At 35.3% G+C, this 72089-nt stretch overlaps 2 protein-coding genes across 4 annotated transcripts; one reads left to right on the top strand and one right to left on the bottom strand.

The window, feature by feature from the left end:
- Positions 1-42794: 42794 nt before the first annotated feature.
- On the top strand, positions 42795-46689 carry ITPK4 (inositol 1,3,4-trisphosphate 5/6-kinase 4). Its single transcript, XM_079045828.1, has 12 exons — positions 42795-43094; positions 43608-43643; positions 43734-43932; positions 44070-44164; positions 44353-44418; positions 44608-44801; positions 44931-45084; positions 45171-45284; positions 45460-45522; positions 45827-45972; positions 46046-46190; positions 46381-46689. The coding sequence occupies exons 1-12, from the start codon at positions 42942-42944 to the stop codon at positions 46534-46536; spliced, it is 1521 nt and encodes a 506-aa protein (XP_078901954.1). The 5' UTR covers positions 42795-42941; the 3' UTR covers positions 46537-46689.
- Positions 46690-46801: 112 nt separating this feature from the next.
- LOC145108750 (uncharacterized) lies at positions 46802-58962 on the bottom strand. 3 transcript variants are annotated; one of them, XM_079045825.1, is made up of 12 exons: positions 58734-58962; positions 57977-58576; positions 57366-57542; positions 56961-57070; positions 56816-56871; positions 56520-56580; positions 56205-56328; positions 55978-56067; positions 49622-50407; positions 49185-49250; positions 47681-48454; positions 46802-47095 (listed from the first exon to the last, which is right to left on the bottom strand). In XM_079045825.1, exons 1-12 carry the CDS (start codon positions 58788-58790, stop codon positions 46976-46978), a joined length of 3021 nt encoding a protein of 1006 aa, XP_078901951.1. In that variant the 5' UTR covers positions 58791-58962; the 3' UTR covers positions 46802-46975. The 3 variants fall into 3 exon arrangements, with proteins under 3 accessions (XP_078901951.1, XP_078901952.1, XP_078901953.1); XM_079045826.1 differs by having other exon boundaries at positions 56961-57031; positions 58734-58961; XM_079045827.1 differs by lacking the exon at positions 49622-50407 and having other exon boundaries at positions 58734-58959.
- Positions 58963-72089: the final 13127 nt, after the last annotated feature.

Here is a 72089-nt window from a genome sequence, read left to right as displayed (position 1 = left end):
AGAGAGCAGATCATTCGGGATTTTGGCTTATTTTGGATTGGAATAATTACCAAAAACATTTTTGATCAATAAAATCCGATTTTTATTAAATTGATATGATTATCCTTATCCAAATAGAAGATAATTGTCAATTAATTAGATAATTATTGTCTTATATGATAACTTTGATTATTTGAATTATTTGATTGTATTATCTTGCCATGAAATTGAATTAGGTCAAATTTAGATAATCACTAATTAATTGTTTATTTAAATTATTTGTAATTTGATCTAGAAAGTTTTGAAAAGTTTCAAGACTTGCCCTCAAGTTTTAGAAATTAAATATTTTGATTAAAAGTTTAATTTGGAAACATTTAAATTCTAAACCCTAGAGTTTTACAAGTTTAAAATTCAACCCTTATATTATTATAAGAATAATGATTATATATGTATAAGATAAATCTAGTCTTACCGTTAGTAGGCCTCATTCACGAAGCCGATCTATAAGGGGGGTATAAGGTTGTTGCTTATAAAATGACAGTTTAATGGGTGTCAACTCTCACCCACCGCTTCCTCGATTGGTGGAGGGTCGTTAGCCAAACGGGTAGGATAGGACACTTAATGCCTCATTAAAAGTAGAATGATTAATAAAGTAACTAAATGTTTTTTATAAAATTCTCAATCTTAGTTACTTTAGGAAAAATGTGAAATCATGCTATTCCATGAAATTACACTTTGCACCCTGACAAGTCGTTAGTAGAGCGTGTGTGGATAACCGGCACACTAATATGGACTAGCAATGGTGGCAAAGGGTGGCTCGATGTTTATCATAGATCAATGGAGTGTGTGTGGTTAACCGGCACATTGATTAGGTGGTAAATGACATCGAGAGTACCAAGTACATTTGCATGGTTATTCACACCTTGTTTGTGATCCTCGGTATCCCAGTCACAAACTTGAAGGGCATATCGAGATTTAAACATGCCATTGAAAAGTTCAATGAATCTCAATAGATCTAGGAGTTTCAATACATTTAAAACTTAATGCTTTCATGGTGGAAATTAGTGAATCGTCATTTACTTACCTTCAAATTATTTGCGATTTGGATTACGACATCCCTCTTCTAAATTGTGAATAATTGTGTTGGGTCCAAGCCCTAATTTCTCAATTGGGTGTTTAATTGGGGATTCTTATCTAATCTAAACTTCGTCTCTTTTCTATTTCAGATGTCTACTTCAAACAACAACAACGCTTCTGGCTCAACCCCTTCCGGCTCATTCTCACTCATGAACTTGTGTGGGAGGGTGATATTCGATGGGTCCAACTTCAATGATTCGATCTGTAACATTCGAATGGTCACCCGTTACGAGGACAAGGAGTATGTTCTCGACACGGAGCTGAAAGAATTCAATGTCAACATTGCTACTCCCGAAGAGATCGTTGCCTACGAGGCTCACGAGCGAGATGCTACGAAAGTTCATTGCATCATGCTCGCAACAATGACCGCTGAACTCCAAAAGTCCGACGAGGACTTCTACCCCTACGATATGCATCAAGATTTGATGGATAGGTACCATCAAAGCGCGAGGCAGGAAAGGTACGAGATCATTGCTGCGATGATCACTACCAAGTTGAAGGATGTAAAGTCAATCACAGCCCACCTGCAGAAAATACAGAGATATGTGGACCGCTTGTTGAAGTTAAATATTAACTTCGATGAGGAGCTGGCCATAGATATCATTCTACACTCCTTACCTCCTTGTTACAACCAGTTTCGTATGGCCTACCACATGAACAATGAGGAGGTCACTCTAATCAAGCTTCAAGTCCTGCTAAGGACTGCTGAGAGTAGTCTGAAAGACAAATCCATAGCATCAACTCCTACCACCGCCCCCGTCTTGGTTATTGGGCAAGGGAAGGGTAAGAAGAGGAAGGCTCCTTCTAAGAGCCACAAGGGAAAGTCCCACGATGGTACCTCTTCAAGTGGAACCAAAGCAGGTCCTGCTGCTCCTTCTTCAAACCCAAAAGAAGCAGAGTTCTACTACTGCCACGAGAAAGGGAATTGGAAACGAAGATGGCCGAAGTACTTGCAAGATATCAAGGATGGGAAGATAAAGCCATCCTTCGTAGGTATTTATACTATTCATTCTAAAAACTCATCACATGTTATGTCTTGGGTCCTCTGTACAGGATGTGGTTTTCACATTTGTTCTGATTAGCAGGGTCTAAGAAGAAGTAGGGATGTGGAGCATGGGAAGATAAACTTGATCATGGGGAATAGGAAAGCGTCGCCTGTCACCAAGATTGGAGTTTACTCTTTAGTGCTTAGTAGTGGGTTAGGTTTATATTTGAACAATTGTTGTTACTCGTCAGAAATGACACGAAACATTATTTCTTTTCATGGTTTGTATAAACAAGGTTTTAGATGCTCGTTTGATAATGAAAAAGGTTCTATTAATTCTTTCTTTAATGGTTCTTTCTATTTTGAAGCATTGCCTTGTAATGGTATATATGAAACTGTGATGGTTGTAGACAACTTAGGAAATGATGTGTTACATATCAATTCTTCCAATAGTTTGGACAAAGCATGCTTGTGGCATTGTCGTCTTGGACATGTCAACAAGAAGAGCATAGCCCAAATCCAAAAGGATGGAGTGTTGGAGTCATTCGACCTTAGGGACGATGACATGTGTGAGTCTTGTTTGCTTGGAAAGATGACCAAGTCACCATTCACTGGTACTTGTGAAAGGGGTGAGGGTTTATTGGATCTCATACACATTGATGTGTGTGGGCCCTTTTGATCCACCACAAGGAATGCGAGCCGCTTCTATGTGACTTTCACCGATGATTATAGCAGATATGGGTATATCTACTTAATCAAACACCAGTCAGAAATCTTTGAAAATTTCAAAGAGTTTAAGCAAGAAGCGGAGAATCAGTTGGGCAGGAAAATTAAGATGCTCCGATCCGATCTAGGTGGTGAGTACCTTAGTCTTGAATTCCATGACTACCTCAAGGAATGCGGAATTATTTCGCAATTGACGCCACTTAGGACACCACAGTTGAATGGTGTGGCTGAGAGCCGCAATCGAACCTTGTTAGACATGGTTCGTTCCATGATGAGTCGTGCTTCGTTACCTATCTCCTTTTGGTGGTATGCCTTAGAAACTGCCGCCCATATCCTTAATCTAGTCCCTATGGTTGCCAAAACACCTCACAATATGTGGATAGGGAAAGCTCCCTCATTGACACATATCAAGGTTTGGGGTTGTGAGGCTTTCGTATGATGAGAGACTCACGACAAGCTCGAACCTCGTAGTGAGCGATGTATTTTCATTGGCTATCCGCATAAATCCTTTGGATATCTCTTCTATAGACCGAGTGACAATGTTGCCTTCGTTGCGAGGAGAGGGGATTTCCGAGAGCGAGAACTCATAAGCCAAGACGACAGTGGGAGGCAAATTGACCTTTAAGAGCTTCAAGAGTCAAGCGATGAAGGAACCTCTAGCACTGGCGCTCAACCTGAGGAGGAAACTCCTGTTGAACCAATTGACGAGTCCCTACCTCTTAGATGTTCCAGTAGAGTTAGTGTTCCACCTGAGTTCTATGGTTTCGATATTACTACTGAAGGTGATACGTTTATCAGTGATAGCACACTGATAAATTTGGGTGAACCTAACAACTACAAGGAATCCATGCCAGGCCCGAAGTCTACGAAATTGAAAGACGCTATGGACAGCGAGATTCAGTCCATGTATGACAATCAAGTTTGGAACTTGGTTGACAATGTACCAGGTCTTAAGACGGTCGGGTGCAAATGGATCTTCAAGAAGAAGACCGACATGGATGGGAAAGTGCACATGTATAAGTCGCGATTGGTTGCGAAGGGCTTTACTCAAACTCCTGGAGTTTACTATGATGAGACCTTCTCACCAGTAGCGAAGATAAAGTCTATAAGGATTATGCTAGCCATAGCTGCGTTTCATGATTATGAAATATGGCAGATGGATGTCAAAACCGCTTTCCTAAATGGGAAGTTGGCTGAAGATGTTTACATGAATCATCCAGAGGGTTTTGTCGATGCAAAACATCCTAATAGAGTGTGTAAGCTTGAGAAATCCATCTATGGATTGAAACAAGCGTCTCGTAGATGGAATCTTTGTTTCGATGAGAAAGTCAAAGAGTTTGGTTTCTCACGAAGCGAGGATGTGTCCTGTGTATATGTCAAAGCCAGTGGGAGTATAATTAGCTTTCTCGTTTTGTATGTCGAAGACATATTGCTCATAGGAAACGACATCCCAACCCTGCAGGAGGTTAAGTCCTGGCTTGGGAAGTGCTTCGCTATGAAGGACCTCGGAGAAGCGGCTTATATTCTTGGGATAAGGATAGTGAGAAACAGGAGTAAAAGACTAATAGGACTTAGTCAAAGTACTTACTTGGATAAAGTACTAAATCGTCTTAGTATGGAAAATTCCAAGAAGGGGAGTTACCAATCCAAAGCAATACCAAGTTGAGTAAGACTTAAATCCCGAGTACCGAAGCTGAGATAGCAGAGATGAGTCGAGTACCTTACACTTCCGCAGTTGCTCGATCATCTATGCTATGACTTGTACTCGCCCTGATGTGGCCTTCGCTTTGAGCATGGTCAGCAGATATCAAGGGAACCCTGGTAGAGCACATTGGACCGCAATCAAGAATATTCTTAAGTACCTTCAGAGGACTAAGGAATGGTTTCTTATCCATGGTGGGAGTGATGACTTAAGGGTGAGAGGGTATAGTGACGCCAGTTTTCAGACCGACCGAGACAACTTCCGCTCTCATTCGGGATGGGTCTTTACCCTTAATGGAGGAGCAGTGACTTGGAAAAGTTCCAAGTAGGAGACCATAGCTGATTAAACGTGCGAATCAGAGAACATAGCAGCGAGCGAAGCGTCAAAGGAGGCAATATGGTTGAAGAACTTCATCGGAGACCTTGGAGTTGTGCCAGCCATAAAGGAGCCTATGGAGATTTTCTGTGATAACGAAGGTGCGGTTGCCTTAACCAAGGAACCGAGGATCATGGCAGATCCAGACATATCAACATGAAATATCATTTCATTAGACATCGGGTAGAAGAGGGACTCCTCGCGGTAAAGATGGTATCATCAGAGGATAACCCAGCAGATCCCCTTACGAAGGAACTGAGTAGGGTTAAGCACTTGCACCACACTAGGAGCATTAGGCTGAAGGACGATATTAGTTTTAGTGATTAGATAGCTTTTAGAAAATTGTAATAGATAAATTGTAATTAACATTTGATGATTAAATAAAGGTGTTTTATTTATAAATAAAGTTATTGTCTTGTGTTAATTATTTACTATTGTTTCACTTTGCATGTTTTGACTTCCTAAATAATAAGATTATTTAAACTATCCACAGTCGTTCATACTTTGGATGTAGGTATGAAATAAGACTGTCATGAATTGGCTTGTAGATTGTCTAAGTGTTTAGACATAGCAAAGGTTTGTTGCAACGTTCATGAGTGCTATTAAAATTAGATTTGAGTATTGGATTAAACCTTCGCTCACTTGAATCACTTCATGAAATTAATCACGAGTGATTGTGAGACGATAATAACATATAGTCTTTAAACCTAGATATATGGTTTATTGTTTGCAAGTTGGTTGTGCATTGATAATGCGTAAACGCATCAGTAACTTGATGTTATAAAACACATTGTTGTGTATGATTTGATGACTAAATAGTAAATGCATATATGTCGAACTTTATCTGTTCCTTTTATCCTACAAGGTTAAAAGCGATATCTTGGTCCCCTCGATGATTTGGTTTGACTTATGTGTCGGGCCCGGTCAGAACTGAATTGATGTGTTCAATTAAGTTCTATGTCAGACGAATCAGAGATTGAGAAACAAACTGCTAGACAATAAGTATGAATATGTTCCATGTGATTGTCCACACGATATCTTGAGAACGGAGGATTATACGATCCCTTATCTAAAGGACGTGTCAGAGTTCGATAACAGCTTTTGAGAGCTATGATTGCTAATCGGATTTTGAAGTGGTACTAGCATCTATAGTTATTAGACTTATCCAAGTGGGAGATTGTTGGATTAGGTGTCTAAGCCCATAACTATATTTGGTATGTACTTGACCCGGTTGTAGCATGGTCCTTTTGGGTTGCCTTCACTGGAGCAACTTGACTGGATGATTAATGGAGAAATAGGTTATTATGGTTTATTAATATATTATATGAATAATATATTAAAAGAGAAACCATATTGATTAATTAATATTGGTCAATAATTAATTAAGAATTAATTTTGTGGTCAAAAGATATTAGTTGAACTTAGGGGACTGGAATTGCAATTATAAGATAATTGGATTTTGGGTTGTAGATCCTTTAGGAAGGGGTGGACGAAATCAAAGGGGAAGCCTACATTGTTTTCGTCCAAGGCCTTGTTTCTGAAAGGTTCCTATGGACTGCTTAAGGCCTAAGCAATCCAATTAGGGTTTTGACTAAAACCTTAGCAGGTCACCTATATAAAGGACCTTAGGCTTTGCATTTTCGGCTACCAGAAGAACCCTAAAGATCTAAAAGCCGATTTTGAGCCTCCTTCCCCTCTCTCCAAGATCATCCAACTTGCCTTGGTGTGTGTGATCGATTAGAGGTATTACACTTGTGATACTAAAACTCTCAAAGGTTGAAGATTCTTGCTACAATTGAAAGGTAATTTCCTAACCTTAGTTTAGTTATGATTTTCGATTTTGTATGCTAGAATTAGGGTTTACAAGCTTTGGATGATTTGCATGTACAATTAGAGAAACCTAGATCCAAATCTTTAGGGTTTGCATGTACACCATTGGATTGATGTAATGCTCAAAACCCATCACTTATAACTCCAAAATCAACTTAAAAATCGATGCTTTATGTACATATATGTCCAATACAAGTATAGATCTCATTTTGGGTAAAAACAATGCAGAAAATACCACTAAGTTCTCATGCAAAGGTTTATAACTCAACCATTTACTAGATCTGAACTATATAACCCTCAATGAATCCTTAGAACCCATAAATTTGCCAACTTTATGGTTTCTTTTCATTCAAGCTTGCTTAATCATGGGGAAATGGGATAAAACCTATATCTAGCAATATAAAATGATAAAGGTTGAAGCTTTGGCACTTACAAGGGTCCAAAACAAGCACAATATGATGGTGTCGAAGTTCCTTTGCTGGATGCTCAACTAAAACACCTTTTTCTTCTCTTCAAACTACCAAAAACACCAAAGTGAGCTCTAAAAATGGAGTAGAGGAATTAGTGTTTCTTTTTCTCTGGTTTAGAGGGGATGGGGGCTGAGGGTGAAGGAAACCCTAGTCCCTTACTTCCTATAAATAGATCCAAGACCCGAAATTAGGGTTTTGATTAAATCAGGTCACACGTCGTGACACCTCATTGAATGCAACCCACATCCTACGACCATATCACGACGTGAGGATGCCACCTTCAAGTCGTGACCAGTCCCAAATCCAGTAATAGCTTGATTTTCATACCTCCAAGATCCGGATGTTAAACCTCATGATACTAGGTATCCAATGCTTGATTTGGAGTTAGGGGCAGTGGTATTTGCCCTCAAGATTTGGCGGCATTATCTCTATGGGGTCTGATGTTGTTGGGCTCTGTATACTACAACATCATATGGTGTACATACAACCCTAAATGCCTTGGATCTATGTTTTCTCTAACTATACATGTAATGGTGTTTCCAAAGCATTAAGCCTATAACTAGCATGCAATTGACATAAACAATATGAAATACTAGTTAGGATGACATACCTTATATGGAGCTTGAAACCTTGTTGTATTTGGCCTTAAGAGCTTAGCACCAAAAGTATGAATGCCTCAAATGGCTCACAACTCACCTAGGACAAAGGTGGCTCTTGAGAGAGAATCTCCATGCACCAAAACACCTCATGAACTCCAAGAATATGTGTGTAGGCGTTTTTTTAGCTAACGAGTACATATTTATATGTTGGATTCCAAGGGTTATGGGTATAACCCAAATCCATACCCATGGGTATTATGATCCATGGTTCATGTGGGCCAAGTCTTTATGTGTCCATACATAAACTTGGTCCAACATGGATCATAAGCCCAACACATATAAATATAACTAATTATCATAATTATTCCCCATAGATTTAATTATTCTCTTTTGATCACTAAATTAATTATTGATCAATACTAATTAAAACATATGATTTCATATTAATATATTAGAACTTATAATATATTAATAAATCATATATAACCTTCTCTCAAGAGTCCATCCTAACAAATTGTCCTGGTGTTATGCAACCCAAAGGGACCATGCTACTCTCGGGTCGAGTACATACCAATAATAGTTATGGGCTTAGACACCTAATCCAACAGTCTCCCACTTGGATAAGTCTAAAACTATTATTGCAAAAATGACTCCAAAATCCCGACTAGCAATCGTAGCTCTTAAAAGCCGCTGTCGAACTCTGATTTAGTCAATGACGTGTCCATTAGATAAGGGATCATATATTCCTCCATTCTAGATATCATATAGACTGAGACATGGATTATACTCATTCTCTATGTCCATCTGTTGTTTCCTGATTTCTAATTTATGACGACCAACTAATTGAACAAATCAAATCAGTCTAGGCCCGGCCGAGCACTTAGGGTGGTCATCACTAAATCATCGAGGGGCCCACAAATATCGCTTTTATCCACATGGGGTAAAAGGAACGGATTAACTTCGACCCAAATGCTCGCTTGTACTCACTCATCAAATTACACACAACGATATGTTTTATAACATCCAAGTTACTGGTGCGTTTACATATGTCAATTTGCAACCGACTCGCAACTACAACTCACACGTCTCCGTTTGAAGAATATAAGATATTATCGTTTCATGATCACTCGTGGTAAAATCCATGAAGTGATTCAAATGAGCGTGGGTTTAATCCAATACTCGAATCTTATTCCAGGAGCACTCATGAATACTGCAGCTATGTCTAAAACATCTAGACATACTACAGACCCATTCATGACAGTCTTGCCTCAATACCTACTTCCAAAGTATGATCGACTGTGGACGGTTTGAATAACCTGGTTATTTGGGAAGTCAAAACATGCAAACTGAAACACAAGAATACTACTAATCTTATATGGCCCTAAAACTTTGAGTCATATTGATTACTCATTATTCATTGTATAATATTTCAAATAATCAACTTAATACTTGAACTAAAACAATAGTTGTCCCATGCTACAAGCATGCACACTATGTTTACCTATGGTCCTTTCTTTGTGGAATATATCAATTGAAAACATTTCAATGATGCTCATTTCACAATTCCAAATCCTTATGACAAATGTAAAAATACAAGATTCTTTGCCAATCGGTTAGATTCTAAACTTATATGCAATGATCCTCTTGTAATGAGTATGCACAAAACGTCACAAAGACTTGGCTACAGACATTACAAAGTATTCAATGGAGAGAAATTCCATGGAAACGAAGTCTCACATTCAAAGTACATTCCTTTGAACATCCTTCTTGCATTAAGTTTTCTAATCTTATACAGATTTAAAGAATAACTTCCACTTATGGAAACATTTCCATATTCCCATTTTGACTATCACGTCTGAACAAGAGTTGCCTCTTTTCAGAATATGTCAATATGGTCCTTCCAAAATTAACATTATACTTCCAACTGTCCCTGAGCAACTAATCTTTGGTAAACCTTAGATTGTTCTCGACAATTGCTTAATCATTTTAGTCATATCCATGAGTAACCAATCTTTGGTAAGCCTCAGATTGTCCTCGATAATTGCTTAATCATTTTAGTCATATACAGTTCTGGTCCTTTTTCGCTCTTAATGCCCTAGGCATTTGGAAAATTCAGAACACATAGAAATATTATAGCATATGCAATCGATCCTATACCCGAAGCATATGGGATACGATTCATAATGTCTCACATAAATACATGATCCTAGACCAGTCTTTTGCTATAATTTTTTTCTGTTAGCCATGTTCTCAAAATTTGGACTATGAAGAGGGATGTCGTAATCATAATTGAATATTGAGAACGTAATTAATATTTCCATATATAGAATTTCCTTATGTTGAACCATTCCAACATAACATTCATATATATACTCGACTAAATTTGATTAAAATATCAATTTAAGCTTTTAGAATTGGAATGAAGCATAATTTCCTCTCCCTTAATTATAGCAAAACAACTTTTCAAACCCTGCAACTTTGCAAATTGAAAATTTTGTTTTCTATAATTAACATTGCTCACTTGCAACACTTAACATAATAATCATGCTCCCACTAACATGATAATTATCTTCTTATCATCATAACACTTATGCTCCCACTAGCTTTGACATGTATCCAGAGATAAGTTGGACTTCTAGAAATCAATACTTTATTGACTTTCATTACCAAAGTTCAGGTTTCTAATACGAGATGCTTTGATAAGACTTTATCTAAGCTTCCCAAAATCATACACCTTTCCTTAGATAGCTCACATGTGTGTCTAAACAATTTTAGAACTATGAAAAGGGATGTCGTAATCATAGTCTCAAATGTTTAGACCTTTGCCATTGCTCACAATTCGAATTATGAAAAGGGATGTCGTAATCATAATTGAATTTGAGAATGCAAATATCACAATTTCTATCTCCTTAAAATCTTCTTAGTGAAAGCATTTCCTCACCATCATTTTCATGAATCGAAGAGAAACCTTATGACACTTAGATTTTATAGTGTATGTGTTCCTATCCATGTGAATTTGTCAAAAACATAACCACAAGAGGAGGTTAGTGACAAATCCAAACTCATATGGACTGAACTTATTCCATCTTAACTTCTTGCCACCTGGCAGCACAAGGGCCTACCATTGCTTCCAAGTAGTTATGCAAACAACTGAAAACTCATAGAACTCACATGCATAGTCAACTTTAACTGGAATGGGCACAGAAACAAGAATATGTCAACACGATAGGCTATAAACCTCAAGTCGTGTGCTAGTGATAAAAAATACCCTTGATTAGTTCTTGAAACTTTTCAAGATCTTTAAGACTCCCACTCACCTCTTGACATATAATATTATCTTGTCAATAACCATTCCTTGACAAAGCAAATATTCAAGAGTTAGTGCGGATTCTTATCAAGACAAACACTTCACACAATTGGCCTTAGTTGGTCTTTGTTTTATCCAAACATCACAACTCCCCAATTTCAAATGTACAAGAGTAGAAAACATTTTACTCTACATTTAATAAGTGTTTTAAACCTTCTTAACATTATCTCACTCAAGGCTCGATCTTGGAGTGTTACTCTAAGACTCAATTTTGGAACGAAGTATGATTCATCTTTTGATTTAACCATTTCAACAATTCACGATTCCTCTTATTAGTCAACGAATTGCACTAAGATGTTCTTATAGGATCAATTGTGATATGGTTTTTCATAATCATTAAGATGATCATAAAACATGATACTAAAGTACTCTCCCATCTTTTCAGATTGGAGAAACTTTTATCTTTCTGCCTAATTTGATTCTTCTCATTCGTCCTGCCATACATTGAAACTTTTCCAATGTTTTAGAATTATACTTAAACTTGTAAGTACAACCATATTTACTAAACTTTAGCAAATCATGACGAACAGCCTTATCATTCTTTGTGGTGGACCTGATCAGCGCACAACCAAGTGTACCCGATCTCCTAGTCCTTCACTTGACTCACATATACATGTGAACAAGGAATTAGTCTTAATTTCCCAAAGATGAAAATTCTCATTCATCACTCTATACAAGTTGCATGATTCCAAATTTCTATCCAACTGAAACTTGGGTGATGAGAATTTTTCCTTATTTGGTAAATTATGACACTACCACAAACGAAATAATCAAATCCATTTTCCAATATTGCTATCAATGGAATCATATAAACAACAATTTTCACAAATCCCATTGTAAGGATACTTAAAATAAATAAAATCAAAAATTTTCCTTTTATTTTAAAATTGCGGAAAAACTTATCCTTACAATGCAAATACATATGAAAACTATGTTGTTATCTATTCCTAGGAAATCTATCATAACTCTTAAGCAGCAGCTCAAAATTCTGATCTTCGAATCATGCGATCGAAATCCATCTTCGCGATCAGATTCAGCATACTCTTCTTCTAAGCTTCCTCTCCTTTTTTCGATTCTACAAAACATCAAAATGCGACCTAGTCACATCATGTAATAAGAATCTCCAAATAGGAACTTAATAGAGTTAGATAGTGGACTTTACCTGAAGCATAGTCAAATTTATTGACTTTTACCATCCTAGTGAACTTTCAGGTAAATAGGGCAGTTTCGCAACCAATTCCCCTTCCTTTTGGCAATAGAAACATATGGTACACGAGACTATCTCAGACTTAGCCTTTCTCTTTACCATTGGGTCAGATGACTTGACCATAGCCGATCCCTTTCCATTGGTAAGAGAAGACTTTTCTGGACTTCCAATGTTTCCATTCTCAATGTGTAACATCCCGTTATTTTCTCTTTGTAAAGTCAACCCTAGTCAACCAAAGTCAAAATTGGGTCAACTAAAGTCTTTTTATTTTTTTTTTTTTGGGTTTTTATTAAGGTTAAAATAATAACCTTTGTTTATTTAAAATCCTTAAAATAATTATGGTTGAATTAGGAAGTGAAATGTTTAAAAATCGAGAAGTCTCGCATGCATTTCCTTCTTTTCCTTCGGACCGTACACCAACCTCGGACCGGGAACACTTCGGCCGTGAACGAGGCCGTGAACGTGCGAGCCGTGAACGTGCGAGCTGTGAACAGGCGAGCCGTGAACTTCGAACCGTGATCAGGCTTCAGTCGTGATCAGACTTCAGGCTGCAAACTCGCAACCGTAAACCCTTCTCGGCCAACCGACTTCGGACCGTATACGAGGTTCACGGCCGTGAACCCCTCGAACCGTGAACCCTCGCATATATAATCATTTCAGCCAATTTTTCTTCACTTTTTACACTATCAAACACATTTCCAAGCCATTTTCTCTCAAGTATCATCAGCCAAGAACACAAAGAACAACCTCTCTCCTCAAGAACATGTTATATTCATCCCTTCCCATCATATTCAAGCAATAATCACTAGTTCTTCACAAGATCTAATAGGTATCATTTCTTGATCTTGTTAACACTTCAAGAACATCTTTCAATCTTCTTATATTAGATTGAAACTCGTTAATTTAATCTATTTTTCACGAAGAACACGCGAAGAACACGAAGAACAAGCACCTAAAAACCTTTGAATCTTCTTAGAAACGTGCTTAGGATCATCAAGTGTTTTTCAATCATTCAAGAACATTGGGTCGTGAACCCTTCAGGCTTGGGCTGTAAACCCTTCAAGCTAGGGCCGTGAACACCCCTCTTTTGGCCATAAACACCTATCAGATTTCATTTTAGCTTCTAACACTGCAATTTGTAAGTTATACTTACAAATTAGTCCAATTTCCAATCATTCCTATTATTATATTAGCTAATTGGATGCATATATGTTATACAAATAACTATATAGGACTTGTTTTGTTGCGGGATTTCACTCGTGGAACTAAACATCCTATACCAAATCATCATTTGAATCACCCTCCAAAAGGTGAGTTCATACCCCCGTATTTTCATAGTTTTTACTGTTTTAAAGGGGGGGGGGGCGAATACAAGTCTAACACAAAGATTTTGTGTTATAAACAAATGGTTTCATATATCTTATCAAAATGGATTTCAGTTATCATCAAATCAAATGTTTTTTTTCAAAGATTGTGTTAAAATGACATCAAGTCTACAAAAGTATTTCAAAATGTTAAACTTCTTTTAAATGGTTTTATAAACTTATATTTTTCCCCAAGAAATCATATATATATATATATATATATATATATATATATATATATATATATATATAAGATTTAAAAGGCTTAGGACTGATAATCCACTTTGGTTCATTTTCCTTGTTTGGATGTGGGATTATAAGTATCGGTTATTTGTCCGAGTGTCATTTAACTTTTATTTATATATAATTTTATATGTATATAAATATAAAAGCTATTTCATTTATTTCAAATACCCTTTGTAACATGTTGAGCAAGGGGTTGTATTCATGAATACTTAGTATCAATTCAGAAAGTACAAATAAATTATAATAGGTATAATTTATGATTCACATAACATTAATTCATGATTAAAGTATACTAAATTACATTGTTTTACAAGAACAAAGGTTTGATTCAAAACTAATCAAGAGTTTACATTTTTCATTTACATGTTAAGAATACTAATTCAAGAACATACTGTTACTCATTTATTTCAGAATGATTGGGTTTTCTTAACTAATATACATGTAACGTCTATATGCTTTTTATGAGTCATTTGATACAGGTTGTTTAATTCATTTAAACAATATAGTTAAAGTCCTGACATTATAACCAGAATCTCCAGTTGGGGATCGAAACAATGTGTGTATGGATCTATATTGGGATTGACAACCCCGCACTCAGACTGCTAGTTACAGTCAGGCATACACGCCTACAAGTGACTGTTGTTATCAACAGCTTTCAACGCCTTCAATGCGTTGGGTCAGGCCATCTAGTCAGTATGGTTATAATAACTCATTAAAAAGATATTTACAATACGTTAGTGTATAACTAATAAAACATAAGTACATTTTCAAAGTACTAGTTTTACAAGATACAATTTACAGTATTACATTTTAGTTTACAATAACAGCTGGTGGAACCAGGCACACTCAAAGTTACAAGCTTTACAAAAGGGAATACAAATACATAACATTGGTTTACAAACAGAACGGTTTTATGTGATTAAAACTACTTTTCATATACAGCAGAAAATATAGGATTTTCTGGAACATTTTACACATTCAAGAAACAGAAAACATTCTTTCAAACATAAACACTTATGCACTCACTCAACTTTATGTTGATACTCTCTTTTCAAATTACTTGTATTCTCAGGGAACCAGTAGACAGGTACTCTCCGAGCTTTTAAGAAGATGGAGCTATTTGAGTCTTATCTTCTTCTTTTGTATAACTATTTGGTTTCAGTGTATAATGATGAAACACATATAAATACTTATACTTTTTAAATACAATGGTTGTTTGTACTCTGATTACTATAATGAATGTGTTGTGATACTACAAATGAAGTCATCCACCCCCGGACGTTTCCACCGTCTGGTTTGGGGGTGTGACAGATTGGTATCAGAGCATTGTTTATAGTGAACTCAGTATATCAATCCATAAAAGATATACAAACTATAAATATATTTGGGGCTAAGAGCTCTGACTACAATTATACTTTTTAAAAATTTAAGTATTTTTACAAGAAGTATACTAACACTCATACATACAAGTACAGTATCACAGTCATAAGAACTTAAAAGTATTTAGATGTTGGACATTACAGTCAAACCTGGGTAGTTATGTAATCATATCTAGGATTAATATAGCCTGATCAACTATATTGATTTGAGATATGACCAACATGTGTTTGGGAGTGATAGTAGTGTTGCGACATGTCTAAAACTTACCAACCATACATATTCAGAAGAACTCTAGAACAGAACATAAAGATTAAAATACTATAGGGGTATTTTAGGCATTATATACTAATAACAAACATGTGGAAATAAAAGAACCATTGAGGGTAGAATTATAAATATTAAGGGTATATTATAGTTATATATAATTAAAGTTATATAGACTTAGAATATGTGATCTAGCTTCATTTCATTTTCCTTGTTTGGTTGTGGATTTATAGCCGGTTCATTTAATCAAAGGTCGATTATACCCAATTGATATATAATTAGTATACACTTTATAGTTATAGTAATACCTAGAACAAGTCATACAGAATACATTACTTGTTAACTGTAAGTCTCTCTCATAGAAACTTGTATCTTTAATCTATCATTACTAACTATATTCTATATCTTCTATCCCTATTCTCGCTTAGATAACAATGGTTGGAGTTCATCTACCTGGAGACCCTTATTTTCCCAATCAAGGGCAAGATTCAGAGCCAGAAGAGAATCATGAAATTCCCTTAGATGATGATTTTGCAGAAAATTTTCCTGAAGACACTGATTCCGAATCAGAAGCTTATAATCCACCACCAGTTGCCCAGAATCCTAATCCACGACAAAATTTCCAAGGCCCGACGCCTTCGTGGGCTGAGAACTTGGGTAGGTGGAGTCGAGAGCAAAGTCAACCCTTACCATACAACGGAGACCGAAGCTTCTACAACATAAGTGAGGGAGGATCTGCAGACAGAATTCTTCCTATTTTGGTTCGCCGAGTGGCTCGAAATGTTGAGCTAGTAGTGACAGCCATTCAGCAAACCATAGAGCTAGATGCTGACACGAATGCCAATACGGATAGTATTCGCAATCTTGAACTTGCTCATAATAGAACAATGAGAAACAATGAAGCCCTGTTGTAAGAGCTAGCTGTAACTCGAGCTGAAGTCATAGAGCTCCGAGCACGCCATACAGTGTATGAAAGACATCTGCTTGATGTGGAGCGTCAACTGGCTGAGTTGAGGGTTCGTCCGAGTGATGCCCGTCGCCAGTAGGAGATACTCTACTTATCCTTTCTTTTGGCTTAAGAAATGGATAATACTCTACTCGTTCTCTGTTTACTCTTTTAGTTATAGTTAAGTCTGCGGATATGTTCTAGTGTTATTTTTCATGTTTTTCAGTACGACCGCGAAAATTTCATTTTCGGTTGGTCAGTATGATGTCGATGTTTTTGCCAGAATTTGGTATATTGTAGACCTGTTTAGGGTCAAGTTTTTTAGACTTTATGTATTTAATATGCCAATATAATCGACATGCATTTTCATACTTCTTGAAAAATAACCACTCAATTTCATACTATCCTATTGTAAGTTGTACTTGTAGTAGACTTCTATTTTCAATTCATTACAAGATTCATGTTGAACTAAATGTTTTAGTTCAGAGATATCAAATTCATCTTCACTCTTGATATCTTATCATCTTTTCATCTTTTAACTTTTATAGTAAAAGATGCCTCCTCGGTGAAATCCAAGACGTAACAATGTCAATGAAGCACCGACACCACCTTCGCTACCACCTCCTTAATTCGATGCTGCTATGTTTCAAGCGGCAGTCATGGCAGCGGTTGCGGCTGCCATGTCTCATATCAACACTCCTGGTGCTAGTTGGTCAGGAGCTGGTGCACATCCTTCTAACCATGGCGAGAGTCATGGGCACTCGCGAGAGTGTACTTATAAAGATTTCTCGAACGCCAAACCCAGGACCTTTAACGGGACTGAAGGAGTTATGGCGTTAAGACAGTGGATTGAGAAGACAGAAGCAATTTTTGAAATCTGCTCCTGTCCGGAGGGTAGCAAGGTTAAGTTCGCTGTTTGTACCTTTTCAGATAGAGCCTTAACATAATGGAATGGCCATGTTAAGTCACTGACTCTGGTAGTGGCTAACTCGATAAGCTGTAAGAACTTAAAAACTATGTTGATGCGGGAATACTGTCCGCGAGGAGAAATTCAGAAACTCGAGCAAGAGCTCTGGGGTCTTACAATGGTTGGTTCTGACATAACAACCTATACCAATAGATTCTGTGACTTAGCAATTCTTTGTCCAGAAATGGTTGCTCTGGAGATCAAAAAGATCGAGAGATATATTTGGGGACTGTCGCCCCAGATTCAATCAAGTGTTTTAGCTTCAAGGCCTGTTACCTTTGACAGTGCCAAAGAGCTGGCACAATCTTGTATTGACCACGGAGCCCGTCAAAACTCAGTGGTTGCTGCACCAGAACAACCGAAGGGAAACAACAACAACAACAACAACAACAACAACAACAACAACAACAACAACAACAACAACAACAACAACAACAACAATAACAACAACAACAACAACAACAACAAGAAAGGTTGGAACAAAAAGAAGGGCAAGTCTTCACAGGAATCCTCAAAGAAGCAACAGCTAGTTGCAGTCAATGTTGCTACTGTACCTGCTGTTGTTCCTGCTAACCCTGCACCAGCTAAGCCTTATGCTGGTAATCTCCCCAAGTGCAACAAGTGCAATTTTCATCATAACGGAAATTGTCTAGAAATTCAGTGTCGTAACTGCAACAGAAAAGGGCATACTGCCCGATTTTGTAGATCACCACCCCAACGATTAACCAAGTACCTACCGTTGGAGTAGGTCAAGCATGCTACCAATGCGGTGATGTGGGGCATTTCAAGAGAGATTGTCCAAAAGCTGGAAATGCCGGTGGAGTTAGCAGAATTTTAGGTTTGGGTCACGAAGAAGCAGTGGCAAACTCTACGGTGGTCACGGGTACGTTTTTTCTCAACAACACTTATGCATGCATTCTATTTCATTGTGGTGCTAAGAAGAGCTTTGTGAGCCATAATTTCAAACATTTGCTAAATCAAAACTCCCAACCACTAAATGAAACTTTCACTGTCGAAATGGCTAACGGGAAATCCGAATCCACCAACGATATATACATGGGATGTACTCTTACCTTGAATAACTTTTCTTTCCCAATAGACCTTATGTCGGTCTCTATCAAAAGTTTTGACGTCATAATAGGTATGGATTGGTTGTGCCCTAATCGTGCTGACATCCTATGCTATGAAAGAGCCATTCGCCTAAATTTGCCAACTAATGAAACTCTTATTATTTACGGCGACAAACCCGGAACAAACCTTTAGATCATTTCTTGCATCAAGGCATAGAAGTACCTTCGCAAAGAGTACTATGCTTTCTTAGCTCATGTGGTAGACAAAAAGGAAGAAGTGAAAGATATCGCGATCATTCCTGAGGTCTGCAACTTTCCCTACATTTTTCCCGATGATCTTGCAGGAGTACCGCCCGAACGACAAGTCGAATTCAGAATCGACTTAATTCCTGGGGCTACCCCTGTAGCCAAATCCCCCTATCGTCTTGCACCTTCTGAAATGCAGGAATTATCCAGCCAGCTTAACGAACTCCTTAACAAAGGCTTCATAAGACCAAGCTTCTCACCCTGGGGAGCACCGGTTTTGTTCGTGAAAAAGAAGGATGGATCATTCCGAATGTGCATAGACTACCGCGAGCTAAATAAACTTACCATCAATAATCGATATCATCTGCCTCGCATTGACGATATGTTCGACCAACTTCAAGGTGCGAACTACTTCTCAAAAATAGACTTAAGACCCGGGTATCATCAGTTACGGATTTTGGAGGATGACATTCCCAAAACCGCGTTCAGAACTCGTTATGGTCATTACGAGTTTGTAGTGATTCCATGCGGATTGACGAATGCACCTGCTGTGTTCATGGACATAATGAACAGATTGTGTCGTCCATTCCTGGACAAATTCGTCACAGTCTTCATTGATGACATCCTTATCTACTCAAGAAGTGAAGAGGAACATGGCCAACATCTTCGTCAAGTATTCCAAACTCTTAGATCAGAGAAACTCTATGCAAAGTTTTCAAAGTGTGAATTTTGGATTAGGAAGGTTGATTTCCTACGTCAAGTGGTCAGTTCAGAAGGAATACACGTCGACCCTTCCAAAATAAAAGCAATTGAAAACTGGTCAGCACCCAAAACACCTACAGAAATCCGTCAACTCTTAGGTCTTGCTGGCTACTATCGCAGATTCATCCAGAATTTCTCTCGAATAGCTAAACCTCTTACCACCCTGACGCAAAAAGGTGTAATTTTTAGCTGGGGAGAAAAGCAAGAAACAACGTTCCAAACGCTGAAGCGAGCTCTGTGTAGTGCACCGATCCTGTCTCTTCCTGAAGGGACAGAAGATTTCGTAGTGTACTGTGATGCTTCTAATCAAGGGCTTGGATGTGTTCTTATGCAAAGAGTAAAGGTTATATCCTATGCCTTAAGATAGCTAAAGACACATGAAGTCAACTATACAACACATGACCTTGAACTAGGAGCAGTGGTATTTGCTCTGAAGATCTGGACACATTACTTATATGGCACGAAATGCACAATATTCACGGACCATAAAAGTATCCAGCATATCTTCGATCAGAAAGAGCTGAACATGAGACAACGACGGTGGGTGGAGCTACTGAACGACTACGATTGTGAGATTTTTTATCACCCTGGTAAAGCTAACGTAGTAGGTGACGCCCTTAGCAGAAAAGAATGCTCGGGACGCCGAGTAAAGTCGTTGACCATGACAATCCATTCACATCTGTCCACACAGATCAGAGAGGCTCAACTCGAGGCCTTAAAACCTGAAAACGTGGCAGGTGAAACCTTGAGAGGAATGGATAAAAACTTCGAAGTCAGGGATGATGGAGTCTATCATTTCATGAACCGGATCTGGACACCAAAGTTCGGTGGTTACAGAGACGTGGTTATGAATGAAGCACACAAAACCCGATACTCCATTCATCCAGGTTCAGACAAGATGTACCTGGACCTCAAGAAACTATACTGGTGGCCTAACATGAAGGCTAAAATTGCTACCTTTGTGGGCAAGTGCCTTACTTGTGCCAAAGTCAAGGTAGGATATCAGAAACCTTCAGGTTTATTGCAACAACCTGAAATCCCTGAATGGAAGTGGGAGCGGATTACAATGGATTTCATAACTAAGTTACCCAAGACATCGGGTGGTTATGATACTATTTGGGTAATCGTCGATAGATTAACCAAATCCGCACACTTCTTACCAATCAAAGAGACCGACAAGATGGAGAAGCTAACAAGAACTTACCTCAAGGAGATCGTTAGACTGCATGGTGTGCCAATATCTATTATTTCAGACCGAGATAGTAGATTCACTTCTCGTTTTTGGCAGACTTTACAAAAATCTCTGGGAACTAGGTTGGACATGAGTACAGCCTACCATCCACAAACTGACGGACAAAGTGAGAGAACGATTCAAACTCTAGAAGATATGTTGCGAGCTTGTGTGATAGACTTTGGAAAGGCATGGGATACTCATTTACCCCTTGTCGAATTCTCTTACAACAATAGTTATCACACTAGCATAAAGGCTGCTCCTTTCGAAGCCCTCTATGGTTGCAACTGCAGATCACCTCTGTGTTGGGCTGAAGTGGGTGACACGCAGCTAGCTAGAAGTCAAGTTCCTGACAGTGCTCTTACTGGTTCGAAAATCATTCGCAAAACCACGGAGAAAATCGTGCAAATCTGGGAGCGACTTAAAGCTTCCAGAGATAGACAGAAAAGCTACGCTGACAAAAGAAGAAAACCTTTGGAATTCCATGTTGATGACCATGTCATGTTGAAGGTCTCACCCTGGAAGGGCATGATACGCTTTGGAAAGCGTGACAAGCTGAATCCAAGGTACATAGGACCATTCGAGATTCTTGCTAGAATCGGTCCAGTAGCTTACAAACTCCGACTACCTCAAGAACTAAGTAACATACATCCTGTTTTCCACGTCTCTAACTTGAAAAAGTGTTTTTCCGATGAGACTCTTGTTATCCCACTCGATGAAATCGAGATAAACGAGAATCTCAACTTCGTGTAAGAACCCATAGAGATTTTAGACAGGGAAGTAAAGAAAACCAAACAAAGCCATATCCCGATAGTGAAGGTTCGCTGTAATGCAAAACGGGGACCTGAATTCACTTGGGAGCGGGAGGATCAAATGCAACAGGAGTATCCACATCTTTTTCCCTAGTCTTTCTGTATCTCTTTAATCCAAATTTCGGGACAAAATTCTCTCTAACGGGGGGGATAATGTAACATCCCGTTATTTTCTCTTTGTAAAGTCAACCCTAGTCAACTAAAGTCTTTTTATTTATTTTTTTGGGTTTTTATTAAGGTTAAAATAATAACCATTGTTTATTTAAAATCCTTAAAATAATTATGGTTGAATTAGGAAGCGAAATGTTTAAAAACCGAGAAGTCTCGCATGCATTTCCTTCTTTTCCTTCGGACCGTACACCAACCTCGGACCGGGAACAGTTCGGCCGTGAACAAGGACGTGAACGTGCGAGCCGTGAACTTCGGATCGTGATCAGGCCTCGTCCGTGATCAGACTTCGGGCCGCAAACTCGCAACCGTAAACCCTTCTCGGCCAACCAACTTCGGACTGTATACGAGGTTCACGGCCGTGAACCCCTCGGACCGTGAACTCTCGCATATATAATCATTTCAGCCGATTTTTCTTCACTTTTTACACTATCAAACACCTTTCCAAGCCATTTTCTCTCAAGTTTCATCAGCCAAGAACACAAAGAACAACCTCTCACCTCAACAACATGTTATATTCATCCCTTCTCATCATATTCAAGCAATAATCACTAGTTCTTCACAAGATCTAATAGGTATCATTTCTTGATCTTGTTAACACTTCAAGAACATCTTTCAATCTTCTTATATTAGATTGAAACTAGTTAATTTAATCTATTTTTCACGAAGAACACGCGAAGAACAAGCACCTAAAACCTTTGAATCCTCTTAGAACGTGCTTAGGATCATCAAGTGTTCTTCAATCATTCAAGAACATTGGGCTGTGAACCCTTCAAGCTTGGGCCGTGAACCCTTCATGCTAGGGCCGTGAACACCCTTCTTTTGGCCGTGAACACCTATCAAATTTCATTTTAGCTTCTAACACTGCAATTTGTAAGTTATACTTACAAATTAGTCCAATTTCCAATCATTCCTATTATTATATTAGCTAATTGGATGCATATATGTTATACAAATAAATATATAGGACTTGTTTTGTTGCGGGATTTCACTCGTGGAACTAAACATCCTATACCAAATAATCATTTCAATCACCCTCCAAAAGGTGAGTTCATACCCCCGTATTTTCATAGTTTTTACTGTTTTAAAGGGAGGGGGAATACAAGTCTAACACAAAGATTTTGTGTTATAAACAAATTGTTTCATATGTCTTATCAAAATGGATTTCAGTTATCATCAAATCAAATGTTTTTTTTCAAAGATTGTGTTAAAATGACATCAAGTCTACAAAAGTATTTCAAAATGTTAAACTTCTTTTAAATGGTTTTATAAACTTATATTTTTCCCCAAGAAATCATATATATATATATATATATATATATATATATATATATATATATATATATATATATATATATATAAAAGATTTAAAAGGCTTAGGACTGATAATCCACTTTGGTTCCTTTTCCTTGTTTGGATGTGGGATTATAAGTATCGGTTATTTGTCCGAGTGTCATTTAACTTTTATTTATATATAACTGTATATGTATATAAATATAAAAGCTATTTCATTTATTTCAAATACCCTTTGTAACATGTTGAGCAAGGAGTTGCATTCATGAATACTCAGTATCAATTCAGAAAGTACAAATAAATTATAATAGGTATAATTTATGATTCACATAACATTAATTCACGATTAAAGTATACTAAATTACATTGTTTTACAAGAACAAAGGTTTGATTCAAAACTAATCAAGAGTTTACATTTTTCATATACATGTTAAGAATACTAATTCAAGAACATATTGTTACTCATTTATTTCAGAATGATTGGGTTTTCTTAACTAATATACATGTAACGTCTATATGCTTTTTATGAGTCATTTGATACATGTTGTTTAATTCATTTAAACAATACAGTTAAAGTCCTGACATTATAACCAGAATCTCCAATCGGGGATCGAAACAATGTGTGTATAGATCTATATTGGGATTGACAACCTCGCACTCAGACTGCTAGTTACAGTCAGGCATACACGCCTACGAGTGACAGTTGTTATCAACGGCTTTCAACGCCTTCAATGCGTTGGGTCAGGCCATCTAGTCAGTATGGTTATAATAACTCATTAAAAAGATATTTACAATACGTTGGTGTATAACTAATAAAACATAAGTACATTTTCAAAGTACTAGTTTTACAAGATACAATTTACAGTATTACATTTTAGTTTACAATAACAGTTGGTGGAACCAGGCACACTCATAGTTACAAGCTTTACAAAAGGGAATACAAATACATAACATTAGTTTACAAACAGATTGGTTTTATGTAATTAAAACTACTTTTCATATACAGCAAAAAATATAGGATTTTCTGGAACATTTTACACATTTAAGAAACAGAAAATATTCTTTCAAACATAAACACTTAAACACTCACTCAACTTTATGTTGATACTCTCTTTTCAAATTACTTGTATTCTCAGGGAACCAATAGACAGGTACTCCCCGAGCTTTTGAGAAGATGAAGCTATTTGAGTCTTATCTTCTTCTTTTGTATAACTATTTGGTTTCAGTATACAATGATGAAACACATGTAAATACTTATACTTTTTAAATACAGTGGTTGGTTGTACTCTGATTACTATAATGCATGTGTTGTGATATTAAAAATGAAGTCATCTACCCCCGGACGTTTCCGCCGTCTGGTTTGGGGGTGTGACACAATGTCCATGAAAGTTTGGGAAGTAGATATTCCAATCATATTTGCTTTACCAGTGCTCCAAATCATTTCTGATTCAGCAGCAACAAGCAAATAGGTAAGATCGATAAAGGTCATGTTGTGGTCTGTCACATAGTAGTCCTTCAAAGAACCCGCTATATGACTTAGGAAGTGACTGAAGAACCCAGTCAACAGCCAACTTCCTTGAGACTTCGACACCCAACTCTCCCAACTTGTCAATATGTGTCTTCATCTCCAAGATCTGAGCACATATACACATTGCTTGCCAATAGGATTTAGTGACCTTGCACTTTTTAAGAACTTGTGGGTTAGGGAGAATAATTGGAGGAGGTGGAGGAAGTGAAGTATGATTTCCAGTCCCATTAATGCACAACAAAGGGATTAATCTTTCACCTTGATCGCCATTTGGGATATCAACTTCATTAGGACATCTTTATCCAAAAAGGATAAGGAAAACCATAGTTGTCATAACTAGACATCTATGAGGGAGAAATTCAAGTTTAGTTTATTTAAGTCCTTAATATAACACCCAATATGAAATATTAAGGCTAGGAACCAACACAATATTTTATAACTTGAAAGAGGGATGTCGTAATCCAAGCTACAAAATATTTGAAGGTAGGTAAATGACGATTTACCAATTTCCACCATGAAAAACGAAAAAGAATTTTAGGTTTTAAGTGGATTGAAAATCCTAGATCCTTTGAGATTCATTGAACTTTTCAATGGCATGTTTAAATCTCGATTGTGCCCTTCAAGTTTGTGACTGGGATGCCGAGGATCACAAACAAGGAGGGAATAACCATGCAAATTAACTTGGTACACTTAATGTTACAACCACCTAATCAATGTGCCGGTTAACCACACACGCTCCATTGATCTATGGTTAACATCAAGCTACCATTTGCCACACATTGTCAGTCCCATATTAGTGTGTCGGTTAACCACACACGCTCCACTAACGACTTGACAAGGTGCAAAGTGCAATTTCATTGGTTAGCACCAAATTCACATTTTCCTAAAGTAACTAAGATTAGGAATTTAATAAAGTTTAGTTAATTTATATTTATCATTATACTTTTAATGAAGGGAGAATTAATGTCTCGTCCTACCCGTTCGGCTAACGACCCTCCACCAGTCAAGGAAGCGGTGGGTGAGAATGGACACCCATTAAACTGTCATTTTATAGGCAGTAACCTTATACCCCCTTATAGACCAGCTTCGTGAATGAGGCCTACTAACGGTAAGACTGGCTTACTCTTATACATATATATAAATATTAAACCTATAATATTATAATAGTATAAGGGTTGAATTTTAAACTTTTAAAATTCTAAGGGTTGGAATTAAAGTATACATGGGGAGGGTAACTTTACAAATTCCAAAACTTGAGGGAAAGTTTTGAACAATTCAAAAACTCTTGGTTTTCATAAATTATGAGTTTAATAAGGTCTTTATGGAAGACTTTTCAAGTTCCATAACTTGAGGACAAATTATGGAAGACATAAAAAACATTTTATGATGGCATTAAAAATAGAGACTCTTCCATTTTCATAACCTGTGAGACATAATGTGCTTTTTAAATGAAAAACTCTTCATTTTCCATAACTTGAGGACAAGTTATGGAGTCATAAAAACCATTAAGACCAATTATTTCAATTAACACAATAATCAAATAATTTTTCTATGAACAAGATTAAACTCATAAGCAAAGATAACTCACATCAACAATTTTCAAGAACTTAGCTAATCATATAAACTAACACAAATCTTGAACATTTGACAATTATTCTTTATTTGGATGAGGACAATCATTACCATAGCATCAAAAGCAAATTTTATGAACAAAAACATTTTATGGTAATGATCCAAATCCAAAACAAGCCAAAAAACTCAAAAATCTGTTGTAAGGGGCTCCAACTCGTCGAGTGCAAGAACAAACTCGGCGAGTTGGATGAATTTGTTCTTGGACTCGTCGAGTCCCCCAGTGGACTAGGCGAGTCCACTGTCCAGAACAGCAGAAAATCGATTTTTTTGCTCTGAAAACCAATAATTACATCAAATATAATAGAAAACAACTCATGGCTCTGATACCACTGTTGGGTTTTGTATACTACAACATCCTATGGTGCACATACAACCATAAATGGCTTGCATCTATGTTTTCTATAATTATACATATAATGGTGTTTCCAAAGCATTAAGCCTATAACTAGCATGCAATTGACATAAACAATATGAAATACTAGTTAGGATGACATACCTTATATGGAGCTTGAAACCTTGTTGTATTTGGCCTTAAGAGCTTAGCACCAAAAGTATGAATGCCTCAAATGGCTCACAACTCACCTAGGACAAAGGTGGCTCTTGAGAGAGAATCTCCATGCACCAAAACACCTCATTAACTCCAAGAATATGTGTGTAGGCATTTTTTTGGATAAGGAGTACATATTTATATGTTGGATTCCAAGGGTTATGGGTATAACCCAAATCCATACCCATGGGTATTATGATCCATGGTTCATGTGGCCCAACTCTTTATGTGTCCATACATAAACTTGGTCCAACATGGATCATAAGCCCAACACATATAAATATAACTAATTATCATAATTAGTCCCCATAGATTTAATTAGTCTCTTTTGATCACTAAATTAATTCTTGATCAATACTAATTAAAACATATGATTTCATATTAATATATTAGAACTTATAATATATTAATAAATCATATATAACCTTCTCTCAAGAGTCCATCCTAACAAATTGTCCTGGTGTTATGCAACCCAAATGGACCATGCTACTCTCGGGTCAAGTACATACCAATAATAGTTATGGGCTTAGACACCTAATCCAACAGATGTACCATCTACACGAATCATAAGAGCTTGAGATATCTTATGGATTAGCCGAATCTTAACATTAGGCAGCATATATGGCTTGACGTAGTCAATGATTACGATTGTGAGATCAACTATCATCCGGGGAAGGCTAATGTGGTCGTCGACGCCTTAAGCCGCAAGGTGGCTAGTACTCCTGCCCGAGAGTACTGTGTAAGGATGACCATCGACTCCCCACTGCTGGATTTGATCAGGGAGACCTAGGATGAGGGATTCTAGAGGGAAAATTGGAAAAAGGATACGATCAAAGGTGAGATTGATAGATTTTCTACAGATAGTCATGGACTCTTGACTCGGTGTGGTCGAATATGGGTGCCATTTTCTGGTGGGGTCTGGCAAATAGTATTGGAGGAGGCTCATAAGCCCATGTTCTTGATTTAACTTGGAGCCATAAAGTTGTATCAGGACTTAAGGCTTAGTTATTGTTGGTCCTGCATGAAGCGGGAGATAACATGGTATGTGGAAAGATGCTTGACCTGTTGGATGGTCAAGGCAGAGCACTAGAGGCCGCATGACAAGCTTCAGCCTTTGGAGGTGCCCATGTGTAAATGGGAGTAGATCACTATGGATTTCATCACCAAGTTGTCGAGGACGGCAAAAGGATTTGATGTGATTTGTGTTGTTGTCGACTGTTTGACCAAGATTGCCCATTTTCTTGCCATTCGGGAGAGCTCTTCGGTCGAGAAATTGGCCGATGTGTATGTGTGCGAGATCTTTGCTCTCCACGGTGTGTTGGTTTCTATTGTCTCTAACCGTAATTTTTGGTTTACTTCTCGGTTTTGGCAAAAGTTTCCTGAGGAGCTGGGCACGAGGTTGCATTTCTGTTGGGTTTTAAGCATTCTAACACTCCTATGGTGTACATGCAACCCTATAAACCTTGGATCTATGTTTTCTCTATTATACATGCAAATATTAACTATTCCAAAGTTTCATCCTAACTAGCATATTATGAAGCACCTATACTACAAAGTTCTAGTTAGATGACATACCTTTTGATGTAGCTTGATGTCTTCAAGCTTTAAGAGCTTAGCCCCAATAGTGTGGAAGCCTCAAATGGAATCACAAATCACCAAAACACCTTGGAAGAACTTGAGAGAATATGTATGCACACTAAAATCGGCCCACTCTTATTTTCACACACTTGTGCTCATTTTGTGAGCCAAGGACCCCTTTATATATTATGGAGGATTAGGGTTACATCCATGTAAACCCTAATACCCATGACCTTTCATTTACATAGGATCCATGGGTTAAAAGCTCCATGGACCATCCATGAAAGCTTAGCCCAACCTAAATGAACTTGGCCCATTCCATATATATAAGAGTCCATATTTAATTAGTTCTTTTTGATCACTTAATTAATTCTAAATTAATTCTTGATCAATACTAATTAAATAATATGATTCCATATTAATATATTAGAACTTATAATATATTAATATAAATCATAAATATACTATTCTCAAAAGACTATCCATATAAATTGTGCCGGTGAAGTGCAACCCAAATGGACCATGTCGGGTCGGGTCAAGTACATACCAAATATAGTTATGGACTTAGACATTAATCCAACAGTCTCCCACTTGGATAAGTCTAAAACTATTATTGAGTATAACTTCAAAACCTAACTGGCAATCGTAGCTCTTAAAGCCGCTGTCGAACTCTGACCTTGTTAATGACCTGTCCATTAGATAAGGGATCATATATTCCTCCATTCTAGATATCATATGGACTGAGACATGGATTATAATCATTCTCTCTGTCCATTTGTTGTTTCCCGATTTTTGATTTATGATGACTGACTGATTGAACAAATCAAATCAGTCCTGGCTTGGCCAAGCACTCACATGTGTCATCGCTAAATCATCGAGGGGCCCATAGATATCGCTTTTATCCTGAAGGTAAAAGGAATGGATAAACTTTGACTCATATGGCTTGTTCTACTACTTGTTGAATCATACACAAAGGCACGTTTTATAACATCGAGTTACCAAATGCGTTTTCGTGCAATCAATGTATAACCAACTAATAGTAACAACTCATATCTCTAGGTTTGAAGAATATAAGATATTATCGTCTCATGATCACTCGTGATAAAATCCATGAAGTGATTCAAATGAGCACGGGTTGAATCCAATACTCAGAACTTATGAGCACTCATGAGTGTTGTAGCACCACTTTGTCCACCAACTTGGACCTCTACAAACCAACCCATGACAGTCTTGATACATATCTACTTCCAACATATGACCGACTGTGGATAGTTTGAATAACTTAGTCATTCAGGAAGAATGACCTAGTTTATTCTGGAAGTCAAAACATGCAAAATGAAACACAAGAATAAATGAATCAAATATGGTATCAAACCCTATGAATATAAATAGACCACTTTTATTTATCACCATACTGATTACTCATTATTTCATTGTTTCGGTTTTATCAACTTTATACCTGAATTAAAAACACTAGTTGTCCCATGCTCCAAGCATGTACACTATGTTTTTCTAAACAATAGCTTTGCCATACACCAAGTATGCACTCTATGTTTGTCTATGATCCTTACTTTGTGAAATAAACCAATTGAACATAATTTCAATGATTCTAATTTCACACTCCCAAATCCTTATCAAAAAATGTGAGAATTTCAAATTCCTATCATTTATTGAAATCTGTTTAGATTTTAAACTTATATGCACTGACCCTCCTGTAATGAATATGTACAAAGTCACAAAGACTTGTCAACAGTCATTATAAGGTATTCCAATGGAGATCAACTCCATGGAAACTAAGTCTCATATTCAAAGTACATTGCTTTGTACATGCTTCTTGCATTAAGTTTTCTAATCTTACACAGATAACTTCCACCTATGGAGACAACTCCATATTCTCATTTTGACTATCACTTCTGAATAAGAGATGCCTCTTTTCAGAATATGTCAATATGGTCCTTCCAAAATTAGCATTATACTTCCAACTGTCCCTGAGCAACCAATCTTTAGTAAACCTCAGATTGTCCTCGACAATTGCTTAATCATTTTAGTCATATCCAATTCTAGACCTTTTCCCTTCTTAATGCCTCTGGGCATTTGGAAAAATTTAGAAATGACAAATATTATAGCACATGCAATCGATCTTGTACCCAAAGCAAATGGTACACGATTCATGATGTCTCACATAAAGACATGATTCTAGACCAGTCTTTTGATACAATATTTTTATTTGCCATGTTTTCAAAATTTGATACAATATTTTTATTATCATGCTCCCACTAACATGATGATTATTAGCATAACACTTATGCTCCCACTAGCTTTGACATGTACTCAGAAATCAGTTGGACTTCTACAAATCAATACTTTATTGACTTTCTTACCAAAGTTCAGATTTCTGATACGAGATGCTTTGATAAAACTTTATCAAAATCATACACCTTTCCTTAGATAGCATGCATGTGTGTCTAAACAATTTCAGAACTATGAAAAGGGATGCCGTAATCATAGTCTCAATTGTTTAGACCTTTTGCCATCTGCTTCAAATCTACTTGGTGGAAGTGTTTCCTCACCATCATTTTCATGAATCGGAGAGAAACCTTATGACCCTTAGATTTTATGGTGTATGTGTTCTTATCCATGTGAATCGTCAAAACCATAGTCACAAGACAAGGATAATGACAAATCCAAACTCATATGGACTGAACTTATGCAATCTTAACTTCTTGCCACCTGGCAGTACAGGGTCTGCCATTGCTTCCAAGTTGTTATGCAACCAATTGAGAACTTTCATAACTCCTATGCAAAGCCAACTTTAACTGGAATGGGCACAGAATATGTCAACACGATAGGTTATAAACCTCAAGTCGTGTGCTAGTGAAGAACCTCAGGTTTTATTCTTGATTAGTTCTTGAAATTCTTTTTAGGATCTTTAAGACTCCCACTATCCTCTTGACATACAAGACTATCTTGCCAAATATTCAAGAGATAGTGCGGATTCTTTATCAAGACAACCACTTCACACAATTGGCCTTAGTTGGTCTTTGTTTTATCCAAAACATCACAACTTACCAATTTCAAATGTACAAGAGTAGGACACTTTTACTCTTACATTTGACAAGTGTTTTAAACCTTTCTTTAAGATATGTCACTCAAGTTACAATCTTGGAGTATGACTCTAAGAATTGTTTTGGAACGAAGTATGACTCATCTTCCTGATCTAACCATTTCAACAATTCATGACTCCTCTTCTTAGTCATAAGAATGCACTAAGATGACCTTTAGAGAACTAATTGTGATATGATTTCTAAATCATTAAGATGATCACAAACATGATACTAAAGTACTCTCCCATCTTTTCAGATTTGAGAAACTTTTATCTTTCTGCCTAATTTGATTCTTCCCATTCGTTCTGCCATACATTGAGACTTTTCCAATGTTTCAGAATTATACTTAAACTTGTAAGTATAACCATATTTACTAAACTTTAGTAAATCAAATAGTCTTAACGAGCTTTGTGGTGGACATGACCAGTGCACAAGAATGTGTACTCGATCCCTTTAGTCCTTCACTTGACTCACACATCCATGTGAACAAGTAATTAGTCTTGATTTTCCAATGCTAGAAAGTTCTCATTCATCATACTATTCAACTTGCATGATTCCAAGTTTCGGTCCAATTGAAACTTGGGTGATGAGGAACTTTCCTGATTTGGTAAATTCAGACACTACCACAAATGACAGAATCAAATCCATTTTCCAATATTGCTGTCAGTGGAATCATATAAGCAACAATTTTCCACAAATGCCATTGTAAGGATACTTCAAATAAATAAAATTAAACAATTTTCTTTTATTTTAAAACTTTGCGGAAAAACTTATCCTTACAATCCACATGGAAAATTATTGTTATCTATTCCTTAGCAATATATCATAACTTCTTAAGCAACTGCTCAAAATTCTGATGCGATCGAAATCCACCTTCGCGATCAGAATCAGCATATACTTCCTTTAAGATTTCTCTCTATTCTTTGATTCTTAAAACATCAACATGTGACCCAGTCACATCATGTAATGAGGATCTCATAATAGAACTTAACAGAGTTAGATAATGGGCTCTACCTGATGTAGAGTCAAACTTATTGACTTTAACATCCTTAGGTAAATTTGGCAGCTTTGCAATCAACGCCCCTTCCTTTGGCAAAATAAACATATGGACCCTTTGGTAATGGGACTATCTCAGACTTAGCCTTTCTCTTTACCATTTGGTCAACCAGGTTGACTATGGCCAATCCCTTTCCATTGGGAAGAGAATGCTTTTTCTGGATTTCCAGTGTCACCATTGTCACTGTCCATAAAGTTTTTGGGAATTTGATCTTCTAATCAAATTTGCTTTACTATCGTTCCAAATCATTGTTGATTCAGCAGCACCAAGCAAATAGATATGATCATTAAGGTTCATGTCATAGTCTATTTCATAGTAGTCCCAAAGGAACTCACTATGTGACTTAGAAAGTGATTGAACATCCAACTTTCTCAAGACTTTGACACCCAACTCTCATGGCTTGTCAATATGTGACTTCATCTCTAAGATGTGATCACACATAGACCTTGCTTGCCATTAGGGCTTGGGTGACCTTGAACTTGTGGGTTAGGGAGAATAATTGGAGGAGGTGGAGGAAAAGAAGTATGACTTCCATGAGCCAAACTCGGGAAGTCATATTCATTAGGAAAGCTTGGTTTGGGAAGATCATTGTTGTCTAAACCAGACATCAACAATGGGAGAAATTCACGTAAAGTTGATTTAAGTCCTTAATATAACACCCAATATGATATATTAAGGCTAGGACCCAACAAACTATTTTATAACTTGGAAGAGGGATGCCGTAATCCAAGCTATAAAATATTTGAAGGTAGGTGAATGACGATTCACCAATTTCCACCAAGATAAACGAAATGTATTATTAGGTTTTAATTGGTTTTGAAACTCCTAGATTCTTTTGAGATTCATTGAACTTTTCAATGGCATGTTTCAATCTCGAGTGTGCCCTTCAGGTTTTGTGACTGGGATGCCGAGGATCACAAAACAAGGTGTGAAGTAACCATGCAAATATACATGGTACCCTTAATATTTACCCCTCAATCGATGTGCCGGTTAACCACACACGCTCCAACGATATTATGATAAACATTAAGTTACCCTTTTCCTACCTTGTTAAGTCCAGGTTAGTGTGCCGGTTAACCACACACGCTCCACTAACAGCTTAAACAAAGTGCAAAGTGTAATTTCATGGATTAGCACCTTATTCACATTTTCCTAAGTAACTAAGATTGGGAATTTATAAGTGTTTAGTTACTTAGTATTTATCATTATACTTATAATGAAGGGAGAATTATACTCATTGTCCTACCTATTCGGCTAACGACCCTCCACCGGTCAAGGAAGCGGTGAGTGAGAGTTGACACCCATTAAACTGCCATTTTATAGGCAGTAACCTTATACCCCCCTTATAGACCTGCTTCGTGAATGAGGCCTACTAATTGTAAGACGACTTGCTCTTATACATATAATATATTAAACTTTTAATATTATAATAGTATAAGGGTGTATTTTAGACATTTAAAATACTTGGTGGTTTAATCTATTAATTAAACTAGACTTTTAATTTAATTAAACTCAAACCACATATTTATGGATTAATAATACTCTTTTAATTAAACGCTTTAATTAACTATTAATAAAGTCCATAAGAGTTAATTTGAACTATTCAACAAAACATCATAATTCCAATTATTAAACTCAAAATTAAAACCATTTAATTAATTGTTTAAGTTATGAACCCAAGAGTTTTAGAATTCAATTCTTTTTTTCATAAAAAACTTTTCTCAAATTCCAAAACTTGAGGGCAAGTTTTGTAATTCTTGAAAACCTTTGGATTCCATAACTTATGGAATTAATGGTGTTTTATGATGAAACTTTCCATGTTCCATAACTTAAGAACAAGTTATGGAATTCTTTAAAACATTAACACCAAATTTTGTAACTCCATAAAAACTTTGAATCAAATTTTTTTTTAAAAAAAACTTTCATATCCATAACTTATGGAAATTCCAAAAACCCTTAAGATCACAACTTTAAAAAAACTTTTGAGCTCCAAAATTTTATGACAAAATATGTAACTCCTTAAAACATTTAGATCAAACTTTTAAAACTAATAAAATAATCATATCATTTTATCTTTTACTAAATTTGACCTAATTCAACTCATATAACAAATGATTTAAATTTTACAAATAATTCGTTTTTCACAAAACAAGTAATTATCTTAAAATTTGACAAACGTCATGTTTTTTTTTCCTTTTTTTCCACTTGAAAATAAAACATTTGCATCAATCTAACAGAAAACAACCCATGGCTCTGATACCACTGTTGGGTTTTGAGCATTCTAACACTCCTATGGTGTACATGCAACCCTATAAACCTTGGATCTATGTTTTCTCTATTATACATGCAAATATTAACTATTCCAAGGTTTCATCCTAACTAGCATATTATGAAGCACCTATACTACAAAGTTCTAGTTAGATGACATACCTTTTGATGTAGCTTGATGTCTTCAAGCTTTAAGAGCTTAGCCCCAATAGTGTGGAAGCCTCAAATGGAATCACAAATCACCAAAACACCTTGGAAGAACTTGAGAGAATATGTATGCACACTAAAATCGGCCCACTCTTATTTTCACACACTTGTGCTCATTTTGTGAGCCAAGGACGCCTTTATATATTATGGAGGATTAGGGTTACATCCATGTAAACCCTAATACCCATGACCTTTCATTTACATAGGATCCATGGGTTAAAAGCTCCATGGACCATCCATGAAAGCTTAGCCCAAACTAAATGAACTTGGCTCATTCCATATATATAAGAGTCCATATTTAATTAGTTCTTTTTGATCACTTAATTAATTCTAAATTAATTCTTGATCAATACTAATTAAATAATATGATTCCATATTAATATATTAGAACTTATAATATATTAATATAAATCATAAATATACTATTCTCAAAAGACTATCCATATAAATTGTGTCGGTGAAGTGCAACCCAAATGGACCATGCCGGGTCGGGTCAAGTACATACCAAATATAGTTATGGACTTAGACATTAATCCAACAATTTCATCACTGCGTATCACCCTCAGACTGATGGACAAAGTGAGTGGACCATTCAGACGCTCAAAGATATGTTGAGTGCTTGTGTCATCGATTTCGGTGGGAGTTGGGACTCCTACCTCCCCCTAGCTGAGTTTTCTTACAACAACAGTTACCATTCTAGTATTGGTGCATCGCCTTTTGAACTTATCTATGGAAGGAAGTTGCATACTGTTGGTTCTAAAATTTGGTTTATACTTTGCTTTTCTAAGCATTTATTGTTTTCAGTCTAGGATCGAAAACCGTCTTGGGTTTTGTTGTAGCTTGGACCGAAAACTCATGTGTTTTCGGTCAAGCAATTGGGTTTTCAGTTTGGGCTTTGTACTTTTAGTCCATACCTATATATAGAAGTAAGGGTGAGGAGTGTAGGGGTTGGCCATATTGTAACAAGGGAAGCCATTAGTGGAGGAGCATGTTCTAGAGAGAGAAAGTGAGAGAGAACTTGTGTGTGTTTTTGGATCTTGTGTATTGTTCATCATTCAAATCATTGAATACATTGAAGATTCATCAAGTTCATCTTCTTCTTCTTCTCCATTCTATCTTGCATCATCCACTTGATTGGGATTCCGCACCATCAAGTGGATTGGATTGATACGTCAAGCGATTTTGGGGACTTACACATACACTAGTGTGTTAGGGAGAGGTCCAACCACAGGGTTATGGGAAGGACTGAAGTAGTCCTCCAGACGAATGTTTTCATGGATCTCTAGTGTTTTATGAAGGAATGTTTTTATGCGCTGCTAATGATTTAATAACTATTTGTATAGCTCATAAGCTTAGATCTAGGTTTTTATGCATTATCTTTCAGGTCTAGATTGATATAGTGCTTGGGGTCCATAAATTTGCCAACTTTATGGATCTTCCCTTTGATGATATATGTTTTGGATCTGAAGTATGGTTAGGTTTTAAGGCTCTTGCATGAGCTCCTAGTGCCATTTTTCCTTTTGTGCCCTAGCTTGTGTTTGGGACATGCATGTCTAAAAAGCCATGATCTTTATGTTGTGCTGGAGTAAATAAGACATCTTGGAAGTTTTGGTTTCTTGTCTGAAAGGATTAAGGGCTTATTGCATCAAAATTCTTCAGAGCGTTCTCACGATGTGAGAACTTATAGCTCACGACGTGAGAATGGTTTAACCCGATTATTTTGTCTTATTAGGCCACAAAGTGACCTATAGATGGTCACGACGTGACGACTGCCTGATCAACCTTAGATTGTGGATTTTGACTTTTGACCATTGACCACGTTTGAGTTTAGGTCATTTGGGGTAATTTAAGCTGTAGATTGAGGCTTGGTCCCTGTTTGTTGTATAGGTGACCTGTAGAGCCGATATTTGTAGCAGTGGTCAGTGCAACTATCTTTTGGACATTGATGTGAGTTTTCGTCACTGCACTCGTGGGTTGAAGGCACTAATGTCGGCTCATTAGGTTACGTATCCTGCTATATAGGATGATGTTATGCTGGTTATATGTTAGACTGGTAGATCTGTATGATTACGTGTACTCGCTGGTTCTATGTTAGATTGATAGATTTGTATGACTACATGTACTTGCTCGTTATTGATTATTATTGCATATGTCGACATGTTATTGTTTTCGATGGGCTGATGTGACATCCCCATTTTCACGGTCAGAAAAGACTGATTTGTTTATGCTTATTTAAAAATCAGAGTATCTTTTTTGAAGAATAATATTGCGGAATTTGTTCCCAGAAAACATGATAATGATATTATCAAAGTGTTTCTGAAGAAATGTATTTTATTTATATTAAAACATTGGGATGTCATCGACAATAAAGAAACATAAGCATAACGAAATATTACAAGCCTTACAGTAATTAAACTAGTGGCCTAATACTCCTTGAATCACTCAGCAGAATGTATCTTTTATATAGCCACCTGTGATACAATAAACCGAGTAGGTCAGGTTGGGAAGCCTGGTGAGTACATAGGGTATTCAATCCCACAATGTGATAATAATGTATATCTCAAATATGCAAATCCAACTATTATCATTAATACATATATATCATATCTCTAAAACAATTTATCCCATCCCGTTGATTCCCACGTATAGATCCTATACAAAGATCTTACAAGATCTAGCCTAAAGGGTCAATATGAACAACAAACTGACAACGTTGTTTCGTAAATTCCCTGGCAGCAAACGAGGATCAATAATTACATCAAATGAGGGGAATGGAACAAGTTTCATCACGAACCTCCGTTCGTAAAAACAACAAGACAATTAAGTCAGGATGGTTATCTAGATAATTGTGCCTAGCAGTGGTATGACATCGTGAGGTATTTTACCCCCAGACTCACCCTATCCGGCAATACTAATGGGTTTTGAGAAAAACAAACATTCATATGTGTGCATGCAACCCTAAATTGATTGGATCTAAGTTTTCTCTAGTTAAACATGAAAACAATGAACACAAAGAAGAAACCCTGGGTTCTATGTATAATAATCAAAAATCACATCATAGGGATCAAAATAAATACCTTTAAGATTGTCATTGTAAACAATCTTGATTCCTTACTTGAAAGACCTTTGGTAACAAGCACCACAAGTGTCGTGCCTCTAATGGCTCACAAATAAACTCAAGCAACCAAGGAATACTTTAGATAGAGAGAAGGGAAGAAGAATGGCGGCTCTAAGCCTTCTTGAGGAGTGCATGGACGAAATCCAACCCTAAGGAGGGTTTATATATGTGTTAGGAAAGTATTGGATAAGGCAGGTGTATCTAAGATAACCATAATCCCTTAACTTCCTCCCTAAGGCATCCAAGGCACCCTTAGAGCCCAAGGAAACCCTAGGAGCATCTAGATTTCGTTCACCCCCTTTTAGGGAGGTTCTAGAATTTCCCAATGCTCAACTATTGAAAATTGTCACCTTTAGTCCCTGCAGTTTCAATTAATTCCTTTAATCCCAAAATTAATTCCAAATTAATTTCTGATTAAATATTAATTAAAAAATATGATTTCTAATTAATATATTATATCCATAATACATTAATAAATCATTTATCTTGATTTCTAATTAATTTATTAACCAAGTAATAAATTAATAAATCATTATTCTCACTCTGAAAGTTATCCTATTCAATTGCCAGGTTTGAAGGCAACTCAAAAGGACTATACTACTATCAATTCAAGTATATACCAATTATAGTTATGGACTTAGACACCTAATCCAACAAATACAACATCATACATACCTGGTAGTGGTCTATTACTGATACACTCTAATGGGCAGTCTACGAAGTTCCCTTAATTACTTCGTGAAAGGAAACGCTGACACGCAAAGCTCCTTAAAAGAAAAGTATGGGGAGATACTAATAAAGTACTCCCGTACGCTCCCGTACCCCGACACATAATAGTGTAAAAAAAGGACTTTGTACATGATAGTACTTCTGGTATATTATAGTACCCTGGTATGAGTATGACTCGTACCCTAGAACATAATAATACCCCGACATAAGCAGCACCTAAGACACAGAGCTTTGAAAAAGAATTGGTACATAGAAAGTACTTATGTACGTAGGACATACTTCATCAATCATCAGTCTCCTCGAACAGAGTTTCTACTCTCCATTCTGATCACTAAGCATCTCTTTTAAGTCTTATTTCATCACTAAGCAAGCATACAATGCTTATAATCAACTTTCAATACTAACTCTGTTTCGGCAACACTATCCTAATTTAGTGTAATATTTTATACAAAGTATTAAGTAATAACATACATTTATCATCTCATTTATAATACTTCTATTATTATTATCATGTAAATACATCTCAACACACATAGAACCATGCATGGTTCACATATCGTATATCATCAAATATACATATAACACATATTTCTAGATAATAAGCATATAACTCACATATAAACTTTCAACATATATTTAATACTTTTATTAATACTTGTATTAAAATCATGTTCATAAAAGGGACTATGCACTCACACATAAACTCTTTAACTTCCTTAAATGAAGTCAGATTTAGACGTTCTCTATATGCACGCTCTCGGTTTAACATATACCACGACTTTCATTTAGATCGCTAAGGCTAAAAAGTATTTTGTCAAAAATTTACTTTTTACGATACGCGGAGCCGTGCCGGTTTTGTCGCAAAATTTCGACGAGTCATAACTTCTTCGTTATAAGTCGGATTTCAGCGTTCTTTATATGTACGGAATCCTTGTGACATATACTATACTTTGGTTAAGATTATTTATATCAAAAAGTCATTATTAACGCTTATTATCTCTAAATTGATTAGCCCGAATCTGCGGGCGTTACAGCTGAGGCGATCATGCTTTATGTTGAAGGCCAAGATACACGGGTGGTCCAATTGGTACTGTAGTCCCAAGGGAGCGGTCCAACTTATGATGTAGGCTCGGGAGCGGTCCAACTTGTAGCTGAAGGCTCGGTGGCGGTCCAACCTTGTGTTATAGGCCTGATTGTGTGCATTGTTTATATGCTAATGTGTAAGGTATTTTGGGGGAAACTCACTAAGCTTTGGCTTACAGTTTGATTTTATGGTTTCAGGTACATCTGAGGATAGGGGCAAGGCGAAGACGTGATTGTGCACATCATCCTGGATATTTATTTGACTTGTGATTTTGGGATACTCTGATTTACATTATGGCTTTTGGGAAACTATGTTTTGTATAATTTATGAATTTTTGTATGGTTTTAAAAATGAAAATTTTTGTCATGATTTTTGGAATGTTACAAACAACAGGATGATGATGATGATGATGATGATGATGATGATGATGATGATGATTTTATAGAATTGTCCATATATGCTCCACCTCAGTGTCATGTGGACATTTTATGTTGACAAACATGACAAAAAATTGTCATGTTAATAATATTACTGGATACCCCTTTGAATTTTACAAAATGATATTTTTGTTACTTTTTTTTCATAGTTCATACAGTTAAACTACTAAAAGAAAGCATGAGTGACCTTTTTCACAATTACATAACTATTTATAAAGTCTTATTTGTCAACTAGATTTTTCACTACGAATCCATAAAAAAATTAAATAAATAAATAAAAATTTTAAATGTTTTTACTCCGATGCATATATATTTATATAAAGCCTTTTTGCCACTTAAAGAATAACTTAAAAATCTTTTTCTTAAAAAGTTTTTTGAGTGAAAGTTATATTTCAGTTATTCAAATAATAAACTGTTTTTCCAAATGCTTGTATTTGAGATGTTGTTAGTTTTTTTCCCGTAAAAAATTTCCTAACTCGGTTTATTTATTTATTTTTTTGAAAACGACAAACAATTCAGTGGAAACATATTCACAATTTTACAGCAAGCACCTCGGGTTTGATCTCCTTGGGCAAACCCAATCTCTTTAGAGATTTTTCCTAACTCAGTTATTTATTTTTTTATTTTTTAAAATAACAAATGATTCAGTGGAAGCATATTCATAATTTTAGAACGAGCACCTCTGGTTCAAGCTCCTTGGACCCTCATAGGGATTTCCACGGAAAATTTCCTCACATGTGGTACTTACAGAGGTAGGGGTATTACACGATTTGAACTTCTGACTTACCACCCCATCATATCATACTATACTTATAAATGAGACATTTTTCCATGAACCACATGCATTTGAAACCCCCACAAAAATTTATAAACACCTCATGCATTTGAAACCTCCTATTTTAATTAATACCACTAAAAAGTCTCTTAATAATGATTAACAATTCAAAAGTTTTATAACTTATATAATATATTTAATAAACAATTAATGGATAGTCTACTATAAAAAGGTCAATCTCTTTGAGTAGACACACAAATACAAATCACATACAAAATTCACAAAGAAAACAAGTTTAAATTTTTTTGTGTTGGTTTGAGGGCTTTGGACCATTTTTCGAGCCATGTTATTATGTTGAAGTTTTTAATTTGTAACTTTGTTATATACTATTTTTTTTATATGTTTTCTTGGTTTAAGTATTCTTTTAAGAATATCATTGTATGTTGTGGTTGAAATTTTAATGTTAATTAAATTAGATTCATGTTATCGATCATATGTTATGGAAGGTGATATATATAATATTTAATTAACTATTATATACATGTTTGTACGTTTGTGTTGCTTCAAAGCAATAATTAATTAAAAATCATGAATATGTTATATTATCCATATTATCCATGTAAGTCTCTTTTAAAATGCAAATTGTCTATCTTATCACTTTATCTTTTAGTATATGTTTAACATTTTAAGTATAATAATAAGTGTTTTTTATAAGTTTTCTTTCACTTATTAATAATAATAAGTGGTCTTAAAATTTACGAACAATAATTATAAATAATAAAATCAAATTATAAAAATCATGGATATGTCATATTATCCATGCAAGTCTCTCTTCAAATGCAAATTGTCAATCTTATCACTTTATTATTTAGTAAATGTTTAATATTTGAATAATTATATTAATTGTTTCTTAAAAGTCTTCTTTAACTTATTAATAATAATAAGTGGTTTAAAATTAATGAACAATAATTTTAAATGATAACAACATCAAATTATAAATTACATAACGTTAGCTACAAATAAATTGTATTTAAATGAACATCATTAATAAAACTACAAAATAATTGCATGAGTAAAAATTAAAATTAATCGATCATAACAATTGTTAAAAATAATACTAAATAGATAATTATATTTAATTCTATTAATGAGGAATGTGGGTTGATATCAATGAATACTATTGTTCAAAATAGTTGATATTATATATATATATATATATATATATATATATATATATATATATATATATATATATATATTAGTGTAAAAATATTATGTCAAAGTCAAGGTCAATAACATAACCATTATAAACATATATTTTTCAATATTCTAACAATATATTTTTAACCTGCGTCGCGCAACGCGCGAGAATTCGTCTGGTATTGGTATTAAACCCGAGTTAAGGTGGACCTCATGTGTTCCTAACTGAGCTATTAACATGCTATAACCGATAATGAAAATGTGTTTTTTCTTTTTAAATAATAATTTATTTTTATTTGTGTATAAATACTATAATTCATTGGTATTTTTATAGTAAACAAAATTAAATAGTTTTCTTTTTTTTTTACAATCTTCTTACCTCTTTCCCAATTTTAAACTTCATAACTTTGAAATGCATAATATGAATTCCAGGCGTTTATCGATGAAATGGAATCACACAGAACAAAGTCGTACTTTTTTGTAGAATCAATACAATTATAATACCCACTTCGAAAGAAAAACAACAATCCATAAGTGAGAGAGAAAATCCGATGGGCGGCGGCGGCGGAGGCGGAGGTGTCCGTGGAATTCTGCTGGACAGCTCTGTTCTTTTGGACTCCACCTCAAACGACAACGAAACTGCATCACTTCGCTCCGGAGCTGACTATTTACTTCGCAAGCTTCGTCATTCCAACATTCCGACGGTAACTCTTTCTCTTCGGCCACTCTTCTCCGTTTCTCTGATTTCTCCGATCTTTTGTTGTGCATGCAATTCTTGTACTCTTTTACCAATTTCATCTTTTTAGGTTCTCTGACATTATTCCTTTAGATTGCTTGAATTATAATGTGGAAATACCTCTAATTGTCTCGATAACCCATGGATTCTTTTGTGAATCCATTACTCCTTATTCATACATTCATACCCATGGAAACAGTGACGAACCAGGGAGTAGTCGCTACTCCCCCCAATCCAGTTCTTCTAGTTCACCTTTTGGTTAACAAAGATCTTTATACGATTTATTCCCCAAACTGAAAATGTAATCAATTTGTAAACTTCAATGGATCGATCATTGCGATTTGAGATTGAGAATTCAGATGATGAGTTGCTTAAAACCACTCTTAAACCTTGGATACATCAACAACCAAGCTCATGTGTAAGCTTGCTTATTTCATCTTTTTTTGTCTGCATTTTAACTTTCATCTTTCCTTCTGTACAGGGAATATGTTATGCAGTAGGTCTTCAGGAAGCAAAGGTAATACTGTATCAAGATGATTTGCATGAATCGAATCTTTTACATATTCTGTAAGAAATATAATAAGTGGGTTTCATATTCTTATTGTAGGTGAGCCTTCTTGAGAAGCTGATTTGTGAATTCTCATTTGAGAGATTCATCTACAATCGATCTTCTATAGATGACACTATAAATGTGGTTTCTCAAGCTTGGGAGAACAATGGTGGGAGTATTATGCACGTGGTTTTAAACAACTTTGAAGGGATTCTTCCAAATGCATCTAATTTTGGTTGGATGAATGTTGTTGTAAGTAAGTAACTAGACTTTAGAAGAAAGCTCACTTTAATCTTATATTAACACAAAGTCTTTTTCTTTTTTCGACTTAATGAACTGTCTGAATGTGAGTAAATGACCATTTTACCCTTCTGAACTAATGAAATGATCTAGATGGTGATGGTGATGGCTTGAGTAAAGATCCAACCGGGATTTGTATAAAGAAACTAGAAGAGTTGCCTATGATAATATGTGAGTTGAATAAAAAGGTAATATTTATGTCTCTTTCCACATTTCTCAATAACAAATTTCTTGTGCTTTTTTGATATCTATAGGAATTCTTTGGTAGAGGATTTGTTTTGATTGTTAATATAATTGTTGTTCTTTGTTTCCATTATTTTGAATTAAAAAAAAATCAATAATTATGTTTTCCTTTTTTCCTTTTGCATTCAAATAGTCAAGTGAGGATAACGTGGTTGTGGGTTATATTATGAAGCCCTCTCGTGAAGCAGATTTTGCAAAGGTGAGATTTTTTTTCATTTTTTTTTAATTCTAAATACTAAGAATGACTATAAAAGTTTAAATGTGCATTTATGCAACACCATTTTACCCTTTTCCTAGTTTATGCAATAAAGGGCTTTTTAGAGAAAATTATATAAAAAAAATTTATTGTAACATTGAAAGCTAAATAATATCATCTTTTTGTTTGCAGAGAGGTGCATTTCCACTAAACCCTACCCAAAATGGCTTGATATTTTTGCCTCTCACATTTGATCTCCCTATATTATCACAATTGAAAAAAGTGGACATTATTATCCATAAAGCAACCGATGAAATTTCATCAATTGAAAGAAGCAATTCCTCTAGTAAGATCATTTACACCACAGGAATGCTGGAATTGCAGAGGTAAACTTATAAAAATAATCAACTTGATATGTATATATAATTCTTAAGTCTGATAAGCTATATATGAGTGTTTCTTTTTTACCTAATACAGATCAATTTATCTATTTTACAAATTTGCCCTCGTTTTAGGTGTATAGGTGAACTTCCAGATTGTTGTGTGATCGATCCATTTGATAACATTTTTCCAGTTGTGGATCGATTGAGAATTCAAGAAATCTTATTAGGATTGGTTGAACTTAAAACAGAAAGTCAATGCAATATCAGAGGGCCTTATTTTCTAAAGGTTTTCTACATTATAAAATATTTTATATAAAATATTTGATTCACTCAATATTTAATTTATTTGTGAGAATATGAATATGTTTGCAGGTTGATAATTTTGAGGATCTTGAATTGGAAAAAAGGCTCCATGATGCTAAATTATGTCTACCAAGTATTGTAAAACCTCAAGTTGCATGTGGTGTAGCTGATGCCCATAGTATGGTAATATACTATTTTGCATAAAATCATTTTTTTTTTAAATAATAATTAAGAAAATGACTTAATTGGGAAAGAAAAAGCACCTAATTGCATTATGTATATGAACACAAGTAAAACCTGTAATTAACATCTTATCAAATTCTAATTTTTTTTTTTTTCAATGTATTCTAATCAACAGGCTATTGTCTTTAAAGCTGCTGATTTCCCAGGTTTAAATGTTCCTCTTCCAGCAATTGTGCAGGTATGCAATTTAATTTATTGGTTGATAGGGGTAAATTTGGTATTATCTTTTTTTAGGGTTCCTTTTGGGGCATTGTACTATTTTCACTTTCTTGTTTCCTTTTTCCTAATAAGTGTTGTCTGGATAAACAATGCTTAAAATAAAGTTGAGAAAATAGAAGCTAAATAATAAATGAAGGAAATTTTGTAAAAGGTATTCTCTGATTTTCTTTATTAAGTCAAAAAGAAACTCTCATTCATATATAGCTTTTGATTAAATGAGTTAAAAAGAATCTTAACTTGCATTATGTGAATTGAAATTACAGGAATATGTGGATCATTCATCAACTCTTTTCAAATTCTATGTTTTGGGGGAAAAGGTATTCTATGCAGTGAAAAATTCAACACCAAATGCCAATATCTTGAAGAACTTATCTGAAAGCAATCAATTCCAACCTCTACTCTTTGACAGGTATTACATGATATTGTTGTTTCCAAAATCCAAATTGATTCAAGAATTTGATTTAAATAATCATCTGTTACAGTTTAAAATCTCTTCCTACTGATGGAAACAAGAAGCCTTCAGAGATGAAAGAACATGATCTTGATCTTGATCTTGATCTTGTTACTGATGCTGCAAATTACCTTAGAAGTGTTCTTGATCTCACAATCTTTGGCTTTGATGTTGTTGTGAGTCACCCTATGAACCCTAAACGCTAAACCGAAAAAAGATTTGCAAAATTGACTGATTTTGAGCTGAAAATTGAAGCACAATGGTCGTATTTGAATCTTTATTTCAAAATTTGATAAGTTGATAATGATATTCATCATGTTAAATCCTACTTTTGGTTGAATTTGTTGCATGTTATTAATATTTCAGATTGAGGAAGAAACACGAGATCATGTTATTGTGGATGTAAATTACTTGCCATCATTCAAAGAAGTGGCTAATGATGTTGCAATTCCTGCATTTTGGGATGCTATCAAGATGAAGTATCTTTTGTTTAGAAAGAGAGAGAATGAAAATCGTGTTTGATAGCATGTTTTAATAAAGAATCACAATACAATTGTTGTTTGCAATCTTGTAATGAGTACTATTCTTTGTTTATCACAAGTGTAGTCTTGATGTTTAAAAAATATTTATGAACATGATGCAAAAGAAACTCATATATAACTTATTTTATGTGTTTCTTTCTGTCATTTACTGATATATGGATAAATAATGTCGATTGAAATAAGTTTTTGTTATGAACAAATAGTGTTGCTTATTTTGGACCAAATTAAGAGGTCTAGAATAATAATGAATAAAAGATGTTTGTCATTAATAATCCTTATAAATGTAAAATTAAAATAAAAAGAACAAAAGAAGACATTCTCTACTTTTGGTCAATATTTCACAAGAAATTACAAACACGAATGCTATTATAACATCATAATTACATCAACAGAAATGATGTTTGGGTTGTTAGTTGGGATTATCTGGTCTTTGCTTTCTTGGCGATTTGGTCATTTTGAAATGTTTTTCCTCTTTTGTTATGAAGCTTTCCCTTTTTCAACTGTTCTTTTTTGTGTTTTTTCCTATTAGGGTTTCTCTTCTGAAGACAAGATAAATGAGAAAATGATTAGATGTAAAAAATAGCAACATATTTTCATTGATTTGTTTGTTATAGCATTAGCATCCTATTTTTTATTTCATCCTATTACAGCATTGTACTTTGAAAAATACAACAATGTCATCCAAACACAAAGCAATTTTGCACTGCTATAATTGAGTGGATTTTTCGAAGTATGATGTCCTAATAAGAAAAAAAAAATCAAAAGTACAATATAACCGGATAGATTTTCTAAGAAACAATATCTTAATAAGAAGAAAATTGGCTTTCAAACTTTGGCCACAACACTTTTCTTTTCTATATTAACAGGTTGGGTACCTACACATTTTGGGTTTCAGACTCTGGCCACAAGACTTTCGTATATCTCGGCAGGTTTGGTCCTTAATTGTCATGTTTGGTCCCTAGACTTTTTTGGGTTTCAGACTTTGGCCACAGGACTTTTGTATATTGGCAGGTTTGGTCCCTATACTTTCGTATTTAGCATGTTTGGTACGTAAGATCACTCTAGTTACATCTAAATGCAAAGCAATTTTCACTACTATAATTTAGTACATTAACGTGTCTTACAATGCGCTTTCTCATGCTCATGTATAAGTCCATGACCAACAACTTGTGTTGCGAAGCACTCGTCTCTCCCGGTAACGCCTTACAATCTATACACGCCTTACGGTCCCATTTTCGCAAAAGGAGGTAGTCATTTTGACTATTATACCCCTCATTGTGAAAGGTAATCAAATGCGCATCCCTCTTTTTATAAAAGGAGTTTGCAACCACCAAATCGTGTGCAGTTGCAAACTCTAGTAACCTATGTCCCTCATCGTTCCTAGTACCAAATCCAAAACCACCGTGCACTGTCTCATATCCATCCGCCTTTTTTCCTATATGTCCATTGAAGTCTCCCCCTAAGAATATACATTCATTGATAGGTATACCTTTTACTATATCATCTAATGATTCCCAAAAACTCCTCTTTATCGAATCTTCTAGCGTGGCATGTGGTGCGTATACGCAGACGACGTTCACCATCTTTCTCTCTACTGCTACCTTGATCGCAATGATCCTATCGCAGCATCTTTTAACTTCTACTACGTTGTCTTTGAGGTTTGTTGATATCAAGATCCCTACACCGTTTATTGCGTTCTCTAGTCCTGCATGCCACAAGTTATACCCGTTACACTCGAGTGTAGCTTCCTCCCCCTTCCACTTGGTTTTTTGTATGCATGCGATATCCACTTTCCTTTTTCTTAATGTATTTGTCAATTTCAATAACTTATCATTCAATGTTCCAACATTTATGGTGCATATTCGTACTTGGCCTTTGAGATGAGGCCTTTTCGGAAGCTGCTCAAACAAAAACCAATAAATAAAGCTATTAGATAGTAAACAATAAATATTAGAAGGGAAATGTTGAATGATAAAGAATAATTCATAAATGGTAAATAGTAAATAGTAAATAAAATACGGTATGTACTAGATTAGACATATAAATAAGTAACAAACTATAAGTAGGTAATACAAAAAAGATGATAGAGACTAAGAGGGTGCTTGGGATTTCATTTAAAAACAACTTATTAACTTTTTGAAAAGTGTTTGGCAATATGAAAAGGACTTCTAAAATAACTTCTCATGGACTCTTCAAAAAGAAGATTTCAATAAGTTAGGATTTCTAACTTTTCAAAACTCCTAATAACTTTTTGGTTGTAAAATACAAATTCCTCCTAAAACATGTAAAAGCTAAGACAAGCATTTTTTAAAAAACAACTTATTAACTAATTGACTTTTTCCACTACAAAAACTAATCCAAACACTTTAAAAGAAAACTCATTTTCTCACCACCATAAGTCAACAAATCATTTTTCCTAAAAGCCATTTTGAGGTTCAAAATGAAATCCCAAACACCCTCTAACAAGTTGTAATAATTTAATAAGTAATATATAGTATATGTTAAATGTTAAGTACTAAGTAATACATATTAGCCGGTTAAAAAGGTTAAATTTTAAGTAATAAATAATAGTAATATTAAAGGCTTAAAAGGTGATATCAAATAATAATTAAAAGCAAAGGCTCATACAAGAATAGATAGATCGGCAACTTCACAAGCCAATTGAGCTTGTTTTGCATGTAATTCCTTCATTTCCTACAAAATAAAAGCATATTTTAGTTTCTCATTTGATTGTAAAATGTGATAGATTTCTCAAAATACAATGCTTTAATAAGAAAAGAAATTCAAAGTACAATGTTATAGTAAAATGAAATGGAAGTAAGATGCCATAATACACAAATAAATGAAAGTACATTGCTCTTTCTTACATTTAGCCTTGAGAAAATGTTGGCATGCTTGGGAAATGAAAGAAATAGCAACGTACTTTTATTGATTCTTTATTATAGCATCCTACTTTGATTTTCCCATATTACAACATTGTACTTTGAAAAATCTACCCAAGTATAGCAATGTCATTCAAACACAAAGCAATTTTCACTGCTATAAATGAGTACATTTACAACAACCTCTCTTGCAATGCTCTTTATCATGCTCATGTATAAGTCCATGATCAACAGTCTGTGTTCCGAAATGCTAATCTCCCCCGATAACACCATGCAATCTATGCACGCACTAAGATATCGTTTTCGCAAAAGAAGGTAGTCATTTTGAGTGCTTTTCCCCTCACTCTCAGTCTGAAAGGTAATTAAATGCGCATCCTTCTTTTTAAAAAAGGAGTTTGAGACCACCAAATCGTGTGCAGTTGCAAACCCTAGTAGCCTGTGTCCCTCTTCGTTCCTAGTGCCATGTCCTAAACCACCGTGCACTGTCTCATACCCATCCGCCTCTTTTCCTATATGTCCATTGAAGTCTCCCCCTAAGAATATACATTCATTCATAGGTATTCCTTTTACTATATCATCTAATGATTCCCAAAAACTCATCTTTTTTGACTCTTCCAATGTGGGATGTGGTGCGTACGCAGAGATAACGTGCACTACCTCCTCCTCTACCACTACCTTAATCGATATAATCCTATCAAAACATCTTCTAACTTGTACTACATTGTCTATAAGATTCTTTGATAGCAAGACTCCTACACCATTTACAGTGTTCTCCAGGCTGGCATACCACAACTTATAGCCATTACACTCGGTGGTTTCCGCCCCCTTCCATTTAGTCTCTTGTATACAAGCAATGTCCACTTTCCTTTTTCTTAATGCATCGGTTAGTTGCACCAACTTATTCTCATCCACTCTTCCTACATTCAAGGTACATATTCGTATATGACCGCTATCACTTGTTATTTGAGGCTGCTCAACCGAGAATCCAACACCAATAAATAAAGCCATTTAGATAGTAAACAATATATATATTAAATGGAAAATATTGAGTAATAAGTAATCATTTGAGTTATGAGGCAACAAAAAAGAAGTGGTTATGGATGGATGAAACGCTTTCTCTCTCTACAATTCTCTCTGATCGACGGCGCGTTTTTGGCTTGATTTCGTCGTTGCTTCTTCACCGGTGAGTTGTTCCATCTTAGTGCTGAAGAATTTTCTCATCCATTTCCGTTGTTGCGATGGGTGCTTCTTCCAAACAGGATTGATTGAAGGATGTTAAGGTGAAGCCTCCGGACAAGAGTGTTGCGATTCGCTATGTTAGAACGGAAGTAGATGTGAATGAAGTGGTTCCTCCAGGGGTTGTGGAGCAGTCCTCAGCTACAATCTATCGGACTCGTCGTAAGCCTAGTGCGACTGGAGCTGTAGCTACGGGAATTGGAAAAGCTAAGTGGAAATTGGAAGGAAAGGCACGTAGAGTAAAGAATAGGGGTAGAAATGATAGTGATCGCAGTTCCCCTATGGAAGCTGAAGGGTACTACGACAATGATGTGACGGAAGAAGAAACGGAGGTTGAATCTTGGAGTGAAGGGATGTGGGAATCGGATTCGAGTTTTCAGTTGAATGCTGGAAATGATTTGACTAAGGTGGTGTATTCGAATGTTGAGCAAATTCATTCTGGGAGTAACACTTCAGTTGTTCCCGATGTTCAAATTCCTACAGGTAATACTTACCTGCTTCCCTTTCTAAAAATTGGGGTGGTTCTATGAGTGGTGAAGAGATCTTAAGTCTGAATGTTGAATTGAAACACATTACTAATCAGATGAGGTCATCGATTGCTGTTAGTGATGTTATTGGCCATAAATCATCTGGTAGTGTTGAATATTATGATGAAGCTACTAGAATTAGTAATGTGGAAATTGGACTTAATGATGGATAAGAAGAGCAACATTGCTTTTGAGGAATTTGGACCTGGAGTGGGATTTTCTTTCTTAAAGGATATTAATCAGAATCAAGAGGAGAAGGAAAATAAGTTTAAAACTGATGAAGTTATTATGGGTAATGGGGAGGATGCTAGCAATGGTTCTAATGTGTATTGGGATAAAACTGGGAATCTGATTAATACTAAGGAAGGTGTATCAGAGTCTGAAAATGAAATTGGTGATAGGATTGTTGATCCAATGCAGAATAGGGACACTAGTAGGGTGGGAACTGTTATTAATAGCATTAATTTCCTTGCTGGGTCCTGCTGGAAAGGGGAATGGTAATGTTGTTATTGATAATGATGGGAAGGGGAAACAAGAACTAGGGGAGCAATGCATAAAGGGAAGATAGAAGTTAAGTATATTCCTGCAGGGGATGGGAAGGATGATATTATTCCAATTGAGAATCTGAAAAAAGCTAGTATCCCGTATTCTAATACTCTGTATGGTTATATGATAGATAAGAAGATGGCTTTTCCTGCTATTCAAAAGGAATTAAAACGTATGTGGAGGAATGTGGGACTGGAGGATATGTTTATGAATAGCAAGGGATTCCTGTTTTTTAAATTTTCAAATGAGCAGGGATGCAAGCTATTTTGGAGGGTAGCCCTTAACATTCCTATATTTTTGCAGAGATGGAGACCTGGTCTTACACTTACTAAAAACAGTCATAACAAGGTTCCAGTGTGGATTAAAATTTATGATCTGCCTTTGGAAGTGTGGAGTGGAGAGAATCTATGTATAATTGCTAGCAAGTTGGGAATTCCATTGGCTTTTGATTCTTATACGGAGGAAATGTGTCTTGAACATAAAGGCAAGAATGCTTATGCTAGGATCCTGGTTGAAATGTCAGCTGAGAAGGAATGGAAAAAAAAAATATAGAGGTGACAACTTGGGATTTTGTGTTGAATTCTGCTGTTAATCAGGAATTTGCTGTGGAATATGCTTGGTATCCTTCTCGATGTTCACACTGTAAAGTTTATGGTCATGCTGAGAAGATTTGTGTGGCTGCTATGAGTGAAAGGAAGATTGTTAAGGAGTTGAATGAGAAAGAGAATAGTCAAAAGTCTAAAGGGAAAGGAGTTATGGATGATGAGGGTTTTACTGAAGTGATTAAGAAAGGAGGTAATGGGGGAGCAAAATCAGGGAGCAATAGTGGGATGAAAGGAAATGGTGGGAATAAACAATTTCAGAATAGTCATGTTAGCCATTGGAGTACTAGTAAAGGGAATGTCAATAGAGGTAATGGGGGAAATAAGGGTGGATATGGGAAGGGGCAAAATGGGAAATGGATGAATAGCAGTGTTAGCCATTGGAATCAGGCATTTGAAGCTGCTAATAGTAGTACTAATGTGGGATTGAAGAGGGAGCAGAATGGGAATAGTAAAATTGAAACTGTCATTCAAGGCAAAGGATAAATGGAAAATAAAGAGAATGTGAAAGGAGGTAATTTGATGAATTCTGGAGCAGAAAACAAGAAAAGTAACATGAATAGATTTGAAGTTTTGGGGTCGATTGTAGAAGATTTTGTAGAAAGAATGGAGGAAGATGCTATGAATGGTAGTTTGGGTGTTTCTGGGTTACCTGTTAGTGATTTTAAACCTCCTAATATGGGTATGGAAAAGATTGGTGATTCAGAATATGGAGGGAATGAAGATGTTTTGGGGAATGGTTCTGATTTGAATCTAGTTGGATCTTATCAGAGTATGGGAAAGAATAAGGAAGGAGTTATAGGTTCTCAAGCATTTGAGGGGGAAAATGCCAAAAATACTATTATTATCCAATGAAGAAAATATAGGTGCTTGGAATATTAGGGGTCTGAATAAAAGTATTAAGCAAACTGAGGTGATTAGGGGGAATAATCTTGGTTTATGTGCTATATTGGAATCGCATGTGAAAGACATGAAGTTGGCTAGAGTGTGCTCTAGGGTTTTGGGAATTGGGAGTGGGTGTCCAATAATTCTTCTTGTATGTCAGGTGCTAGAATCATTATTGGATGGAATCCCAATATTTTTGATTTGATGGTGTTATCTCATACTAATCAGATCATTCATTGTCTTATTAGAACCATAGAGACAAACTGTGAGATGTATATCTCATTTATTTATGCTGCATCGCAGTATATTGATAGAAGACATCTTTGGGAGAATTTGGGGAAACATAGATTAGTTGTTGATAATAAGGCCTTGGCTTTAATGGGTGATTTTAATGTTGCTATGAAGCCTTCGGAATGCTCTATTAGTTCATCAAAAATTCCTGAGGGAGTTGCTGATTTTCTGGATTGCATTAATATAATAGAAGTTGAGGATATTAACTGTACAGGTCTTCAATTTACCTGGACTAAGTCACCTGCTGGGGTGAATGGTATATTCTTAAGAAGTTGGATAGGGTTATGGCTAATTTGAAATTCTTGGAGAATTTCCCATTGGCTCATGCTATCTTTAAGCCTTATCGTGTTTCTGGCTATTCCTGTGAATAAGTCTAGAAGAATCCATCCTTTTAAGTTTGTGAATTTTGTTGATGATAAGGAGGAGTTTTTGCCGATGGTAAAGGATGTGTGGGATTGCAAAATTCATGTTTAGAGTTACTCAGAAACTAAAATTGTTGAAGAAGCCTTGTCGAAATCTGTTTAATACCTTTAACTGCTCTGGAAAGAGGTTACATGATTTAAGGAGGTCCTTGGATGCTAAGCAAGTTGAATTAGATAAGGATCCTTTTAATTCTGTAATTAGAGAAGATCATGCATGTTAAAGTTTTGTTGGAGTTTTATGAGGCTAGTGAGGATGAGGAGAAGCTTCTTCTACAGACTAAAATTAAATGGCTTAAGGAATACCAGTTTTTTTTCATAAAACTGTTAAAAGTCGAATGAACAAGAATCGTATTTCTTTGGTGCTTGATGAAGAGGGTAGATGGGTTCGTGGCAAAAGTTAACTGGAAAATTGTGTGTACTCCTAAATGTTATTGTGGTTTGGGTCTGAAAGATTTAAAGAAGTGGAATGATGTTTTGCTGTCAAAACATGTGTGGAATATTGTGAATAATCAGAATTCTTTGTGGGTAAGGTGGGTTTATCAATTTCATATTAAAGATAGAAATTTTTGGGATATTTTATTTGAGGTTAACCTGAAGTGGACTTGGAAAAGGTTTTTAAATGTCCGAAAATGCTTAAGACCCTCACATTGTTTCAAGTATTGGAAATTGTGAAAATACATCCATATGGCATGACTGGTGGCATCCTATTGGCATCATCAGTATGCTGATTTCTAAAAGGGAATGGGTTAGCAAAGGATTTAATGATCAATCTAAAGTTGAGGATATTTTGGTGAATGCTCAATGCTGTTGGCCAAATGATTGGTTGGAAATTTATCCAGGTTTGGAGGATGGTCCTATGTTCTGTAATAGTGGGAGCCAAGTTGATAGTATTGTTTGGAGAGATTCGAATGGTGTTAGTCAACATTTCTCTTGTAATCAGGTTTGGAAGGACTTGAATAATTTTGGAACTAAAGTTCCTTGGTATAATGTTGTGTGGTTTAGCAATAACATACCAAGGAATGCCTTCATTCTTTGGATGGCTATTTTTGGGAAAATTGAAAACTCAGGATCGAGTTAAAGTGTGGGAAACTAAAGGTAGACTTCTATGTCCTTTGTGCCTTAATGTCATTGATTCCCATGACCACTTATTCTTCAAGTGTGATTATTCCAACCAGATTTGGGAGCATTTCAATAATAAGACTGGGATCAGAATTAACTATGATTGCTGGAATGACTTAATTTTTAAGGTTTGCTGTTATACTAAGGGGAAATCAATAGTTTCTGTGATTAGGAAACTTGTGTTGGCTCATATTTGGCATGAGAGAAATTCTAGGCAATTTAGAGCTGTGATTTGTCCTTGTAATGAGGTGATATATTGTATGTATAGAAAAGGAGATTCAGTTAAAATTGCTTGGGATGAAGATTCAGGATAATATGTTGTATGCTGATGTGTGTAAGGACTGGGGTATCCATGTTATGGACAAGAGGTACAAGGAGAGTGAAAGCAGTAATAATAAGAAGCAGAATGGGAGTTGTTAATTGTATGTGGTATTGGGTGTTTGTGAGATTATTTCTTTGGAGATTTTGGTTGGCAGTTATATGATTAAAGGAATTGACGGATTCTGTTGCTTACTTTCAAATCAAGTGGCTTGTACCTTAGGGGATTTCTATTTGGATATGATCTTTGTTGAGATTATTCAAATAGGGATCCCTAGACATGTGATTGATGCCATGTCTAGTCTGAAACTTGTTTTGTATTCTTTTATTCTTTTTAATAAAGTTTGCTCAGCTTTGGCTCTTTCAAAAAAAAACAAAAAACAAAAAAGAAGTGGTTTGCGGATGCCGGATGATGTGATTTACCGAAACAATCTTATTTTCAAGGAGCAAGGGAAAAGGAAGATCCAATACTTGAATCCAAAATTTCTATTTCTTACTCTTGGATTTTGATTAGGTGTAAAAATAATTTATAACCATAAATATAAAATACTTAAAAGGTGATAACAAAAATAATTAAAAGTAAAGGCTCTTACAGGAGTAGAGAGACCGGATAAATAACATGATGGAATATCAGCAACTCCACAACCCAATTCGGCCTGCTTTACCAATATTTTTTTCAATTCCTGCAAAATAAAAACATATTTCAGTTTTCTCATTCTTATGTGGAAAGTTTTCGTATATAATTGAGTAGATTTTCCAAAGGAAATAAGAAAAAAAAATGAAATAGAAAGAAATAAAAGTGCATTGCTATTTAACATACCTTACAACGTAACATGGATATCTTTTCTTCCTTGGATTTTTTCACACTTGTGGGATAGTTCTTCTTACGATCCTCATGCCACTGCTTAATTTCTTCATCCGTGTAATTAAAAGAGCGTACTTTTCTATAAATGACAAGTTTACCCTTATTAAAAACACAAGTTGTATTAAGTAGTTCTTTCTGTATTAAGTCAAAAAAATGCATTGATGTATAGCTTATTAGATTGAATCTTGTGTTCATTAATCATGTTGTAATTTAGTTGGTAAAATACGAGTAAAGAACTGAAAGTTGAACATTGAAGGGCAAAGAAATTACTTTATTTTGAAATTGGTGGAATTTTGAGGATGTGAATTTACTGAAGCATTGCTCTTACCCTCTGATATTTAAGAATCAAAATGAATAATGATTAGTGAAAGAAGTGCATCAACTAACTATGAGGTGATGAACTTTATTCATATTGCAAATGCACAATGTTGTAATAGAAAGAAATGAGAGTATGTTGGTGTAATAAACAAAAGTATATTGTTTTTTCTTACATTTAACCTTTTCTTAAAATTAAAAACTAACTCTATGCAACAAAGAAGCGCATCAACTAACTATGAGGTGTTCACCTTTATTCATGTTTCCATTTTTGACATGTTTTGCATGCTGAAACGGGGATTTATATCTGCACACACTCGAGCTTTATGCGAATTAATAATTCATTTAGTGAAGAATGAAAAAGAGATTATGAAGCTTATTAAGCATAAAACATACCCTTTACGTGAGGTGTGATTCTTTTTATTTCCTGTGAAGTTCTTGGGTTGAGACAAAGTTCCTTTTTTGTCCTGTTCATAGCATTCTGAATTTAAAGCGAATATATTGCTCTACCACAAAAAAAAAAAAAAAAAAATCTATCATGTTTTCTACTACTTATGATTTATCTCAACAAAATCCAGCTAATTTAGCTTCAGATTCTATAAACAAGTTGTATGACAAAATAGATTTGTGACTCATTTCTCTTCTAACATCAACTACATCTTTTGTAGATGGTATAGAAATCAAAGACCTTAGTTAGCTAATTACAAGTCAATAAAGCCAATCAACTTTTAGCATCAATAATTTGTATGCCAGAAAGAAGTACAGACTACAGACTACAGATAAGACAAGAAGAACTGATACCTTAAAATTTGTGATTGTAGGAGAAGGGTTATGTGCTTGGACTAAAGTAGAAGCATGGGGTGAATATAAGCTCCCTTGCTGTGAAACAAATCTCTGTTGTCCTTGATTACCATGATGTATAGTGCCATTCATGGGGAAATTGTGACTTTGGGGTCCCACACCTTGAGAAATGTGGTTCTAGAACATGCAAAATTACCAAAAACGAAATAGACATCATTGAGGTTATGTAGTTTTGACTTTTGATCTATAATCAAAACAACACAGCTAAATATGCATATGCAACAGGCTACAAACTTCAAATCCTATTGTTGTCAAAGACCATATGTAAAGACTCTTTTGTGCTAATGCCCACAATGGAAATTTGGACATTCTCACTTAAATTATCTCTTCACTTATACCATCAATAGTTAACTGATTACCCACAAGCCACCTGATGCTAAAAATCTCTAAAAATCCCATTTGTTACATCGTGTAAGGCAGCTAGAAATGCTAAGAGACTAAGGATATAAAAATCTTTCAAGCACCAAAAACTATCCATTTTTTAGTATCAACATGAAGAATACATAGATTATTGCACACCAAAAAGCTGAACATAACAACAAAACTGATACCTGTAAATTATTGGGAGTAGCATGGAAGTTGTGTGATTTCTGTGTTAGAACTGAAACAGAAGCATTGGGTTGAAATTGGTTCCCTTGTAACTGCTGACCCATATTAGGCAAATTGCCATCCATCATTGGTGAATGAAATCTCTGTTGTCCTTGATTACCATGTTCAAAGGAGCTTCTACTGAAATTAGACATGCCAAATTGCTGACTTGCAGGAAATCCAGGATTTTGATGACTCGTTGTATTCTTATTATGGATTTGGAACATGGGAAAATTGCCAGGAGGATATTGGGCATAATTAGGGTTTTGTAATTGCAATGGTCTACCAACATTTTGGTTGTATACAGGATGATTCATGGAGTTATTAGCAAAGAACTGGCCTTGTTGTTGAGAAGAATTAAACTGGTTTGGAGGAAAGGGATTGCAATTGTGCTGGGGATTGAATCTACCAATACCGTTGGGGAATTGATCCGTAGGGCTTTGCAAGGGAATGGGCTGATTAGAGAAATTCATGAAACTAGATGGAGCATCAATTGGCCTATTATTGGGATATAATCCTACAACACTACCATTGTACGTTTGCTGATAAATGAGAGAGTTAACCTGTTCATCATTTAATACATTTAATTAGCTCACCATAAAGATAAACTTCACATATACGTTCGAAAACCGAATTGCAGTTATGTTTTGGGAGCCGATGGAGTAATCAGCTAGTTAACAATATGTTCGAAAAGAAAAAGTAGAAAGGGAAGCAGAGCACCTGTTGAAGTATGGAAGCAATTGTTGGATCTTGATTGGAATTATGATGAGGATTCATGATGAAGTACACTGTGGTGAAAATTTCATAAACCTCGTTGTGATTGTTATTGAATGAGGTCCTTGGACGACGACAAACCTTACAAACTGAAAAAGAATTGCAAGGATGAGCGATTTGGGAGGAAATGTCGAAGTATTTGAATCTTAAAGAACACGTTTACTTGATCTTGCCCTATCAATCATATATAAGATAAAAGAAAATAAATTAACAAGAAAAAAGAAAACTGAGGAAATGATTAACTTCCAGTGGACAATATTCTGTTTAGTTTTTTTGAAAAAAAAAATCAAAATCATTCATATTTTTAAAATTTAATCGCAATCATTATTACTTGGAGGGTGTTTGATATTTCTTTTAGAATAGCTTTTTAACTTTTAATTTTTTTAAAAAATAAAAAAAAAAACAAAAAGATGTTTGGATAATAAAAAAATTCTTTTGAAATGATTTTTTGCAAATAGGAAAAAAAAGGGTTTCAAAAAGTCACATTTTGTGACTTTTTGGGACTTTACATATAAAAATTAGACCAAAAATCATTTTATTAATCCAAACACATTTTAAATATCATCTTTTGCAAAAAAAATCCTTCTATAAAAGGTCCTACCAAAAGAACTTTTGATGTTCAAAAGCAATCCCACACCCCTTTCTTGTTGTCATTTTGCTTGTTATTAGGTTTGTTCTAGAAAAAGTTATAAAAAAATTCTATCAACCCTTTTATCCATTTTTTGTTTTTTTTTAATTTTAGGGTTTTTTTTTCAGTACATTAAAAATTATAATTTTTTCTATTTCGACATTTCTAAATCATTTGTTTTTTAAAATTTAGTTACAATATGAATATGAATATATCATATTCATATCTGAATAAATATTTGGAATTTTAGATCCTTTTTTATATACATGTGTTTGTTGTCTTACAATTTAGATATATTGAGCAAATTAATCATTATAAATTAGCGTTTTAAAGAAAAAATATTTTCTTTTTTTTTTTGAAAATTTGTCACTTATTCGAAATGTTCTATTTTGGATTTGATCTTCAAAGTTTAGAGTTTTTTTTTGTTTTTTTCCATTTTTTTTAAATCTCTCTATTTATGTCTGAAATGTTCATTTGAAGTGTTTAATGTCACAGTTTTTCAATCAAATCCAATTTTAGGCCCTAATATCGTATATAGTTCATATTTACTATGTTTATTTAATTTTTTTGTTAGATTTAAGTAAAACAAAAAAAAATCTTAAAATTTTGGAGTTGTTCATTGGATTTCGAACTTTTTCATGAAATTTCGGAGTTTTCTTTTTCCGAACTCCGAGATTTCAGTCTGGATTATCAGTCCGAGATGTACTTTTGTGTAGGAAAAAATATTTTTTCCTCTCTCTCGAATTCCGAACTTGGTTGTTATTTTTGTCAAAAACAATTTTTTTGGTTATTTTTTTCAACTACACATTGCATTATGGTTAGATTACTCAATTTCCTTAAATTATTTTTATCTAAAACATGTTTCAAGCTCTTGTGCTTTGTAAAGGTTTGGAGTTTTACCCTGAACAATAGTAGTGTCTCCGTATCTTCAAGACCTGTCGTAACAAACTATAGAATCTCGAGTTCCTTCCAGAACGACTAGGACGGATCCTCCATAGAGCAACTACTTCATTTTTTGGAAAAATCTTCTATTGTTATTCAAAACATTCAAACTTTTCACTCTTTCGGGTCAATTTTGTAACACATTGTTTCGAGTCGTTTCACAATTTGGGGTCGTGACCCGAAGATCAAGTATCAGGTTTCGTCCTATGGGGGAAGAGCGGCTTAGGCCCATTTGGATGTGGGTAATGTAGCTATGTGATCCAAAAGTTTGGTTTATGCCTTGGGGTCAAAGGGTAAAATGGGAAAGTAGTGTTTCAGACTTCTTTTATGAATTATGGATTTTAGTTCGATGTGTTTTAAGTTAAAAGTAATTAGATAGGGTTGTAGAGCTCCTCAATACCTTTCCGTGGATATAAAGATCATCGAAAACGGAGTTGGAATGAAGAAGTTATGATCGTTTGAAGTTAGGAAGGTTTTGGGCTTAGTCTATTACGCTGGGCATAAATTGAGTACGCTAGGCATACTGAGTATGCTTGAGTATGCTGGGAGTAAACTGAATATGTTGGGCGTACGCGATCAGTGCCCAAACCCTATTTTCGTGGTTTGAGCCCTATTTAAGCTCCTTAACTTCCCCAATCCCATTCCATTCTCAGCCTCCACCTCTCCAACACCCTCTCTTGTAACCCTAACCCTAGATGGAGCCTTGTGAGAAAAAAAAAGGTGTTTTTAAGTGCTTTGGAGTGTTCTTGGTGCACCTTGGAGAATAAGGAACTCATTAAAGAAGTGTTGGTTGCATTGGAGCTTGTAGATCCAGACCGTGTTCACCTTGATCTATCTTCTAGAGGTATAAAGTTTGAATCTTGATGATGTATTTGTTAGATCTAGCTAGTTCTGGATGTTATGAGCTTTTGGTCATTTTAGTACATAATGTTTAGATCTTGAAAGTTTGTGACCTTGTTATGGATAAAGTTGGAAACTTTATCCATCTAAACATCAATGTGATTCAGATCTGAAGGTTGGAGACTTGGACTTAATGGATTAAGTTGAAAAAGATTCACTTTTGGCCACTTTGATACTTAAAGGCTAGATCTTGGTGGTTTGAACCATTCTAATGGATAAAGTTGGAAACTTTATCCATTATGGAGCTTTTAGGATCCATAAAAATGTGATCTTGATCCTTCTATTCCTTCCATGAAAGTGTCATGATGTGTAAATGGATAAAAATAAGTTAAGGTTTTGGCTTGTGGACCTTTTCTAGACATGGAAAATCATAAAGGTGGAAACTTTATGACTTCGAATGATGTTGTGGGACTAGATCTAAGTGTTGGATAAAAGGGCTTAAGAGATTAAGCACTTAATGGAAAAGTGCCTTTTGGTCGAGTACGTTAGGCGTACCATTGGGTACGTTGTGCGTACTCGTGAGGAGTCCCGTCCCTGGATGGTGAGTACGCCATGCGTACGAGCTGAGTACGCTGGACGTACTCAGCTTGAAGTTGACTTGTTAAACTGACTTATGTTGACCGTTGACTTTTTTTACCAAGTTTGACCTTGGGTCAAACTTGAGGGTTTTGGGTTATTAATTAAGATTTCATCTGCTTCTGGTGTTAATGGATTCGCAGGTGCAAGCAGTGCAGAAAAGGGATCGTATTGTATTGTTTTAGAGTTCTTCGATTCAGGTGAGTCTTCTCCCGATGCTCGTGTTGGGTTTTGAGCATTCTAACACTCCTAAGTGTACATGCAACCCTAAATACCTTGGATCTATGTTTTCTCTATTATACATGCAATTATGAACTTTCCAAGGTATTACCCTATCTAGCATACAATACTTGATACTTGGATAATCAAATGGATAAAATACATACCTTTGTTTGATGTAGCTTGTCTCCATGAAGCTTGAGTGCCTAGTGCCCCAAGTGTGACACCTCAAATGGTTCACACAACACCAAATGCACATGGAATGACTTGAGAGAAATGGAACACTCCTTGAAATCGTCTAGCCCTCATATTCACACATTAGTGCACGATTTCTTGAGCCATGTGATTCTTTTATATGGTGGCTATTAGGGTTACACCATGTAACTCATAACTTTACCCATTCCTTATGCTCCATGGATTTTAACCTCCATGGAGTATCCATGGGTCACCCCATGGACTTAGTCCAACATAAGGAATCTTGGATCACAAGCCCACATATATAAGAATGAATGATTTACACAATCAACCCATATATTTAATTAGTCTCCTTTTGATCACTTAAATAATTCCAAATTAATTCTTGATCAATACTAATTAAATAACCTTATTAATATATTAGAACTTATAATATATTAACCAACCTTAAGTGTTATTTCTCTCATTATAGTCTATCCAAATGCATGATGCCATGCAACCCAAATGGACCATGCCGGGTCGGGTCAAGTCTTACCAATTATAGTTATGGACTTAGACATTAATCCAACAGTCTCCCACTTGGATAAGTCTAAAACTATTATTGCGTATGACTTCAGGAACCGATCAGCAATCGTAGCTCTCAAAAGCTTCTGTCGAACTCTGACCTTGTCGATGAACTCTGACCTTTGTCAATGACTTGTCCATTAGATAAGGGATCATATATTCCTCCATTCTAGATATCATATGGATTGAGACATGGATTATCAATCATTCTCTCTGTCCATTTGTTGTTTCCCGATTTCTGATTCATGATGACTGACTGATTGAACAAATCAAATCAGTCCTGGCTTGGCCAAGCACTCACATGTATCATCTTTAAATCATCGAGGGGCCCATAGATATCGCTTTTATCCCGAAGGTAAAAGGAATGGATAAACTTCGACTCATATGGCTTGTTCTACTACTTGTTGAATCATACACAAAGGCACGTTTTATAACATCGAGTTACCAATGCGTTTTCGTGCAATCAATGTATAACCAACTCATAGTAACAACTCATATCTCTAGGTTTGAAGAATATAAGATATTATCGTCTCATGATCACTCGTGATAAAATCCATGAAGTGATTCAAATGAGCGTGGGTTGAATCCTATACTCAGAACTCATGAGTGTTGTAGCACCACTTTGTCCACCAACTTGGACCTCTACAAACCAACCCATGACAGTCTTGATTCATATCTACTTCCAACATATGACCGACTGTGGATGGTTTGAATAACTTAATCATTCAGGAATAGCGACTTAGTTATTCTGGAAGTCAAAACATGCAAAGTGAAACACAAGAATAAATGAATCAAATATGGTATCAAACCCTATGAATATAAATAAACACTTTTATTTATCACCATACTGATTACTCATTATTCATTGTTTCGGTTTTATCAACTTTATACTTGAATTAAAAACACTAGTTGTCCCATGCTCCAAGCATGTACACTATGTTTTTCTTAAACAATAGCTTTGCCATACACCAAGTATGCACTCTATGTTTGTCTATGATCCTTACTCTGTGAAATAAACCAATTGAACATAATTTCAATGATTCTAATTTCACACTCCCAAATCCTTATCGAAAAATGTGAGAATTTCAAATTCCTATCATTTATCGAAATCTGTTTAGATTTTAAACATATATGCACTGACCCTCCTGTAATGAATATGTACAAAGTCACAAAGACTTGTCAACAGTCATTATAAGGTATTCCAATGGAGATCAACTCCATGGAAACTAAGTCTCATATTCAAAGTACATTGCTTTGGACATGCTTCTTGCATTAAGTTTTCTAATCTTACACAGATAACTTCCACCTATGGAGACAACTCCATATTCTCATTTTGACTATCACTTCTGAATAAGAGATGCCTCTTTTCAGAATATGTCAATATGGTCCTTCCAAAATTAGCACTATACTTCCAACTGTCCCTGAGCAACCAATCTTTGGTAAACCTCAGATTGTCCTCGACAATTGCTTAATCATTTTAGTCATATCCATTTCTAGACCTTTTCCCTTCTTAATGCCTCTGGGCATTTGGAAAAATTTAGAAATGACAAATATTATAGCACATGCAATCGATCCTGTACCCAAAGCAAATGGTACACGATTCATGATGTCTCACATAAAGACATGATTCTAGACCAGTCTTTTGCTACAATATTTTTATTTGCCATGTTTTCAAAATTTGACTATGAAGAGGGATGTCGTAATCATAATCGAATTTTGAGAACGCAATATATAGAATTTCCTTAAGTTGAACCAATCCAACATGAAATTCATATATATATTCTTGACTAAAGATGATTAAGGTCTCAATCTAAGCCTTTAGAACTGAAATGAAGTATATCCTCTCCCTTAATTATAGCAAAACAACTTTTTCAATCCCTGCAGCCTCACGAATTGAAACTTTTGTTTTCTATAATTAACATTGCTAACTTGCAACACTAACAATAATTATCATGCTCCCACTAACATGATGATTATTAGCATAACACTTATGCTCCCACTAGCTTTGACATGTACTCAGAAATCAGCTGGACTTCTAGAAATCAATACTTTATTGACTTCCTTACCAAAGTTCAGATTTCTGATACGAGATGCTTTGATAAAACTTTATCAAAATCATACACCTTTCCTTAGATAGCATGCATGTGTGTCTAAACAATTTCAGAACTATGAAAAGGGATGCCGTAATCATAGTCTCAATTGTTTAGACCTTTTGCCATCTGCTTCAAATCTACTTGGTGGAAGTGTTTCCTCACCATCATTTTCATGAATCGGAGAGAAACCTTATGACCCTTAGATTTTATGGTGTATGTGTTCTTATCCATGTGAATCGTCAAAACCATAGTCACAAGACAAGGATAATGACAAATCCAAACTCATATGGACTGAACTTATGCAATCTTAACTTCTTGCCACCTGGCAGTACAGGGCCTGCCATTGCTTCCAAGTTATTATGCAACCAATTGAGAACTTTCAGAAATCCTATGCAAAGCCAACTTTAACTGGAATGGGCACAGAATATGTCAACATGATAGGTTATAAACCTCAAGTCGTGTGCTACTGAAGAACCTCAGGTTTTATTCTTGATTAGTTCTTGAAATTCTTTTTAGGATCTTTAAGACTCCCACTGTCCTCTTGACATATAAGACTATCTTGCCAAATATTCAAGAGATAGTGCGGATTCTTTATCAAGACAAACACTTCACACAATTGGCCTTAGTTGGTCTTTGTTTAATCCAAAACATCACAACTTACCAACTTCAAATGTACAAGAGTAGGACACTTTTACTCTTACATTTGACAAGTGTTATAAACCTTTCTTTAAGATATGTCACTCAACTTATAGTCTTGGAGTATGACTCTAAGACTTGTTTTGAAACGAAGTATGACTCATCTTCTTGATTTAACCATTTCAACAATTCATGACTCCTCTTCTTAGTCATAAGAATGCACTAAGATGTCCTTAGAAGACCAATTGTGATGTGGTTCTTTAATCATTAAGATGATCACAAAACATGATACTAAAGTACTCTCCCATCTTTTCAGATTTGAGAAACTTTTATCTGTCTGCCTAATTTGATTCTTCCTATTCGTTCTGCCATACATTGAGACTTTTCCAATGTTTCAGAATCATACTTAAACTTGTAAGTATAACCATATTTACTAAAATTTAGTAAATCATGACGAATAGTCTTAACGAGCTTTGTGGTGGACTTGACCAGTTCACAAGAATGTGTACTCGATCCCTTTAGTCCTTAACTTGACTCACACATCCATGTGAACAAGTCTTAATTTTCCAATGCTTGAAAGTTCTCATTCATCATACTATTCAACTTGCATGATTCCAAGTTTCTATCCAACTGAAGCCTTGGGAATGAGAATCTTTCCTTATTTGGTAAATTATGACACTACCACAAACGAAAGAATCAAGTCCATTTTTTTTCCAAATATTGCTATCAATGGAATCATATAAACAACCATTTTCCACAAATGCCACTTGTAAGGATATTTAAAATAAATATAAAATTAAAAACTTTTATTTTATTTCAAAACTTTGTGGAAAAAACTTATCCTTATAGTGCAAATGCATAGGGAAAAACTTGTTGTTATCTATTCCTAAGCAATATATCATAACTCCTAAGTAACAGCTTCAAAATTCTGATGCGATCGAAATCCACCTACACGATCAGAATCAGCATATACTTCCTTTAAGCTTTCTCTCTATTCTTTGATTCTTAAAACATCAACATGTGACCCAGTCACATCATGTAATGAGGATCTTAGAATAGAAACTTAACAGAGTTAGATAATGGGCTCTACCTGAAGTAGAGTCAGACTTATTGACTTTAACATCCTTAGGTAAACTTGGCAGCTTTGCAATCAACGCCCCTTCCTTTGGCAAAATAAACATATGGACCCTTTGGTAATGGGACTATCTCAGACTTAGCCTTTCTCTTTACCATTTGGTCAACCGGGTTGACTATGGCCAATCCCTTTCCATTGGGAAGACAATGCTTTTTCTGGATTTCCAGTGTCACCATTGTCACTGTCCATAAAGTTTTTGGGAATTTGATCTTCTAATCAAATTTGCTTTACTATCGTTCCAAATCATTGCTGATTCAGCAGCACCAAGCAAATAGATATGATCATTAAGGTTCATGTCATAGTCTGTTTCATAGTAGTCCCAAAGGAACTCACTATGTGACTTAGAAAGTGATTGAACATCCAACTTTCTCAAGACTTTGACACCCAACTCTCCCAGCTTGTCAATTTGTGACTTCATCTCTAAGATGTGATCACACATAGACCTTGCTTGCCATTAGGGCTTGAGTGACCTTGAACTTGTGGGTTAGGGAGAATAATTGGAGGATGTGGAGGAAGTAAAGTTCCAAGAGATTTGGGAAGATCATAGATGTCTGAACTAGACATCTTTTGGGAGATATTCAAGATAGTTGATCTAAAGTCCTTAATATAACACTCAATATGAAATATTAAGGCTAGGATCCAACAACCTATTTATAACTGGAAGAGGGATGCCGTAATCCGAGTTATAAAATAGTTGAAGGTAGGTAAATGACGATTTACCAATTTCCACCATGAAAAATGAAATAATGTAATTAGGTTTTTAATTGGATTTGAAACTCCTAGATCTTTTGAGATTCATTGAACTGTTCAATGGCATGTTTCAATCTCGAGTGTGCCCTTCAGGTTTTGTGACTGGGATGCTGAGGATCACAAAACAAGGTGTGAAGTAACCATGCAAATATACTTGGTACCCTTAATATTTACCCCTCAATCGATGTGCCGGTTAACCACACGAGCTCCACCGATACTATGATAAATATTAAGTTACCCTTTGCCTACTTTGTTAAATCCAGGTTAGAGTGCCGGTTAACCACACACGCTCCACTAACGGTTTAAACAAAGTGTAAAGTGTAATTTCATGGATTAGCACCTTATTCACATTTTCCTAAGTAACTAAGATTGGGAATTTATAAGTGTTTAGTTACTTAGTATTTATCATTAATACTTTTAATGAAGGGAGAATTATAGTCCTTGTCCTACCCGTTCGGCTAACGACCCTCCACCAGTCAAGGAAGCGGTGGGTGAGAGTGGACACCCATTAAACTGCCATTTTATAGGCAGTAACCTTATACCCCCCTTATAGACCGGCTTCGTGAATGAGGCCTACTAACGGTAAGACTGACTTGCTCTTATACATATATTTATTATTAACTTATAATACTATAAAGTATAAGGGTTGAATTTTAACTTTTAAAATTCTAAGGACTAACTTGGAATTAAAGTATTCATGGGGAAAACTTTACAAATTCCAAAACTTGAGGGCAAGTTTTGAAAATATTCAAAACTAATTAATTCCATAACTTATGTGTTTAAAGTAGTTTTAATTAAAAAAAACTCTTCAAGTTCCATAACTTGAGGACAAGTTATGGAAGACTTTAAACTAATAAAAGAATGTAACTTTTCTTTATTTTTGTAACTTATGGAACTAATTAAGGTTACACATTTTATCATTTAATGAAGTGACTCTTGAACCTCCATAACTTGAGGACAAGTTATGGAGTCATAAAACCATTTAATGAGGACAAGACTCTTCATTTTTGTAACCATTGCCAACTTTTTATGAGTTTTATGAAACTTAAATGTGACTTTTCATATAACTTGAGGACAAGTTACAAAAACACACTTTAGAATCAACTCTTAGATTAAAATGGATTGAAAACACATAATCAATTAACTTTTCTATTAATCTAATAAACTCATATGAACAAAGATAATTCACATCAATTTTTTTTTCAAGTAATTAGCATAACTTTTAAACTAATACAAAACATGAATCTATTGACAATTATCTTTGAAATTGGATTAGCATGAACATTACCACATCAAAAACAAGTTTATAAGTCCAAAAACATCTAAGGGTAATGTTCCTAGTCCATTTCTAGCCAAAACAGTCGAATATATGTTGTCAGGGGTTCCAAAATTCGATTTTTCAGCTAATTTTGCAAGTATAACAAGAAAACAAGCCTTGGCTCTGATACCACTGTTGGGTTTTGAGCATTCTAACACTCCTAAGTGTACATGCAACCCTAAATACCTTGGATCTATGTTTTCTCTATTATACATGCAATTATGAACTTTCCAAGGTATTACCCTATCTAGCATACAATACTTGATACTTGGGTAATCAAATGGATAGAATACATACCTTTGTTTGATGTAGCTTGTCTCCATGAAGCTTGAGTGCCTAGTGCCCCAAGTGTGACACCTCAAATGGTTCACACAACACCAAATGCACATGGAATGACTTGAGAGAAATGGAACACTCCTTGAAATCGTCTAGCCCTCATATTCACACATTAGTGCACGATTTCTTGAGCCATGTGATTCTTTTATATGGTGGCTATTAGGGTTACACCATGTAACTCATAACTTTACCCATTCCTTATGCTCCATGGATTTTAACCTCCATGGAGTATCCATGGGTCACCCCATGGACTTAGTCCAACATAAGGAATCTTGGATCACAAGCCCACATATATAAGAATGAATGATTTACACAATCAACCCATATATTTAATTAGTCTCCTTTTGATCACTTAATTAATTCCAAATTAATTCTTGATCAATACTAATTAAATAACCTTATTAATATATTAGAACTTATAATATATTAACCAACCTTAAGTGTTATTTCTCTCATTATAGTCTATCCAAATGCATGATGCCATGCAACCCAAATGGACCATGCCGGGTCGGGTCAAGTCTTACCAATTATAGTTATGGACTTAGACATTAATCCAACAGCTCGTCAGCTCGTGAGTCAAAGGCACCAATGTCGGTTCACTAAATTGTGTATGTAAGATGCTAGCTGTCTTTGTGACTCTTGTATGTTTGTATGAGCCTATGTGGTGGAATAGTTGTATCTATGATGACCAGCTGGGTCTAGCCGTTATTATTGTGATATGTGATATTGTGTACTAGACTGCTGATAGTCTCCAGGGTTGCTGATAACCCACCAGGCATGATGTTTGCCCACTGAGACTGCTAATAGTCTCTAGGGTTGCTGATAACCCACTGGACTATCCCATGAGCTGTCATGTTGTTGACAACGATTTGATATTTGTTTGAAGCCGAGGCGATAGATTCACCAGGTGTTGTAGTGAAAGTGTCGAACTCATTGACAAACGAAGTCAGACGCTTATCCTTCATGTTCTCCGATACTTTGAACAAATCTTGAAGTGTGTCCCAAATCTCTTTTGCGGACTTGCACAGTTTGATGTGCTCAAAGAGAGAAGATGGAACACCAAACACCATTTCTGAAAAGGCAACTTGATCAGCATGTAACTTTTCAAGCTCATCAGCAATGAGATGTGCTTGTCGTTGTTGATCCTGTCCCAAGAGAGTTGCAGCAGCATCTCTAACAATGGTCCGAACTGGAACATGAGGACCTTCTTTAACGGATCTCTAGATAGATTCGCCTTTTTCTTTTCCAAGTAAAAATCTTTCCATTCTGACTTTCCAGTGATCATATTCTTCAACAACCAGCAGTGGGGCACGTGTAGGGCAACCCACGCTGTCACACCCCCAAACCGGAACGGCAGAAACGTTCGGAGGCGGAGGACGTCATGTACAGTATCACAACAATTGCATAATAGTAATCAAAGTACGACAAACATTGTATTAATAAAGCATAAGTTTTTACATATGTGTTCAAATCATTGTATATTGACACCAATATGTATAACAAAAGTTAAAAGACATGAGTCTATGAAGCTCCGTCTTCTAAAAACCTGTGGATACCTGTTTACTGATTTCCTGAGAATACAAGTAGTTTTGCAAAGAGTGTCAACAATTAAGTTGGTGAGTTCATAAGCATGTTTGTAACTGAAATCTGTGATTTGTTCCTTGAAAATGTAAGTATGTTTTCCCAGAAAATCTTATATTTTCTGTTGTAATATGTTGTAAACAAAACGTGTGAATGTTATTGTACTCCGAGGTAGTAAAAATTAGTTTTAGTTCACATAAAACCGTGAAAAGTATGTTTTCTCTATACTGGAATAATATTCTGTATTTGTACCTGTATGAAAACTGTGTATTTGTAAATGTCTGGTTTTACCAACTATACTTGTAAAATATTGTATTATAGTTTTATTATTAAATAAAACTATGTGAAGTTGTTTACTTATTCATACACTAATCATATTGTTCAATACCATATTGTGAGTTATCATAACCATGCTTGATGACCTAAGATGGCCTGAACACGACGTTCTTCAAGCATCGCAATCGGTACGACATTTGTCACCTCAGGCCTGCTGGCCTAGCTGTTGCAAGCAGCTCAGGTGCAGGATTTTCAGCCCCGTATAGATCTATACACAAGTGTCACGCTCTCCCTCCAGGAGACTCTGGTTATAATTTCAGGACTTGGTTGGTACTTAGATAAGTACGTGAAGTGTGTCTTACAAATGCTATATTGACGGTTATGTGTAGAATAATGAAAAGTTACTTTGTAATGGATAAACTGTAAGTATATCTCATAAACTATATTTATTATATTTTATGTGTTTGTTTTCCATAATGTTTTCTGAGTATGTAAAGTAGTGCATATGATCCATAAACTATACCTATTATAGTTATATGTTGGTTTTTCCGTATTGTAATCTGAACTTTGAAAAGAAATATGTAAGTTCCATAAACTATACCTATTATAGTTTATATGATTGTGTTTTACTGAAACGAAAACCTTTGTATTGTTAATAATTCAGCAAGTTTAAATTGTAAAATCTGTGATACGGTTGTTTCGTGAATTTCATCATTTATGTCCAAATGGTACTAAAATAGTTTGCAAAAAAATTATATTTTTGTTTAACAAGTTTTAAATGATTTTATACTTATATAAATATAATATTTATATAATTATGACTAAATAGACAGTCGAATAAATAATTTTACCCCAAGCCCACAACCAAACAAGGAACAGGAAATGGAGCTAAATTATCAATTCTAAGCATGTTGAACCTTAATTATAATATATATATATATATATATATATATATATATATATATATATATATATATATAATAACGACAACGATTGATAAATATTGAAAACATTAAGATATCAACACAATTTTCTTGTGTTACACTTGTATTCCCCCCCCCCTTAAAATAGTGAAAAATTATGAAAACGTAGGGGTATGAACTCACCTCAGGTGCGTGTTATTGGTTGGTTACGACGTGGTTGTGATGATTCC

Source organism: Lactuca virosa, chromosome 4, assembly GCF_052849685.1.
Source record: "Lactuca virosa cultivar CGN04683 chromosome 4, Lactuca_virosa_CGN04683_v6, whole genome shotgun sequence".
NCBI classification, from domain to species: Eukaryota; Viridiplantae; Streptophyta; class Magnoliopsida; order Asterales; family Asteraceae; genus Lactuca; species Lactuca virosa.
The sequence above is the reverse complement of the archived record's forward strand: the minus strand, read 5'-3'. Positions and strand labels throughout refer to the sequence as shown.

What these genes read in the sequence shown, in the direction of transcription:
- ITPK4 (XM_079045828.1), top strand. Translation starts at nt 42,942, where the DNA reads ATGGGCGGCGGCGGCGGAGGCGGAGGTGTCCGTGGAATTCTGCTGGAC. An exon ending in GTCATTCCAACATTCCGACG is followed by an intron (nt 43,095 to 43,607) that starts GTAACTCTTTCT and finishes CCTTCTGTACAG; the next exon opens with GGAATATGTTATGCAGTAGG. An exon ending in TATGTGAGTTGAATAAAAAG is followed by an intron (nt 44,165 to 44,352) that starts GTAATATTTATG and finishes GCATTCAAATAG; the next exon opens with TCAAGTGAGGATAACGTGGT.
- LOC145108750 (XM_079045825.1), bottom strand. Translation starts at nt 58,790, where the DNA reads ATGAATCCTCATCATAATTCCAATCAAGATCCAACAATTGCTTCCATA. An exon ending in CTACTCCCAATAATTTACAG is followed by an intron (nt 57,543 to 57,976) that starts GTATCAGTTTTG and finishes TGCATGTTCTAG; the next exon opens with AACCACATTTCTCAAGGTGT. An exon ending in TAAAGAGCATTGCAAGAGAG is followed by an intron (nt 49,251 to 49,621) that starts GTTGTTGTAAAT and finishes TTTATTTTGTAG; the next exon opens with GAAATGAAGGAATTACATGC.